Source organism: Centrocercus urophasianus, unplaced genomic scaffold (assembly GCF_019232065.1).
Source record: "Centrocercus urophasianus isolate 14NV4802_14NV808 unplaced genomic scaffold, USGS_Curo_1.0 seq_14, whole genome shotgun sequence".
NCBI classification, from domain to species: Eukaryota; Metazoa; Chordata; class Aves; order Galliformes; family Phasianidae; genus Centrocercus; species Centrocercus urophasianus.
The window spans coordinates 40,496,664-40,568,752 of NW_024884586.1; the positions used below are offsets into that span (position 1 = coordinate 40,496,664).

General features: G+C 36.5%; 1 long non-coding RNA gene across 1 annotated transcript; it reads right to left on the reverse strand.

The window, feature by feature from the left end:
* Positions 1-3,611: 3,611 nt before the first annotated feature.
* LOC122158100 lies at positions 3,612-26,558 on the reverse strand. Its single transcript, XR_006168124.1, has 3 exons — positions 26,493-26,558; positions 6,131-6,248; positions 3,612-4,458 (listed from the first exon to the last, which is right to left on the reverse strand). It is a non-coding gene; the product is annotated as an uncharacterized LOC122158100 (long non-coding RNA).
* Between the last annotated feature and the right edge of the window lie 45,531 nt (positions 26,559-72,089).

The following is a 72,089-nucleotide window of genomic DNA, read 5'->3' on the forward strand; positions in this document are numbered from 1 at the left end:
AAAAAACTGATGTAACATCAAGACTGAGGAAGAAACTCATTAAAGACTCGTCTGAATCATTGTGTCTACTAATGTTAGATTGAATAGGATACTATCGTATCCTACTTTAAAACATCTTGATACCAAAACAAAATCCTGTGCCATTCTATTCTACTTTGAGAGTGTTAATCAGGAGGCAGATTCCATATACAATCTATATACAATTTCAAGTTTTTCCAGTACCTCACCCACTCCACCAGGTTAGGATGTGAACATATATGTGAACCAGAATCTAATATTGACAGACTTCAAAACTCAAAGTTTCAGAATCAGGTCCCAAAAGAATGTGAGATGAGTGTAGAAATAACAATATCTTTAAAGCCCATCTTAAATATTAGTTTATTTTAAAAACTGAATTTTCTCAACCTTACAGTGTTCATTGTCCAAACTGTTCTTTGCAAACAGGATAGGTAGAAATATTCATATCATTAAAATAAAATAGAAGCGGTTGTGGGTTGTTTTTTGTTTTTTGTTTTTTTGTTTTGTTTTTAGCTTTTAGTTTTTAGTTTTTTTTTTTTTTCTTTTTTTTTTTTTTTTTCTTTTTAATTCTACAGGTGTTAATAACAACACAAAAGATGGCATGGTTCCTGATGAAACCTGGAAAATTGGCTTCACTGCCTGTTTAACTATCCTCAGTGGAAAGGCTTGCAGCATTGACTTCTGCTGTTTGTCAGTGTTTATTGCTTCTTAGAGCAGAGTGGCCTGGAATTAGGGACTCGGATTTTAATTAACAGTCAAGCTTAGTATTTTGGGTGGTTTCAGGTTCTGTACTGTGTCAGTGATTTGTTGGGTTGGCTAATGTATGCTGAATGTGGAGATTTCTTTCAGTGTAATTAGCTTTCTTTTCACTGACTTGCCCAGACTCTTCCACTGGCATTGCACGCTGTGTGTTCACAGCTGGTAAGTGAGGACCTCTCCTCTGAAAATTTCTTCAACCTGTTCACAGAGGGAACTTTTCAAGGCCACTGAAAGAGGCGTTTCTACAGGCATATTCATGCCTCAGTATCCTAAAAAAGAGTTTTCTAAAGTTAATCATAAACATTTGACTTCTAGATGGAAAACATGGGGCATGTTCTGCTGCTGGGAAAATCACTTTCAAAATTAGCATGTCTGTCTATAAGATATTATGTGTCTTTTCTTGCTGGTCTTAGAAGGAATAAAAGCATATATTATGAGGGCCAATCTGACTGTGCTGTGCAAACAGAGGAGAACAAACTCAGTTATCCAGGGATGAGAAGCCGCTACAGCCTTAGCTAGAGTGCTACTAGTAGACAGAGGCACAAAATGCCTCCAAAATGACTCATTAAAACTGGTAAAAATTAAGGTTTCGCCTTTGCAGATCCTCCTTCTCTCAGGACAATTCTCTCCAAGTACAAGCTTTACTCACTGAGTCCGCCCAGGTGCATCTGTCAATTGCCTCTGGAGAGAAAGACCTCAACATATCCTTGGAATGAAGGTTCCAGTTGCAAAAGTCGCATCTTTCATATATAATTTTCTGGTATACTAACCAGGCTCAATTCTAGAGACCCATGATACCTTAAGACTTATGTTTTGTCAGACATGTTGTAAATCAATGAGAGACAGACAGAGGTTTATACATTTTGGCTAAAGAAAATGAATTAACTAAAAACTTATTAAAAATATGTATTTTGATAGTGATTTAAAATTAAAGAAAACACCAGAAATGAGGAGAACGTAGCTTTGCCCTCTCATAAACAGATGTTAAGACCATGGCCAACCACCATTGTTAGGGCCAGTTTTGCTTGGTAAGGAGTGAGACTCAACCCTGTCCAACTGTCCTCCCCATAGGATCTCAAAAGGCATCTGAGGTTTCCATCCTGGGATCATCAACTTCACTTCTAACTTGATCAAAGAATCCAATCTAAACTACTTGTGTCCTCAACCTACAAATGAGTCCCTGCCATTAGGGGAATCCACCCATACAGGCATGGATGAAAGATTGAGAAAAATGTGAACAAACATCTTTGGGCTAATCTATGCTTCACACAGAGCAGCTTTGTGTTTCGTACAATCTCTTGGGTGTGAAATGGAAACCAATGGTTCATTATCAATATGTTCTAGTCCTGCAAGAGGGGAGTTGGAGGGAGAAAGGAAACAGGAGGGGAAAGATACCCAGATGGGAAATGAACCTGTGTATCTCTCATGGGAAAATGCATCTCAGTTATCCAGACAACAGCCTAGTTCATGAAAAAAAAATAATTGTTCTTTCCAGCTGTTATGTCTAAAGAAAAAATAAATTTTAAAAGGACAAAATTGAGCATATTTTTTATCACATCCTTTCTCATAGGTTGCTTACTACATTCAAGTTTATTATGAGGAGCCATTTTTAATATTTAAACAGTTATGCACTTCCCAAAAAAGCATTTCCTGGAAAACTGAAGCCATTATTATGCAAAACTCCTGCGCAATTTGTTTTTAAAATATCTTTAAATACTATTAAAGAACAATCATTATGTTGGTTTATATCTTCTGAGTGGGAAGCAGAAATCCTCAATGAATCATTATATTCCTACAACTATAACAACACCATGATCAACTACCCTAATAACAAAAAGTTTATGCCTACTATGTATCTGTTTTGCAGACAATTTCCTGCCTAGAAATCTACATAATAGGTATGCCATGGCAAGTGTAATATGCTACTTAATTTTCACCTATTATGGATAGCCAGGAACACTTAGTCTGGTGCATTGCTTCTCCTTTAGCTACTGCTGTGTGCTGCTCCTTGAACAAGCAAATAATGTGACTACAAATTCTAAGATTGGCTTCTGAAAAATGTTACCAGATATACAGAACTAGACATTTAAATTATTTTATTGTCACCTGCTGTAGTTTGATTTGTTTTAATTTTAGCCAAAAGCAATGGTTTTAGTTGCAGAAAATATTTTCACTTGGTAATGCTTTTCAGAGTGTAGTGACAACAGGACATTGCTTTGGAAAGAGAAAGATTGCCAGTGAAATGGAGAAAACACCATGGAGATCAATATTTAATCTATAATTATGAGTGTACAGTATGTACTGTGCATTTTTTAAATTTAACTTGGCTTTTACTATTACTCAGTAGGAGGGATGCAGATACTGAGAGCCCTGGATAGCAACCATAAGAAGCATGTTTAAAGATGCATATTTTCAGGACAACTATGAGTATGAGAAGGAAAGGATTATAGTCCCTCTGATCTTTTTTCATGTCGACTTTTACCTGGGAGAATAGATTTCAGGTAAAATAATTTGAAAAAATAACTTCCAAGGTTCACACTGCATAGTATTGCGGCACATTTGCATTTGCATCACTCTATACTTGAGTAAAGAAACAATGAGCAGTTCACTTTTCACAATGGAAATACTGATCATATAAAGAGTTATAAATAAACACAAAGTCAGGCCTCTGCATGGGAAAGCCCCCATTCTCTTTGTTGATTTCAGTCAGGAAATGTGCAACTAGTACAGTCTCTCATTCTGCTAAAGAGCTCTAGAAAAAATAGCAGTATTCCTGGCAGCTCATATTCATCATGAGTTTAACAATGCTTTGAGTATACACATATACATTTCTCTGTGTATATGCGCTCTTACCTGGTCATTTATGTCTCTCACATGTTTTCCTAAAGGCCTTTGAAGTTAGCTAGCCAGCTAAAGATTAGACACTAGGGGGTGGAAAATTATTTTAAGAATTTTAAAATTATGTTATCAGGTATCATCTGCTTGCTAATGAAGCTTCAAAGTTATTTCCAGGGAAGAATTCTGCATATTGCTCCGGAGAAAGAGTCCAATGGTCTATCTAAAGACCTCATTCCATCATTAATGAGTGCTTAACCCCAGCATATTTGAACTTGGACTACATGACCAGTAGTCAATTTTCTCTAACAGGTTTTTTTTGATCCTGAAAATCTGTAGCCGTGTCATCAGCTCCTTCTTAATTATACCGTATTCTTTACATCTGTCCTGCTAAATAACTCTAATTGAAATAGCACCGGCGTGAATTTTCGTAATGTTCCCCCCAAGACATCCCGAAAGTGACTCACACGAGAAAACAGACTGAAGTCACAGCTGGAAGCACGTCAAGGATCATTTCCATTTTTACATGATTAATTTGAATTTAATATCTTAAATCAAAACCTGATTAATTTAAATAAAATTTTGATGGTGCCCTGCTTCTAATATACATTGCAGTAATTAGATTCAGCTTAATGTGATTTTTTTACATAATTAAAAAAAAGAGTAAGTCAAGTGTAACAATGCAGAGTTGGTACAAATCTGTCCATATATATACATTTACATACACAGACGCACACATGGGATTTTGTTGAGACATTGCTCAGGTACAGGGAAGATCACAGCTGGATGACTGAACTTATGGCATATGTAGAGTACTCCACTTCTTCACTTCAGCGTGAATTGGTGCTTTAAAAATACATATATGTGGAAAGAAGAAGGTAAACTGTAATCAGCTTCGGTGAAATAGTAAAAATGTCATCAATGCAATAGCCTGGCTCTACTTTTCAATTCTAGTTCCTCCCACCCCTAAAGCAGCTTTTCTTTTTTCTTTTTTCTTTTTTTTTACATCAGAATTAACTTAATTAAATTTTTTTCTGTTTGTTGTTGCTGTTATTTTTTCTTTTTTTTCCCCAGTCATCCACAGATTAATATTTACTGCAGTTCAGAGGATGCTGTTGTTTAAGATACTTACAAATACTCTTTATAAAATAAATTTTTATTGCATTCTTATAGGTGTTCCCCCAACCTGTCTCTATTTTATAAAGTGCTCCTGTGCACTACACAAGAAATACAATAAGCAAACAGCTTTTCATAAGTGTTAGGAGCATATGAGGGCTGTCTGCACTACATAGTTGATATTGGTTTTGATTGGGGACTGTGGCTGAACATGGCCAGTGTGTAAAACTTTGCAGACTGCACTGCAGATAGCAGTTGCAGCAATATTTCAGATGTTTCCAGCTTCTTTGCAGGAGGAAAAATTACTAACGTGGGCTGAACAGTGGGTCCATCTACAACTATAGATGGAGTGTCAGTGAAAGCATGCAACAAAATGATGCAGGTAGGCTGAAACCTAGGGAACACACAGATAGAACAAAATGTTTGTTTTCACGAGCCTGGGCTTCGTTTTTTCATGGCTGAAGATTTATGTAAAATGTATTTTTGTTTAAGGCAGAAGTATCCCATTCGTTACTATAAATTAGGTATTTCATATGTCAAAAATAAATCACAGAAAAATAAAATGAAATGCTTCCTTTCAGCATGGAAAGGGAAAATAAGTATGTCCTTGTCCCAAGTGACCAAACTGTTAATCGAATTATGCTTCAATACTTAGGTCTTTCTTAAACAAGACAGTGAAACATCAACCTGATTTTTCAGCATGGAGAATCCCAGCATACATTAGTCCCCTTGACTTCACTGGGATACTTCAACAGCTTTAAAACACCAGGCATGTGCTTAGCTGGTAGTAAATCACTATTAAATAGCGGAGAATGGAAAAGAGTGAAAAACTCCTTTCCTGCCTGGGGCTAACTTCTTGCAGGGAGGTGCATGCATGGTTCAACCTTTTTTTGAGTGCAAATAAAATCATTCAGGTGTATTTGATAGCATCCAACATTGCAAAACCCTTTTTATATATTGCATGTACTGTTTAGTGTTGCAGAATTCATTTTTAATTTTAATATTTCTATGTCATATTTCTTTCTCTTTTTTGGGTGTGTTGGTGGATCTTGGCTAATAACTCAGACATATATTCAGGGCATCTTCTCAATCCAAAAAAACACTGAACAAAACAAAGAAAAATATGAAAGCAAACAAACAAACTAAACCAAACTGGAAAAAGTGACAAGTTCAAGTCATAGTATTCATCCAGCAAAATTAGGTTAAGTCCTTATCAACTGAAAAAAAGAAAACGCCCTTATAAAAAAATTGAAGAACTGAGCTAAAATAAATGGAATTTTGGTTAAAAACCAGAGAGAAGGTAGGGAGACTCATCTACAAAATCATGAAGCAGATTCATTTGCTGAAAAAATAAATGTTATTTGTAGTGACTTACACCTACGTCTGTTTTTCAGGTTCTTACCTATCTTCTGTCATAGTAATCTTCATAATTTCATATTCTTGCAGAGTTCGGCCCTGATAAGTTCCAGTCACTGTTGCAGCAAGGTTTGGTATTTGGTCTCTTCAAGTTTACCAAAATACTGCATGGGAATCAGTGGAAAAATGTAGACACAAATTAGATTTCTTCAGTTTGACCAGTCAGTCCTACAAGCGAGTTAGGCCTGTGGACTGTGTAGACAGAAGACAGAAAATGTGAATACTGATTCCAAGTATACATATTTATTATTAATCACAGGCAAGTAACAGTAATAAAATGACACTTATTTATCCTAAAGCTAGAACTTTGGATGACAGTCAATGTCTTTGTTTTCTTTCTAAATTTAGATTTCTCTCTACATCAACTACAGTGAATTTCTCTTTGTCAACCAAAAATAACAGCAGAGTTATTATTTGGGGAGAAGGTACTTTACTGCTTATATTCTTATTCAGAAGTTAAAGTCAAAACAAAATTAATCGGGAAGGGTTATCTATAATGAATCACCATTCATTTCAGAAAAAAATATCTTTGCCAGCAGCAGAAGGAAAGTACTTTCAAGCAGTTACATTAGACTATAGACTCCAAGGGGAAGATTACAGATCTTCCATATTCAGCAACATGAATCAAAACTCTGAGGAACTAGTCTAACTTTCTTTCTTTCTTTCTTTCTTTCTTTCTTTCTTTCTTTCTTTCTTTTATTACAAGGCAGCAGGGATTGCTTTTTGTATAGGCTATGATTTAGATGGCTAATTGAAAGTAAGCAGTGGTGAGCTGCTTCCTTGCTAAAATATTACCAAGACAATCTTATCTGAGTTTACAGAGTTATTTTCAATTTGTAAATGCTGTATTCATTTCTACCAGATAAAACACCTTTAAAAATCCTAGACCCAGGCATGACTGGATTGCTGTTGCAACTGCTCTGCACTGTTTCACCCCACACAAATTCTTTCCACCCCATATATATGCATAAACTTTTTCTCCCTATGAATAGTTTTACCATTAAATAAAAAAAAAATAAATCCATTTTATGGAAAATAAATTTAATGATATACCAAATCCTCATAACTTTGAATTGATGTCATCCTGCCAGTTACCTGCTCTGCAGAAAATCTCCCTCATTAGAGCCTACACTTTTTAGAATCTCACCTTTGCAGATTTATCTCTTGCCTATAACATGAAGAAAATCCAGGGCTTTGTTTCGCCATTATAATAGATGTAAATTAATGTTTTGCCATTGTTTGTTGCTGTAATCATAGAGGCAAGTGTATATCCCTAACAGCTATCTTATTTTCAATTTGCAAAGCATACTGTGCTTAATCCCATGAGGCAGCCTGTGGTTCTAGATATGAATTTAAAAAGGTAATTAGACCAGCATAGGGGGCTCTCTGTGAGATAGGAAAACTAAGCTCCTGCCAGGTCCAGAGGGGTCTTTAAGAGGTCCCAGGCTGGTCACAGTTCCCGTCCTAGCGTATTACTTGTTTCTATTGTGTGAAACAGCTTATTTGTTCATGTAAATTTAAATCATGTCGATACTAGTAGATCTGTTCATTTATTTATTTATTTATTTATTAATCTGGAAAGATCACAGAGTTGTATTTCTGGTTACTGGCATGAAGCTATTTGTTTTTATTTTTTATTCCCCCCCCCCCCCCTCCACAATGTTCTCCTCATTGTTACAGTCAAAGAGATTGTAAAAGAGACATATTGATAAAAGTTTTAATGCATCTCTTGTGGGCGGTAGTAATTTTAAGTATCATAAAATCATCATTAAGTCATCTATGTAAATGAAAAGTACTTGGCAACACTTTAGGTGACAAGAAACAGCACTGGCTTCTTTGTATCTCTGCTTTCTTTCTCTCTTTCTTCTTTTTCTCTTTTGCTGATTGTACCATTGTGCATATTTTATATATAAATTATTTCCTCTACGGGTTTTGTGAAGAATTTCTGTAGAGAAAGGATCACAAAAATATGAGAGATAGCATCCATTGAGGAAGCAGTGTTGAGTCAAGGATTAAATCACTCCCTGAAAAAAAATGCCCAAAGGTCATTTCTATGAGCTGAAAGTAATGTGGTTTTGGTGAACCTTTAACAAATTTGGGATAGATTTGGGTTTACATTGGCTTGGATTAGGTGGGTTGTTACTTCATCCCTGGTGTCGTGAGTTTTTACCCCAGTTTTACTTTTTGAAATCTGGATCCAGATCTGAGTTTTGAGACTTAAGCTCAGTTTAGTTTGTATCATGCGAATTTCATTTTGAGTTAACTGCTGGTTTCAAGCACAGCCATAAGTCTTTTCTCAAAGGAAAAGGAGGGTGAAGGATCTGATCACTTACCCATGCTTTACTTTCAAAAATTGACATCTTATGCTGAGTACTTTCTGAGCAAGAAAAACAGAGGGAGTTTGAGCTAAACTGCTTTTATTTGCCCAGATGTCTGATAATATTTAAGGGCTGATTTCTGCCCTTGAGTTGCTTTGGTAGGCAATCTGAACATTCATTCCTGGGAAGATTCTGTCCCTAAATGTTCTCACTTCTCAACACATTGTTACCCTCCCACATATATATTCAGGCAGAAAAACAGAATGGAGAACCTCCCCCAGGGGTTTTAATGCAAGACTGTTGAGTCACATTCTCCCCCTACTTTCTGTATTGAGGTAGAGTTATAGGATTTGGTTTGAAGGTGACAAAGGTGGCAGGAATATATGAGGAAAATCCTGTTTCCAGATCAGTAGACCAAACCAGAACTCCATCCTCACATCTATGTATAGAGGCAATGTCTGAACCTCCAGAGGAGACTAGAGAGTAGAAAGAACTAGGCTCAGGAATTCGAAGAAGTAGCTGCAGAATCTGTTGGCTCAGCTTGTTGATTTCTACTGGACTACAGCTCTTTCTATTGCTTCCCTGAGAGGAGTCTGGGAGTTCACAAGACTAGTCAAGGATGTTATAAACAGCTTCAGAGCTACAAACAACTTTGCAGAGGGCTTGGGACACTGGTAGGCATGATAGCACAGGTTTTATACAATTTCATAGCTCCTTATCTAGTTCATTGCCCACTTCGCCTGTTTAAGAAGAGCCTTTCTGCCACTGGGAAGTAGAAGATGATATGTTCCTATAGGAAGCCAGACTGAACCTTTGTTTCCATATACCACGTGAACTTGACAGGCTTATTCTGAGTTGGGATCCTCTTTAAGCTTTACACCACACACTCCTGGCAGGAAAGTAAGATTGCACCATAACTGCTTTCTTACAGAATCTCCCTTGAAGATTTCTTTGAGTATCACTTCCCATAAACACCTCCTAAGAATGCATGCTAAAGAAATTAGAAACTATGATACATCAAGGCAAACATTTGCTTTAATTGAATTGAATTATTTATTTACTGAAAGCTTGAATTGTTCATAATGACTAGGGCGCCAGTCTCCTCATGCTAGGTTTTTAACAATAAAAGCAGCATTCATTTTAAGGGAGATATTCCTGACTTTTGTCCAACAATCAAGAATGGAACAATATGCCAAGTAGCTAGCAAATGATGATGACAAGAGTCATGCATAAAACTAGAGGAGAATTTCAGTAGATTCAATTTGTAAAGTAGTAGAAATCCAGGTCAGTGTCTTTGCAAGGGCTCTATGCAGTCCTACTAGAAAATCTAAGAAATTTAGATCATGATAAAGTCTTACTTTCATATATTTGGTCACGTATCTGATGATACAGAGAAATGCAATACTCCCAGCCTGAGAACCATGATTTGAGAATTGGGAAAACTGAGTTATGTTAAACCTGAGGTCTGACTAGTTCACTTAGTCAGAATTGGAGGGTAGTACCTCTGGTAACTGGTCCAGAGACCCTAAGATATATTATAAAGTCATTAACAGTTAACTGCCAGGGCTATACATGAATTTGCCCTACTCAGACAAGCATGTGCAGCTATTTGCATCAGAAAATAGTAATCTGCCTTAATGTCTTCCCTTGGCATTAAAGAGATCTAAGTACAGATGCACCAAAATTGCTCTCACAATCCATACATCTCCAGTACCCCATTCACAAGGTAAGATATTTCTTCCTTCTCAGTGATGTTCAGAACTACACAAAAGCATAGGTACTAATATGAAATAGCCCTTTACATTCTGTTTATGGATTTGCCCTTATTCGCCATAGCTGTAGACTGTGGACTATACAACTCCAAACCAGATGGGATGATCTCAAAAAAGTAAAGGTAGAAAGCAAGCTACTAAGTAGCCCAACAGCATTTTGTTCCCCTTGTGTACTGTATTAAGTCTGGCTAAAGAGGCAGCCTCAGAAGTTAGGAAATCCCCAAACAATGTAATCAATCCTTCCATGCCTGTGGTGAGCAATAAAAGTTTATACGAAACCTACAGCACTTCACACTGAATGGCTGAAAAATAGCACACATTTATCAGAAAGCCTGAAAACACACCCCATTCTGGTAGAGCAGAGCAATCAGCAAAGCCATTCTTCACCTAAAAGATTTCCATTCTGTTTTGCTAACACACTATATTCAGTATTGATGTGTCTCTGCGTACAGTAAAGAGCAGACTCTGCAGTACTGGGACAGCTCATTCACATGACAGTGATATCGCAGTCACGCATTGCTCTTGCTTCACAGTGCAACTGGAGTTCTTTATTAAAGCAGCACCCAACAGTGCTAATAGACTAAAGGAGCTTGTCAGTGTTTCCCCTAGAGAACTTCATTTTGTAAGGGGCTTTACATTTGGCTGTTTTATCATGGACAACAGGTCCATAAAGGGATGCTAAAGGGATTAAGTGAAGGTGTACCCTCTAATAGCCCTAATCCAATCAGCATGAATGGTACTGAATTGCAGAAAGCAGCCAGGTTTGGATGATTTCCCTAAACAGCATCCCTTATTTCTGAGGCTGGGCACAGAATTGGGCTGGGCAGGCTGCTGATGTAGCCAAGCCCAGTTAGGCTTCTGGACTTTATTCCATAAGGAGGTACGAATCACACTTCAGAATGGCTTTGAATATTTGACTGTCTTGATTAAAAACATCCATAAAGTTCAGCTGAGGAGATTCAGACTGCCTCTAGAAATTTTTTGGGGGATCTATCCTTCCTTTTGTAGCCTGAGGATCAGCATTACTCAGTCTTCAAAAGGAAGAATTCAGGGTTAGAATGAGCAAAGGTAACGAAAGTGTTTGGGATACTTACATAATGTTGGTCTTTCTCATCATTTTTTTTCCCCCTTTTAATCAGAAATATCACGCACAAAAAAAAAATTCCTAATTTCATGATATTTTGCTCTTGCCATTTCTTCTTAAAAGTAAATAAGAAAATGAAAATCGGAAGAAATTGTTCAGAGAGTTAACTAAGTAAAAATATTAAAAAGCTTCATTCAAGATAGACTTGAAAAAAAAAAAACAAAAAAAAAACCAAAAACAAAACACAGCTTGAGAGTTCTCTGTAATATATCTATGGCCACTTTCAAAATTCACAGTTCTCACTGTCCTGTACACAACTCCCACTCAGTACATCACAGCAACAGTACAGATGGAGTTGTGATCTTCTTTACTCCAAAAGCACAGTCTTGTAGCTAAAGAAGGATATCTGTTAGCAGCTCAGGGTCTATACCATAGAGCTGAGCAGTTCTCAGTACGGCAGTACATCCCAATTAGACAGGCACTTCCATTCTCTGGTGCATTCTTTCTCCATCAAGAAGGATCTCTGCGTGCAACGCACTAAGCCTTTACCATTGTTTTTACATAAAATTGATTTAAACGAGCTGAGTTTTTTATTATTAAGCTAAAGAGTAGCATAGAAGTAGGTAGTTTTGCTGCTATTATTTTGCACTCTCTAATTAAAAATAAAAATGTTAAAATTTCAGAAAGGGCATTTTAAAGACTATTAATTGTTAATACAGAGAGGAGAGACTTGTTACACTGATGGGGAAGAGAGAGGGAAAGCAAATTAGAAAGCACAGCTTTTACCTCTCTCCAAAGCCATATTCTACTTGCAGTTTTGAATCTGACCAGAACAGTGATAAAACATGCAGGATCTGATCAGTGAAAAGCATGGCCATATCAACCCCAAAGGGGCAAAGTAGGTGTGTGTTTATCCATGTATCTCCTAGGTTACCACCATGCACCTCCACTATTTATAGTATCTGAGCACCCCACAACCTTAATATGATTAATGAATATACTTAGGCCATCTAGGTTAGGAAGAGCATTTATTATCTGCATAATAGACATGGGAAATGAAGGCCTAGAAGCCTGAATCTCAAAAGTACTTATGCACCTAATTTGTTTCAAATACTTTTTAGGACTGGAACCAGAGAGACTGAAGCTGTATAAGGCATGAGTACTGCAAGCAGTAAAGCTCTGATGAATGGATTTGTGCCTGTGCTAGTACATTTTTTCTTTTTTATTTCTTGACTTCAGAAGTTGTATTGCATGCACCATTTAGACAAAGAAACCTCAGAGGAATGTCTGAGGTCTTGCAGGATGACTGTGACAAAAGAGACACTGAAACTGAATTTTTGCAAGCCAAGCTACCCAATAGACTGTATCCTTAAAAAAAGTGCTCTTTTCCTATTACTAGAAGAAATGTTAGGTTTTGATGCAAAACCTTTTGGGATTGCAATTAGAATTCTTGTGAAAACCCAAAATTAGTAGTTGGTCATTTCCAGGCTGGAAACAAATCCCTAAAAACATGGTGATAATAACTTGAACTTTAATCATCTATCACGTGTTAACATTTCTGCCAAGGAAAACGTGGACAATCCAGAAGGGTGAGGGGAAGAAGATGTCCATCAGTTCGCAGCTGTCTATTCCCTCAGTGTAGGCTCCATGCTGTTTTTTGATCTTTTCAAGGCTTCCTGTTCTACAGCCACTAGGAGGTGTACTTAATACATAGACAAGAAGGGGAAACAAGAACATCTAGTGAAGAAGGGGTCATGTCCAACATGTGGGGAGGTGCAGTTAAAGATAAAAACTGCCAGCTAGTGAGTCAGTGGAGCAGCTCGTAGTGAGTAAGCTGCTGTAGTTATTGCGTAGGTTTGAGCAGATCTGTGGCTATCCTCATTTAAACTGGGTGCCAACAGCAGTCTCTGGTTACCTCAGTGTGGTGAAGAGTGTAGAGATTCATCATCCTTCCTCCTCACCTCAGAGATACTCACAGATTATCAGAGAAACATGAGGATTAAACTGCATATATATAGACAGTTTCTATAAAATGAGTATGGTAAGAACAGTATTCCCTGAAGAATATGACTGCAGCCTGACTATGCCTGATAGGCATATAGCTCCTTAATTTTAACTACACAAGGAATACAAGCATTAAAAAAAATGGACAGGAAGATGTTGCAAAATTTTCTGAGAAGTGGAGTAAAAATTCAAGCTACCACAACAGCTCAGTCTGTGCAACCAAACTGCCAAGCACATGCTTCAAAATATAACTATGAGTCTTTCTTCTATACCTATTTGACGTTCATTCTTAAGTACATAAGCACACAGCCCTACGTATCTGGGAGACAGAGGGCACGATGGGGCTTTCAGTTACCTGTAACATTTCAGAAATCTGAAAAATGAAGCATGAAACTTGTTCCAGGGAGTGATAGCTCCCCAGTACATTGACTATTCTCCTGAGCTGTTTTCTGTCTGGTTAGCTACATGCCTTTTAGGAAAAAAATAGCTGCCAAGAAACATAAGCAATGAGTGTCCCCAAGTCCTAATTGCGATAATTGGGCACTGAGATCTATTTCAGTTTGGATCTTCCTCTGCTTTCTATGCTTGTCTTTTTTTTTTTCCTTTTTTTTTTCCCCTTTGCTGTGCTTGGAAAAGTGGTTGTGGAATGGACTGGTTTACATTTCTCTTTGAGTATATACTAACTGTGCTAAGAGTTAAATATGAAAAAGAATGAAAATAAGCACGAAAGACAACATCCGTTCTCATTTCAATTTCCTGGAAGGAAAGTGTGGTTGGGCAGATGGTGCTTTTTTGTTTTACTAAACTGAATGATCAGATGTAAATAATATAACCATATAAACTCTAAAGATCGTTGGAGGTGAGGTTTCTATGTGCAGTGAATTGCCATAGTACAGAGAGTTTTCTCTCCTTAGTGATATGTCATGCTTTTTTTTTTTTTTATATAGCTTAATTTTTTTCTGACTCCTCACCCTCTACCTGCCTAGTCATACTTGTTTCAACCATTGTACTTCAGTTGGTTGAGTTGTACCTTAGTTATTTCTGTTCCCATCCATGGAGCACCAGGACACTGAGTTTCTGGTTAAACAGGTAGAGGAGAATGGCTGGTAATTTGGCATCATGTGAGTCTCAATATTTCTGTATTGCTGTTATTTTTCTTCATGCCCTGGCTTTATTATGCATTATGTGATTTTTTTTTTATTATTTTTTTTTTTTAGTTTGATGTGATTTTTACATGTTTGGAGCTCTACTTTTATTTGCTTTCTAAGTTGAAACACTAAATATTCCTAGATGTAGAAGAATTTGTGTTGTTTGTTAGTTATGAAGGGTCCTTAAAATAACAAACAAACAAACAAACAAACAAAAATATCTCTATTCTAATTGTGAATGACTAAACATGACTCAGTAAGGTCACTAATACTGTCTTCTATACTGAAGGAGCAGAAAAAGCCATTGTGCAATGAATGTGTAAAGAAATAATACTATGGTTTCATTCTCAGCTAAGATCAAGCTGTATGCTCTTCATTTCTCCTCATATCCTGCATGATGGGGTTCAGATAGAGGGCTTCTTTGTGTTCACACTACACGAGCAACTCTACTAGTGGTAGTAAAATAGAAATAATAATGCAAACTTCTTACTAGGTTATAATATCCCTGAACACCTTCCCAGTCCATGGTGACATCATGAATATGATGCCTTTTTACTGGATAAATAGGCGCAGTAGACATTTTCTTGCTGAAAGAGTAACACAGTATTCCTCAGGAGAAATGACTCATACAAAATTATAGAAACTAAGTATCAAATCAGAATGACCAGGTCTGTGGAAATTTGAATACATAATCACTTCTTAAACTTCTCAAAAAATCAAAATGTGAAGACCAACTAGGCGATCAAATTAAGCTAAAACTGACTTTCTGAAGTTCATAAAAAATCAGGAGTACTAAGAGACATTACTTAGTTTTTTTATAAGCAAATAGAAATGTTAAATGTATATTAAAAAAAATGTTTTGTGTTTGTTGTTGTTTTTGTTGCTTTTTAAATATTTATTAACCTAAGAGACCTTTTGTCAGGGCCTCATTCTGAGTTTTTAGCTATTTTAAACACGTAACTGCTGGAATCAAATAATTCCACAAGAATTTCAGCTCTTGTTATGAAATAAAATATTACTAGCAAAAACAAAACTTGAAAATTTGCTCAGAATAAACCCTAAAATCTCAAAAAAAACCAAAACTAAACAAAACTAAACTAAACAAAACTAAACAAACAAACAAAAAAACAAAAAAAAACCACAGAAACATATTTTACTTTTTAAGCCATGTCCATGTTTCCAGAGCCTGATGTATTTTTAGGCTCCTTGATTTTAACAGTGCACAAAAAGAAGGAGCAGAGCATACTAATGACATTACAGCAGTATTATTAAGAAAGTGGAAGGAAAAGCAGAAAAAAATTTAACTGTCCTCCACTTAGTCTGAAGCTGCACTGCAAACTCTAATGAATTAGTTCTTGTAGCAAATGTGTCATTGGAACTATGATTTTATAGGGGCATGTTTTCAACATTACATATTAAATGAGAAATAAATCAAACCAAAAAGGAAAGACTTAAGCTCACAGAACTTCCTGCCTCATGACTTTTCTAAAAGTTTGAAAACATCTCCAGTTGTGCATAGCAGCTTGGTAATAAATAAATAACAGAAGAAATCTAATAATTAAGAACTCCAGAGAGAAGTGCTAGGACTGGAGGAAAAAAAAGAACCAAATCAGAGAGGCTTCAGCTCAAATGTTGTCATTCACTTAACAATTGTTTTTGGTGCACAGAGGGGATAACTTTGCAGGAGGATGTGTGCTGCTGATGGGTACTGCAGGCAGGAAGCAGGGCTGGGGTGCAAGTGTCATGAACAGACACTGAAAGCAGCAGAAGCAGCAGAAGCGGGCAGGGCTTCGGACGGTTGCTCACTCATTTTCTCACAGTTAAAAGCTGACAAACTTGAAATGGTTTGGGGCCGATAAGGCAAGTGTAGTTGAAAAGGAAGGAAAGGCCTTAAACACCTGAGGCCAAACTTCTATCTTCCGTCGATCTCAACTGGAATAAAACGATATTTGCAAGCCCAAGATTTGACTCCTTGTCTTTGTACGTATTCTGAAACCCATAGAAATTGATCATAGAATATTTCTGGCTAGAGACCACCCCATAGACATTGCTGCCCTCGTGTACAAACATTCTGTGCTATAGGTAAATGATGCATTAGCACACTCACTCACAGACATGTAATTATGGATAGTGCTCTAAACGGAAGAGGAGAGATACCATTTGCAAGTAAAACAGACTGGTAGCAGGTTAAGTTACAGTTACCAAACGAAATGGAGGCAATCTTCAGGTCCTGACAAGCAGCTGCAAGTAAAACCTGTTGAACAAGTAAGACATCAAATGTCCTGTGGCATTGGAAAGAAAAAATCTGATATCTGATTTTTCTTTCTCTTGAAAGAAGGACTTCATCATGCAAACCTAATTCTTTGTTTCATGAGTGGGCCTGGACTGCCACTGTTCATTACTATGGAAGTCGATGTAGAAATCAACACAGTACTGCCTTTCCTCTCTTGTGTTATAAGAATTCAAATTCAATTTTTATTTTACAGCACAGCTACATAATACCTCACAGTATGGTTCTTGGTTGCCTACATCCGTTAACAATGGTTTTGAAAAGAGATATAGAACATAAAATCAAACTCTATTTCCCCCCCCCAGTAGTCTGTTTCATCTTACAAACAACAGCAATTCACCATCTCAAACACACAGTAATAGTAAGTAGAGTCTATTAAACACTATATTCTTCCTCATTTATTTATTTATTTATTTATTTACTTACTTACTTACTTACTTACATACTTGTTTTTGGACCACTGGCATAGTTAGCTGTTTTGCAAAACCAGTGGTCTACAAACTTTGGCCAACAGATGCCTTTGCCAATAATATACAAGGATGCCAAAGGCCTTTCTTACCCCCTATACAGCAGACTACTGCACTTTTTCTTCTCTCACCCATTGGACTGAAATACTATGGGAACACTTAGACCTACAGTGTTTTACATTGGGATGCATGGCCTTATGTTTACAAGACTCTAACTGATGCTGATCATGTTCTTAATAATTTACTCAGATTTATATGTCTGTGTGTTTTACAAGGCTTTCAGTCTGAGTGTTTGACAATAGTGTGTGCCTATGGTTAAGTTTAAAAGCCATTACCCAAACAGGTGGACTAACTTTCTACACAGTGTGTCTTTTAAAGTTGCCTGGTCATCATTCCTCACCTCCTTTGTCAGTGATTCTGCAGAAGTGTCTAACTGAGGCTCTTTGCAATTGGTGGTTAGCTCTGTGGTCTAGAGACTGTATCATAAAGTCCCTAAAGATATTTCAGAAGCTAGGTGGCCCAGCAGATTCTTACTCTGGCAACAAAATCCCATCAGCCTCAAAAGTGATCAGTGCAACAGAAGAAACAGCAACACATGAAAAATAGGAATGAATATATCCAAAGTAATCTGACTAGTTTATGTTAAGAAAGGATTTGACAGACCTGCTGTGTTCCTACTTAATGCCAATCAAGCCTGAAAGGGACAACTTCAGCTCAGGTATTTATCTCAAACTGGTTTGAATTATTCTCACATCTTGATTTGGAGAGTCCAGAACAAAATACCCTGAGAAGCATGTGTTGACACATCCTACATAAAACAAAATTAAACCTATTCAAGTCAAGGAAATAAACAATGTGACATGAGAATCAGGCCCTTGGAGTTTGACAACAAAACTAGAGCTCTGTCAGGGCTCAGTAAATTCTCAGAAATTCTTCTGGGAAGTGAAAAATCCACAAATTCCACTGCATCACCTCTTTCATACAAGAAGCATAAGCAAAATGCATGCAGGAAAAGTCAGATATATTATTAACATTATTAACGATGTTAATAATTAATATATTATTAATTATATATCTTTTTTTTCCTGCTAATCAATATAAGCCTCATGTTTCTTTTGCAGGCATAGTATTAACTAAAGAACAGCATTTGCGGTTAAGTCTGGATTGTCCTTTTTCATTCCACACATATCAAAACTTATTCAGAAGAAATTGTCTTAAATGGTTACCAGGATATAAATGGTTATCACAGAAGTCACAGGAATGGTAGTGCTTACCAAAACCCCAAGAAAGTACTTCAGACAATTTTTCTTTCATTGCCAAGCAGCAAAGGTCAAGTGAACTGTACTATTTGCAAATGTCCACCTTCCCAGTCTGTCACAAGCAGCTGTAACATACCCACCAGCAGCAATTTCCACTTGTCTCTATCTAGAGGGGAGAAAGTACCAGGAGCTGCATTGTTTATAATTCCCTTAACCCCGACGGTAATTCCGTTTACCGTTACTTGAAATTAAAGTTAGGTAATTTGACACGTCTTTTTGGTACTCAACCACAAAATACCTTTTAAGCAAGCCAAAGATTTGGAAAGTTTACTTCCACAATACTTTACAGAATTTCATTATTGCAACAATGACAGCAAAGTACAAATGAGAAGTTACATAGACTCGTGAATAGCTGTGTCTTGGTGGGGAGGGGAGTGTCATTGTTGCAACTATTAAGGAATCCCAATGGGTTTGACACAGAGCTGGAAGGCAGTTTTCTTCCAAGGATGAGGCTTCTCAATCAAGTATACCAAATATAGTAAGAATTGAGCAAGAGGAAGCTTCCAAGTGCAATGTTGGGCAGGAAAAGAATGCAATTAGGAGTGTGTTCATACGTTGTGTCTTTCCATGTAATTACAGTGCTTCCTAGAAAAAGGCATATGCAGAGAAATTACATATGCAGAGAAAGAATTACCTATATTAGCTGCAGACGGTATATTTTTATCCTTAAGTCCACTCATTTAAGTTACGTAATTGAAGCCTGAGTTAGATTATATCTAGATTTGGAAATTTTTTAAAGTCAAGTAAACCTCTTAAACATTATATTGCTGATGAGTTTGTGTACACACCACTTCCGTATCTCTTTGTGAGTATCAAAGTAGCTGCCAGGTATCTGCACTGAACTGCATGACTCAGTCTGTGGATTCATTTTACAATCTGGTAAAACCGGTAACTGATAACACCTATCCTTTGTAAGAACGTCTAATGCGTTTTAATTTGACAAATGAACGTTTACAAAAATAAATAAATAAAAGATTAGACTGATGAAGTTTAAAAACACAAAAGATGACTCAAAAATCCATTCACTCAATATTATTTTGAGCAGTACAACTAATATCTAATAATAATACAATCTAAAATAATACAATAAAAATACAATAATAATCTAATAGTAATACAACTAATATAAATAAAGTGAACCTAGTTTTCCTTTTCATCAGGATAAATGAGGAGTAATTTCAAAGACACCATTATCCTTAAACAGTGTAAAATAAGTGAACAAGAAATACAGAGTCACTATCTTTTACTAGTCAGAGGAGTCAATTTTTAATTATGTAATCTCAATCTTAACATAGCTTCCTTTTTAGAAACTTTAGTGCCAAATAAGTACAAGGTGCTATATTTTTTAACTCTGAATATGATTACCCTTTCAACCATATTCTGCATTTCATTTTTACTATAAAAGTTGTTCGTTGTCCAATTTCAAGCAGAAAAACTATAAAAGTCCATTTTGACTTCACTATAGCAGAACTAAAAGATTTTTTTTTTTTTTTTTTGAACTAAGATTAAATTGATATATCTAGAGCTTCTGTCATTGTAATATGACATTAGGAGCATAGTCAAATACTAGCTTTGACTATAAGTGTCCTACTAAAGTAGCAGTCTACTGCAGAGTGCTTTTTGATGTATCAAAGAAATGGTACTATCTTTCAAACTGCATTCATATTCTAACCTCCTATCATCAAGGTAAAGTAATAGCAGGACTAAAGCATGATCTTTTTTTCACAGTTTATAGAAGTCAGTGCTATGAGGAATTGCCTAGCCTTACATTAGATATTCATGTTTAAATGAACCACATATGGGCTTTCCAATCTACAAACTCCATTAATTAGGTTTTCTCCTTTTCTCTGTCTTTTATTTTAGGCTTCTTTACCTTCTCCCCTGCTGACACTGCTATAGCTTCACTAATGACAGGCCAAGTAATTTTTCTTTCCCTAAAATTGAAACACTCTTACTGGAACTATTCAGAAATATTTCAGTATAATACAGTTGACCAATGACTTTATTACTCACTGGGTAGATAAATTTTTACTTCATTATCTCTCAGATGTGTCACATATCATATAGAAGCTTCTACCTCATAAGACTGTTTTTGTTGTGAAAAAAAAAAAAAAATGGTTAGTAGAAAAAATGTCTTTAAAAAATTCTTAATACTTATAGCTTTGTTTTGACTATACTATGTACAGACAGGTAGAAAGAGAGTATTTAAAAAAAAAAAAAAAAGAACTGGAGGATCAGAGCTACAAATTGCAGTGAATCTCCGAAGGTGGTAAGGTATGTGTGACAAGAGAACAGAATTTGGGTTCCCTTTTTTTTTTTTTTCCCCCTGGGAACATTTCCCCACATACCGCCTCCACTTTTTCTTTTCCCGTAGAGCCAATACAGAGCAAGTTTCCATCCTGAGTGGTAGAATAAATTCTAACTTTTTCTTTAGTGTGAATCTAGGAAAAAATACAGAACTCCACATTCACACAGCAATGGGAAAGTTTCTCTAAAAATGTTTATTTTCAAGTGAAACAATGCATCTATTTTGATATCGTTGAATTGTGTCACTGAAGTCCACAAGTTTTCTCACTGAAGAGCTTAAAATATTGAATGTACACATGATACAAATACTAATACAGAATAAATGCAAATTTTGATAGGATAAATTCAGAAGAAAAAAGCAGAAATGAATTAATCTACTTTGATTTTGAGGTATTGAAATAGTTTCTGTTGAATATATTGTTAAAATCAGCATGTTCCTGTACAGTATTTAAAATACAACCTTTCTGAAAACAGTTTTTGATCAACTTTATGCAGAAGAAAATGTTATTTTTATTGTTTTTACCATAAATTCATGAAAAGTATTCATAATGACAGACACTGCTGATGAAAAAGCTAGATTAACACAATGGGTCCTTCCCACAGAATGAACAGGGAATTAGGGAAGGTACTGCCATATTCAAAATTGCTCTTTTGTATCTGAGTCTGTTCTAAAATTGGACAAGCTAACAGTTCAAATTCCAGACACCTTAATCAAGCAAAGACCAATCTTATTTTCAGGTCCTTCTCCTTCTAAATGAAATCTGCAAGGGTAACAAGAATTGTCCAGTAAAAATGTGAATATGTTGTAAATGCTACATGGGAACCCATGGCTAAATGAAGCAAAATGAAAATGAAAAACTGTTAATCATAGAACTATAGAATGATTTGGGCTGGAAGAGAACTTAAAGCCCATCCAGTTCCAAACCCCTGCCATGTGCTGGCTGCCACCCTCCAAATTAGGCTACTCAGGGCCGCAATCCAACCTGGCTCTGAACACTTTCAGGGACGGGGCATTCACAGATCTCTGGGCAGCAGTGCCAGTGCCTCATTACCCTCTGAATAAAGAATTTCCTCCTAACATCTAACCTGTATTGCCCCTCTTGTAGCTTAAAACCATTTCCCCTTGTCTATCATTGTTGGTAGATATAAAAAATCAGCCTCTTCCCTTTAGTGAAAGATTGCAATGAGGTGTCCCTGGAACCTTCTCCTTTCCACGTTGAAAAAGCTCAGCTTTCTCAGCTTGTCTTCAGAGATGAGGTGCCCCAGACCTCATCCTTGTGGCTCCCTTTGTTCATAAGTGATAAGAACTTCTTCACAGTAAGGGTGATAGAGCACTGGAACAGGTATTGCCCAGAGAGACTGTGGAGTCTCCATCTGTGGAGACATTCAAGACCCAATTGACCCGACCTACCTGTGCAACCTGGTCTAAGGAGTGATCTCTAGAGGTCCCTTCCAACTCCTACAGTTCTGTGATTCTGTGATTCTTGTTCCACTCCTACAGTTCCATGTTTTTTTCTTCTGCTGGGAGTCACAGACCTGGACACAATAAGGAGATAACTCTCCAATACAGAGGGATGAGTCTCCAATATCAGGATACAAGATAACCCTAGTACAGATCAAAGTCAGTATTTATTGTACAAAACTTTTCTCCTGCTCTCAAACAGAAACCCTTTATCTACAGAAACATTCCAGATTTGGTCTGGAGGGCAAAGTGTGGAAATGAAAACTCTCTTTAGATCCACAATTATAGAATCATCAAATCCTTACAGTTGGAAGGTAATCTAGTCCAGCTTTCCTGCAATGCACAGAGACATCCATAGTTAAGTCAGGTTGCCCAGAGCCTGATCCAGCCTCACACTGAAAGTCTTCAATGACAGGGCATCCACCATATCTCTGGGCAACCTGCTTTAGTGGTTCACCACTCTCACTGCAAAAGACTTTTTCCTTATATCCAACCTAAATATACCCTCTTTAAGCTTGAAACCATTTCCTGATTTCTTAGGTGACCAATCAGTGCAACACACAGGAGAAAGGTCTCAGAGACATTCCTCATTAGTATTTCAATCATTTCAATGTCAAATGAAGGATGGTAGCCATCAGTGTTGATTCAGTTCATAGTAAGTATGGATCCAGACGTGCTTCCCCCACTATCCAGATTCTTCCACTTTCTCTTAGATATACAGATCAAATTTTATTAAATTCTCCCTTCTTGTCACAGTGAATTACGAGCATCAGATGGATAGGGTTGAGTAGCTTATAATGTGCACATAGTAACAATGCTTCCAGATACAGTATTGAATGAATGATAATGTATGCTGATATTGGCTCAGCTGACACTGTATGTGGCCAAAATTCATTGTTGCATAAGAAAAAGAAAAATCAGGAAGAACTGTGGAGAAGGAACTTTCTTGCCAAATTCAAATCACAATAATGTTAGTATCACTTGGGAATAACAAAACTAAATGGATCTGATTTTGCTTGCTGTGGCAGAAATGACCAGAAAGGAATGTTGGGCAGACCTTGCACTTCTCTGATTGGTGCTTCTTCTGCAGTTCACATGCTCCCAAGTCACACTGTATAACAGCGAACACATGACATCCTGGTGCCACTCTCCTGATTCACATTGTTCTTATATGTAACCCTATTTTGCCTGCATAAATAGGGAGGAATTTCCAGTTCCGCAGAGATACTACAAGTTTAGTCATGAAGATAATTAAGTCCTTTGGGCTTGAACTACCCAAACATTTCATACTTGAAAGAAATTCAGATATGACTCTTAATGCCTGGACTACTGCCATCTAAACAGTGTGGATTCATTTGAGGTTTAACGTTAGCTCCAAATTCTTCACATCAATTCATCATTCAGGTATTTACTATTCCAACAAATAGTATTATAGAATACTCAGACATTCTAATGTACTGTACTGCCTAATGCTACCTACATATAAAAACAAGCATCCATCTTTTAAAAACTTCAAATTTAGTCTGTAAAAAATAGAAAAATAAACAGAAATAGAAAAAAAGAAAGTTATTAATGCACTTTTCCAAAGAAAATGAAACACAGGGAGAGCCCAGTCAGTTGCCCCCTAAAAAAAACACAGAAGACTGGTGGTATGGTTATGGAAACTCTTGAAAATTATTATCTCCCAAAGAACAGGAGACTTCGTTACTAGATCATTTTACTATGAATGCTTTGCAGTAATAACTATTTCTGATTTTTGTTGCTCACTACATCCAATTGGAAATATTTTTACACATTGCAGAACATCAAGAACTTCAGCACTGTAATGAATATTTTTTTCCGTGACAGAAATCTTGAGAAATTTATAAAAAAATATACGTACTTCTTTATACTACTGTGATGGTCACATAAAAGATATCTTGATACAGAAACAGGAACACTTGCTTGAAATCAAGCTTAGGTGTCTAGAGATTTTGGAAGGTAAGGAAAAAGGAAGAAGAGCTGCATTTATCAAGGATTACAGAATCACAAAGAATTGCAGGGGTTAGAAGGGACCTCAAGAGATCAACAAGCCCAACCCGATTATGAGATCTCTGTGCAAAGTTCTCAGCAATTTTACTTGTATTTCAAAGTAGAATTCCTAGAACCACCTGTGTTTGGAAATTACTGTAATATTTTAGCATCAATGCATGATAATGTCTGATTAATTTTATATTATCACCAGCAGTAAATGTGTGCATATCAGCATATACACATACTATGTAAAACATTTTTGGATTGATATAATTCAGGTCACTCAGAAGCCATTTGAAAAACATAATTACAAGAAATAAAATGAAACCTTTTTAAAATTTTATTGCAATGTAAGGTTAACTCTGAGCTCACTGAAATCTGGATACCTTTCAAACCTATGTTGCTCATGTGGAGAACAGTGAGATAATTCAAGCTTAGCCATTTGGTACACTTTCTTCAGGTCTCCGCAGAAGTAATTAAAACGGAATATGGATAAATCATTTGCCAGCTTTCATTTTTATTCATAGGCTAAATTTTATTCTTAAAATAATACAAATCCATTTTTTTTTATGGTTGATCAATGAAAATCCAAAATGATTGAGAGATAGAATACTATCCACTTATATTTAAGACTAACAAATGAATGTCTTTCAAGTTTTTCAATAGAAAGGGCCTCTGAAGAGTTATGTAATTCAATTTTGTCTTGAAAAAAATGTGAACTCAAAATCAATACTCATGAAGCAGGTGAAACTGATTTTATTATAAATAGGAAGATTATTTACGTGACTTCCTTATGATATGAGTTCAAAATTTATTACCTTTTTTTGGACTGATATTTTTATATTAATTTCCTACCTCTTTAGTTTCTCTTTCAGTGGTGATGTAATGCATTACAAAATGAAGAGATGAGACTGAATCTCAAAGATCTTAGAAAGTTCTGTCCAGTTGATTAGGGACTGAAAAGATTTTTTTTACCTTTCAAAGTCAAATATTCCCAGATGAGTCCTATGCCTAAAAGCTTAGTCCTGCTGTTTTTCAACTAATCATTTGCAAAACTGATGGAAAAATAAAAATTAAAAAGCTAAGGCAGAAAAAAAAAGAGACTTCTGGTAGGTGAGCCACAGCAGGGCAATTAAGATGATACGGCAGAGGTAGACATCTGCTCCTAGACAGATACAGTTCCACTGATGCTATCTATAGCTACAATCCTTCTGAGAGATAAACAACGTGCAAGAGCAATGTACAGAAGGAAATGCCACACTGAGAAAGTGATGATGGGAGACCAAGCTTGCAGCCCCTGTGGTCTGAGAAAGAGTGAGAGGCAGCAAAAGAAAAAAAGAGGGGTGACATGTGGGGCCCGTACCAGGCACATGCAGGTGGCTGAAGTCATACAATGGACACACATCAAGATGTAAAGCTAGAAGCTGTGTGAGAACTGACACTGGAGGGGAGCAGAATCATAACGAAGATGAAAGGTACAATATGGCTGAGATAAGGAGGATGGAAAACCCCACTCTAAGCTCTATGAGTAAAGCTACAGTTAAACTATGATGAAATTCAGAAAAAATAATCTTTAACAGATGATTTATTGACTAAGATTTGAAGGCTTGGATAGTTTCTCAGACTTTCAAACTCATATTTAGGTTCCTCACTAACTTGAGCTATACTCCTCAGTGTAGATCAATAGATGGTTACTTATTTCTATTTCATATGATGTTTAGACACAGAAGTAGTGTTTCCCCTTCTCCTTGCGTGGTGCAAAACAAACCAAAAGGAGGATGTAGCATCTGTTCCAAATAACTTTCAAGCCAAGGACTGTCACTGTTTCATTTAAGTAGTTTTTGGAGGGAGAGGACGCTAGCTAGTCAGCTCCCCAACCCCGGAGATAGCAGTTCTCAGAAGGTAAAGCATATCACCTCCAACCACCACTATGTGGTAATGTGGTGGTTCTTCATGTCACCTGCCCCTCATGACATCTGCCTCTTAGTTTGTTTTGAGCAGAGCTTGTTTGCATTTCATTTTTCCAGCACAGAAATGAAGTCTTAGCATTCATTTGCCTTAAAAAAAAAAAAAAAAACACACAAAAACAAAACCAACCAACCAAACAAACAAACAAATAAACAAAAAACCCAACCTCAGTATTTAAGAAACTCGGAAAACTTACAGCAAGAATTTGAGGCTAAGGGGTTTGCAGAGAACAGAGACAACCAGCAGCCAGCCAGGATGTCCTGGTAGGGAGGTGTGTTACCTTGCACGATGTGCTCTCTTTCTATTCTGGGCTGAACCTAGGCCTTGATTTGCTTCAACAAAAGATCAACAACATCAAATTTTCATCCTATCATCCTATCTCATGCTTTTACCTCAAACCAAAAATGTAAATTATAATAATTATTCTTCCTGGTTACCCTGTGGTCTCATTTGATTAAAAATAAAAGTTTCTTTTCTCTGTCTGGGAAGAAGACAGCAATATCAAGCAGAAGTTTAATGAAAAACTGAAACTAACCTCAAGACGTCATGCCTCGGATTTATTTTTTTAATGCCCACATATGAAAGGTTCTTGTCCAGAAAAACCTTGCCTAGAACGTCTAAAGTTTTCTGAGTATCTGAAGAAGGTAGAGGTGGACTTAATGCCTTTAACAAGCAATTCACTTGAGGCTCGATTCTGCTATCCTGGCTCAGTTTAAACCCAAAGGTGACAAATTTAAATGCTTCTTCTGTCCACAGGATGCTCATAAACAGACATAAACAGACTGCATTTGCCTCCGATGCATTCATTATGGAAAATTGGGCTATGAGGCTTTTTGTTTGTTTAGCTTCACTTTTGTCTTCCTTATTCTAGAGAGCAATCATGAATGTTTGAATGATGTAGATGTTGGTTTTAGTTAGTTGTTTATTGTTTGTTTTGTTTTGTTTTTAGACTCTTGCATGTTCCTTTCATTCTGCTTATTTTTAATTTCACATTCACACACATAAGCCTCAACTTTTCTTTCTGAGACATGAAAGTTGGAAAAACTCTGTTCTGCGAGTGCTCGCAGAAAGTGAAAGAAAAACATAAACTGTAAATATCTATTGTACATGACTCCAAAAACTTAATTTTTGAATATTAGTGTGAAATAAGGTCATACCTCTATTAAAATTCACCTAGACCTACATTAAAGTATCAAAACATGAATGGTATCAGCAAAGAAAGAGCCCTCCTACAGATGTGTTTGTTATTAATGTATAATTTCTCCTTTTAGAATACAATTCTTTCAGCATATCCTATCCAGTAAATAATTCAAATATTTGGAGGCCATCATAAAAGATCTGGCAATTTAAACTGGTCAAGGAAAGCTGTAATCTTGGAGAAATCCCCTTTGGAATATCTACAGTGACCACCTATCAACAGAGAATGACAGTTTCAGAGATAAAACCCCTAATGTTCATCAGAGTGTAATAATTTTTGGACATTACAAGTGCTAATGTAGCTTTCTTATTCCCAGCTAGTAATTCCTGGGGAATCTGGCAGCTATGGAAATCTGTGAAATTAATCCTGAAATATATACTTGATTGATAACTATATTGTTTCTTTTTTTTTTCTTTCTTTCTTTTTTTTTCCCCCAATTTGTAAGTGTAGAGTGTAATATCTGGGGCTTTTGAAAGAAACTGAAGATTTAGTACAGCATAGAAGCACCCTGTCTTCCTTTCCTTTCATGCTTTCTAATGCAGAAATAAAATTGACATGAAACTTTACATGAGGAACTTTAGGAAAACATTTTAAAATATATTTTGGTGTATGTTGCATTATTCAATTTTAACCTACCGTGCTACTTTCAGGTGACAGATTGTCATTATGACTGTGCTTTCTTTTTCACTGGAGTCTATCACTTAAAAGAGTTCCCTCCCCCATCTCAGCTTTGCTTTTCAAGCTTTTTTATCTTTTCTACCTTGCTAGAGGCATTATTAGGGCAGTTCACCTTTGACCAAATGGGCAGACGAACATCCATCCTCTGGAGCCAATACTAGCGCTGTTTGGTAGATGAGCTCTCAAATGGTACTGAACTGTGACCTCTTCTTCTGTTCAAAGACTAAATACATAAACTTGAGCCTCCATTGGTGCCAAGCCTGGGAACCTGAGTTGCTCCCTAATCCCAGGTCTTGCAGCCAGCAGCACAATGGGCAGCTCACCATGCCAGCCAGCCAGCCTGAAAGAATGTCTTTATTCTCTCTTCCTCAACAAATTGCTTATTGTTTGGCCCACAGGCTGCTAGACCTTGTGAACTGTCCAAAACTTTACTGCTTTTCTGTTAAACTTTCTTCTTTTTTCCCCGTGATTTTGTTTATAAATGAAATGAATTTCTATTTTCACTTCTTAGCAATATCATTTTTAAAGACAATGTTACTTTTAATCTTTTTTTTCCGAGTATATCTGCCTTTTAGACGCCTGCAGGATCTACAGAAATAATGCAAGCTCTGCAGGTTTAGGCTCCTTAGAAAGAAGGGTCTTGGAAAATGTTAAATGTTATAATGCAGTAAAATGAAGGCAAATGCTTCAGAGCATTCAGGTGTTTCCAAAGATACCGTTTCTCTGCTTTTGGCCTCATCTTGACTGTGACTATCCTGTGTCAATTATATAAACAGTGAGTATAGGACACAACACTTGGGACCCTACAAAATGGAGTTTAAAGGCATTTTTGTTTGTTGAAAGTTAAAACAGATTGCCTAGTCTGCTCTTGATCTGTTGAAATATTTCTGGAAGCCTCTTTTGTCTTCAACGGAAACTTCTGAGAATGTGACTGCAGGACAAGCATAAGGTAAGTTAGAGCTAGACAGAGCACCTGCAGTATAACATTGATATTGCAAGGTTCAGAAGACTTACCCTAGGAGAAGGAACACTCCTCAGCCATAAGCTCACCACATGAAGAAAGGAACTGTGATACATAAATACTGCCAAAATCAACAGAGGACTAAGGGTTCTTCTATACTTTTCCCTCATCTCAGTAACCTCCCATTGAGAAATGTCTATCTTTTATCTGGAGAACCTGAATATGTGGAAAGGCCAGATAAAATCAATTTAAATACTCATGCACTTCTGCCTTCATTTTTTGAACATACTGGTTAACAGAGATGTCAAAAGTACAGAGTTTTCTTGAGCCAGAGATGACCTAGGAATTACCCAGATTTCTTAAAAGTGTATGCATGAGTGCTATATATTTATATATATATATAATTTAATACCCTTTCAAGTATGAGAATGGCAGCACAAGAGTGGAAGAATTGCAAAACTAAAATGTCCACATTAAGCTGATGCATGGTACATACCGGATGATATATATACTGCCTTATTGTTCAGTTGTGGCTCAGGGAGCTAAATGCATAATTTAAGATATATGTACAGTCTAAGGGTCAAATGCTGTCAGTTACATGAGTGTAAATCATGAGCAATTACACCAAAGTGACTGGAGCTGCAGTACCCTGGATTTACGCAAGTGTTACTGAAAGCAGACTGTGAGTCAATATGTGTCATCAATACAATTGAGTTAGTGGTATTGAGGGAATTTTATGATATGCATGAACCTAAATTCTTCACATTTTTCATTGATTATAATATTACTTTTTGTGCTTCTATTTTTGTTATTGTTTTTAGAAGAATAAGTGTCCCAAACTCTGATTCTGTACGTGACATTCCCACCAAATTTTCCCAACCCCAGTTCATAATGATATGACAAACATTTCACAGCTGCAGAAGCTTACTTTCTTTACCTATGTTTCAGGCCAAGATCTTAATTTATATAAATGCAGAATTCTGAATCTCATGCAGCCTTCTTGGCAAACATCTTACTACACGTAGAAATGCATCCTTACTCTCACCTGTTTCCATTAATAATTGCATGCATAGCAATGAAGGGCTAGGAAATGAAAATTCTTAGACATATAGGACAACAGGATTTTGATGCAGAAGGGAGGACTTTGTACTTGGCTGAGCAGAATGGGTATGGAGACTTGGCAGCAGAAAGTACAATCAGCTGTGTTATAGAGTATGGGACAGCTTTCTTAACTGATTCTTCCTGGGTTTGTTAGTGAGGAGTGCAAGGGAAAGAAAATAGCCTTGCACTGAATCTAAGATACAACTCTATGGCACAAATCAAGGAGATATAAAAACTGATAATCTATTGGGGAGGTATCAGAGTACCTGCCAGATATTGCTGGCTTTCAATGACCTTATTTTGCATGGAGGAAGAATATATGATTTTCTGGTTTGAGAGGAGGTTTTTAATTCTGAAAGGAGGTTATGTGTTAAATATATGGTAGCAGTCTCTTCAATAATAGAAGTCAAGGCCTTTGCGTGTGGAGCCAGAATCTAGTATTCTATCACATAAAATAATGCCATTATTTCTTAACATACTTTTAAATTGAATGCATTATTTTTAAATCACATTTTTATGATATTCTTGAATATCTAGAAAGATTAAAAAAGTCTGAAAGTAGATTCTCCAATATTCGTATAATCAAAAATGGTTGATTGAATTTGGAACACACACACAAAAAAAGAAAGCCATTTAAGATTACAGTGATCAGCCGCCCCGCACCCGGGCAGCGAAGAAGGGGGGAGCAGCTTATCACTTCAAAAGAAACAGAAAAATGTGTTTGAATTAAGAAGGTCTGAATGGATCTCAACATCATAACGATAATTACAGTTAGGGTACAATTTATAGTAAAAGAACTATTATCAATTATGATTGGTTTTCACTGAATAAAGATCTAGGAATTTTTTCAAAGTGAAGACACATTCGTCTATGCTCAACACGTACATGCACCCTTAGCCAGTTAGAGTACTGTGTAGGCATAGATTTGTCAGGATTCTTTGATCCCAAAAGGATTCATAGAAGAAAAATTTCTCTTTCTGAGAAATGATCTCTCTAGAGACTGATAGGGATGATACAATAGGCTGGAGTTGCTATTATTAAAAAAAAAAAAATTACTACTTTTTCTGACTATGTTTCTTTTTTCCCAGTGGGATTCTGATTCCAGACATTCTACCAGCCTGACATCCACTGGGAAAGTGATGACACCATAAATTATTTAGAGGTTTGAAAACCATGAGAACTACTGTATATAACCAGATTGGATTGACTTTTTAACTCTTTTGATTAATAATACATAAAGCCTTGGATATGTGAAGTGGTCGAGTGCTAACCTGTTAACAAAAGGAGTAACAGAGATGAATTCTAACATTTCTCATAAGTTATTCTACTTAACACATTGGCCAAATAAAACAAACAAATGAAGTGCTCTGCCTTATACCTCTGTCTTATACCTTCAGTGCACCATCAATTTATAGAGACAATACCTAATGTTTCTATATATCTGGCCACAGATGATATTTTAATCATCTGGCTTACCAATTTCAATCTTAGCTTCTTTTTCCTGTATTTGTGAAAACAAGCCTGTAGAAAGTAGAAAAAGGATTTCAATATTCTGGTTTCTTTTTTGACTTTCATTTTAACAGCACTAACTGCTCAGATGTGAAAATGATATTTCAGCCTTCAAAAACAGCAAATGAGAACCAGAATTTCCTCATTTATGTCATTTTTTTTCTCTGCAGCAGGATGGGAGTAGACATTTGCACTCCTACAGAGTTCTACACTTCTGCTACTGACCCTGTTTTAATTATCCACTTGTTTCTTAAGTTTTTGTTCTCTTACAGGTTGCTTTGGGTGGAGCTTTCAGAGAAAAGAGACATTGTTATTTCTCTCCTATTGAAAAATAGAAGATGATGCTCATGACAGCCTGCATTTCTGAGCAAAAAAAAAGTGACAAGAGACATCACTGTGCTTCTGGGTTTCCTGGCCCATACTTCAGGAGATAGACTATCCAGGGTGATTTCAGAACAATACATTAATTTACAATAGAAAAAAACATATATGCATTTCTGTGCAAGTATTGTCTGAATGTTTTTGTATTATCCCAAATGACATTTGACTTCTTTAGATGCAGAAACAATATGAAATGCATCTCTTTACTCATTCTTGTGTACTTTTCCCTTGTGATTCCCCATAGAATTCAATTTCAATTTCTTTCTGCACAGGTACCAGGTATCTATTTAGGGTGCTGCATGTCCAGCCAATACTAATCAAATACTAGTACTATCAGTTACAAATAGAAATACTAATTCATTCTTTTTACCTCTTGATATGCCCACATAATTCTCCTTCCTTGTTCCCCCTAATGTCAAATATGCCTGGAAGCCATTGACTCTGCTCTAATTTTTTTTAAACCTTACAGACTAACCATTCATCCTCTCCCTGTCCAGCATCGATGATGCCTCACCAATTATTCTGGGCTCTAAGATCTGCGTGAGATTAATCTATGTATAAAAGAATGAATAATTCAATTCAAAAGCATGCCTTACAATTTTTGTTAGTCCAGATTCCTCAATTTGTTAATTATTTTCTTGTAAATTTTTAGTGATGCCTTTACTGCAATTTATATGAATTTCCTAGAATACGAGTAAAATGAGTCTCACCCCAGCTTTGAGAAAGTAATAAGGACCAATTTAAGAAAATTATAGCAGCCCACAAATTACACCTGAACTAGGCCTGACTTGTGACATCAATAATAAATTAAATTATTTAGCAATATTTATAAAATGTTAATGAGTACCATCATCTGACTTCCATACACAGAAGTACTATATGAAATCTTTTGTCAGATATTGTTTCTTTTTCTGAAAGGAAGTATCATCCAATTTGTGTATAGATCATCTCCCCCCTCCAAAAAGGAAGTAGATCCATAAAAATAATAAGAATCTCTTCTATATAAATGCATATGTCCCCCTTTTATTCTTACATACCTGCCATATCACAATAACAGTGTACCCATACTGATTTCCTAGTTATGATTAAATATAACACTGTAACAATTTATTCTCATTCTTAAACAAAATTCTAGATGCACTGTTATTTTTGTATATTTTCTTACTGCATCTTAAGGACTAACCAGGGGACTGAGACCAGCATCTGACTTTACCAGAATAGCAAGGATCTTAGTATCTTTCGCATAGTATCTTTCAACTGCCATTCAAAAAATAAAAAAAAATAAAATAAAAAAAATCAACATTTGTTTTGGGATTATGTGACAAAATGATCCCCTGCATCTAATCAATTATTTTTCTTCGCTATCTTTTGCATTTTCCTGCAAAACCATTTGCAAGTATAAGAGAAAGATTCTTCAGAGATAATCTGGTGATTATTTCAAATTCAACCTCGGACGCTGCAGGCATTAAAAGATGAAAATTGCCTGAAGTCCACTGTTGTACAACAAATCTGTACCTCTGGACTCCTGTCCTGAGGTGAAAATGCAAACCAGAGAGATATTTAGAATCATTCTGACAGTTCATAAAATTAAGCAGGGATTAGAGATTCTCTCAGAAATAAATAAATAAAAGGTATAATGCTACAGGGCCAACACAATGTTAATCACATCTCCTTGCAACAGGTATTACTGCAACCCACTTCGGGGAAGAAAAAGAAGTCATATAATTAAGCCTGGCATGTGTTTAGCACTACTGAGTCCAATTTAAATATCTGAGTGCATGAGTTCAACATGTTAATACATATACATATTCATACATGCACATACATAACTAATATATAAACTGCTCAATCAGTTTAATTGCATAGGTTTTTACAGAAAGCTATGCAGAAACCTATGTATACAACCCATTTGTAGGCTTCTATAGAAATATTGTATATCTTAAGTATCCCATTTTCATCTAAATTTAATGGATTAGTCCTGATGAGAGAAACACTTGAACATATTCTTAACTTTACATAATGAGAGTGCCTTGCTGATTTTAGGACTTTCAATCGACATGAATTTAAGCAAAAGTCTATCAGTTTACTGGGAATGTACTCTGTGGTGCCAGTCATTTAAAACATACAATAAGAAAGGAATTGAAACTACTGTGGCAGACATAGATGGTTTTGATCCCTGTTGCATTTGCACCAGGTACACCCAAGAAATTGCAAACATGATTAAAATGAATACATAGCAAAAAGTACACAGCGACCACAGAAATATGTTTGGGGCAACCATGGACTTTTACAGTCAGACTCCTAAATTTCCCCACCCACCTCTCAGACTTCTCAGTATGGTTCAAAATGTCTTCTCAGCACCAGTCTGTCTAAAAGGATGCCTTTCCTTTTCTTCCAGGATGAACAAACTCTATATACTGCATTTACACAGTGTATAAAATGAGTTTCACTATATTAGATTAGTTCCAATATCTTTGGAAAACGTTCAAGTTAAATCAACATGTTTCTAACAAACTAAAAATGTCCAAAATAGAACTAGCTGAAGCGGATTAAAAGATTTTTTTTTTCTTTTTCTGTACAAAAATAAATTAAAAATAATTGTGTAGAGAAGCTTTTCAAGATATATTGCATGGTCAAATTATTGTCCCTTTATTTAAGCTTTGAATTTTATTCAATCTTCTGTTAATGATGTAAATATTTTTTTATAATAAATATTAGTAAATTTCCTGATTCAACAAAAGAAGGAAACATTATTTTACACAGTATATCTTAGACATTGGAAATGTAATTTATTTCCATCTTTAAAAGTTTCTTACGAAAATTATTTTCCATCCCATTTTAGTCCTGGATGCTGACTGGAGCTAGGATAATACATCACACAAATGTTGATGCAAATATTTAAACAAATTCACTTACTTCGGATTTACATCCCCTTTGGGCTCTACTTTCCATGAATACTCTGATAAATAAACTTACTGTAAGAACAATCTGCTGGGAGGACAAATTATAAACAAAAATTGAAGAATTCATGTGGGATATGAATTTTTGAATTCTAATCATCAATTGTTGCACTAGCAATTAAAGCTGACTGGAGGACAATAATTCCACGCTACATTAATTTTCAAGACTGTGTCTTCATGTCTAGTTTGTTTTGGTTTGCTTTTGTCTCATTTTCTATACAAAACACAAACTCTTCACTCTACTATAGTGAAATTGCCTTTAGAATCATAGAAGCATAGAAACACAAGGTTGGAAAGGACCTACAAGATCATCTAGAACAACTGTCCTCCCATTGCTATGGCTACCACAAGCCACTAAACCATATCTCATTCCTCATCCAGAATCCTCTTGAACACTGCCAGGGACGGTGACTGCATCACCTCCTTGCGCAGGCCATTGCAGTACTTGACCACTCTCTTAGTGAAAAAGTTTCTTACGTACAAGTATGTCTGTGTACCTCAGCCAAGGATACAAGAGAGAAGTCCTTTCTCAGACTGAATCACATTTTACTGGTTTTCAATGCTGATTTTTATCTTTGATTACTCAGTTAGCAGGAGGAGGAACCTGATCCTAAGCTTTCTACATCCAAGGTTACTGCTCTAACCACAGAGCTGTCAGAAAAACCGAAAAGTCCACTTCACTCATTTCCATTCTGCAAAAAATTTCCATTCATACGAAGTAGTAACATGACTTTCAGAATTCAGAGTGCTGAGCAAAATTGCTCCTGTCTAACACATGAATATTAAATAACCACATCTCTTGAGGCGAGGCTAGATTCCTGACCCATCACAAATTTATAGGGAAGCAGGGGAAAGCCCTGAAACAGCATTCACGGCATTAATCCCCCCACCACTCCCAGCCTCATTGAGCCAGGCCACCCATGCAGCAGCTGAGACTGTTCCTTAGAGAATCACCTGGAAGAGCCAAGGATGGCTTTTCACGTATAAAGATTTCTTTGCTGTAGAAGAAACTGAAAAGAGACACGGGACCTGTGCTTTATAAGAAAAGTGACACCAGACTGAGCTCTGCAGATCTGTCAGCCACCTTCCATCCCTTCAAGGAGTCAGGGCTTGGCACACAGCAGTTTCAGGGTGAAGCTGGAGACTGACAAGCTTCAAGGACAGAGAAAGCAAGAGAAGATTCACCTCCTGTCCCCACAATTTCCTCTGTCTGGGTTGAGTTCTCAGAACAAAGTGCATCTTCATCATAGTCTCACAATGAGATAATGCCTTGATGCAAACCGCTTGCTTTCTGCCACTGGCTGTTGACACTAGCACAGCCTCATCCAAGTCATGCTCATGTCAGTTGGTTCCAACCCAAACAGTACGAGCTTTCACTTTGGAAATGTTATAGACTTTGGGGGAACAGTTTATATACTGCTAACCCTAACGTCATATAAAACTCCATAACTGCAATTTAAAGGCCATATTAACTAATAGGCTTTTTATAAAGGAATTATCAGGGTGTGAATTTGTGAATGTGTTTCTGTACAATTTGTTTCATATCTCCGCATGCAAAGAGGGGCTTAAGCAAGACCTCCTCCTTTCTGATTTTATCTCTTGTTGACAAGTCATAGAGCTCCCAGTAACCAGAACTGCACTTTTGACAAAGTACCTGGCACGTGTCTAATAATTTTAGCCAAAAATTACATTAATAACGAGTTCTTCTTATAGACAGCCGATAAGTGAGATTTGATTTATTTTTATTTTTGTCCTCAGGATGATGGTTTTCTACTTACTTATGTCGGTGGTCAACAGTATAACAAATCCTATACCATAAGTATGTCTGCAACAATTTTTCAGCGAACACTGGCCTTTTGAGGTGAAAAGTCACTCATTTTCAAATTGACTTCTCCCTTGGTTGCCAAGGCCAGCTAATTTGCAAATCAGTATCTTATATGAGCCCTATAAAGCCAATCCAAGTATTTAATTGCTGCTATTGCTATGTAATGAGTGTTTAAAGCATTTAAAATTTAATTAATTTTAAAAAATCAAAAATATCAGTAAATTTGCTCTGTGCATGGCCTTTTGCTGACTGAATAGAAGATCTCAATTTAGAAAATTACAGCGAGGCTCCAATATGATTGGGAAGTGCAAAACCAGATAAATAATACCCCAGATATTACCCCAGTAGCTTTATTATGTGTATTAAATCTATATCAATTTCTTCACATTGGCTCTATTAACTTTATTTAAACTTTCCTATCTTTTCATGTCTTTTTGGTACTGTTCTTACATTGGCACATAAATGGTTTTATACTCAACTGCACTTATTGCTAAATGTCTGTCAGACAAAGTTATATTTACAAAGATTGTAGGCTAGTCATTGAGGTGGTAGAACTCACACAAAGCCCAAACGCCATCTAATATTTCTGCTTTTCATGAGTCTGAGTTGCCTTTAGTTGCCTTTACTAACATACTGACATGCATAATAAGGAATCTTGGACAAACTGTAGAATTCAAGGCTAAATATGCCTTTCTGTTGTTTTATTTGCACTTTATATAGCTCCCTGAGGCAAGCTAGAGGGAGAACTTGCATCACAAATGTCACCATCATCTGTCCAGTTATTCCTCTGCAAATATCTGGATGCATTACACTTGGGTGAGTAGAGTGTGAGCAAGCAATTATGGTAGAGCAGCTGACCCAATGCACATTCATAGGCTAATACACCTCTTGAGAAGTAGCTAATTTGCCTGTAGGTGTGGTTTCTGCCTTGTATTCCCATAAATTATTATTATTTTTTCAACTGTAGAATTATTTGTCAAACCTAAATCCTCAACCCAAGTCAGATGTAGAATGGTACTAAGCATGACTTAGATAAACTCCAGAAAAACTAATTAATATAAAAAGTGCAAAAAAGGTACAAATGGAAGCAAGTTGGGTCCCAGGCTGATTTTTCTGATGAACATTTTTTCTGTAACATACATAATGCTAGCTAGCAAACAGTACGTTTTGACACTGTTATTTGTCCATGGCTGCTCAGTGTGTAAATCAGAAAGATGTGTATAGTCAACACATCAGGAGTATATGGAAAATAAACTGCCCAATCACTCTGGGCCTAACAACTTAGAGACGTCAATGATATACTGTAAGGTTGGTGTTGCTGACTTCAAAAGCATTAAACCACACTACCACCAGAAGGTACTAACAAAATTAAGCAATCAAGATTGAACAGAAAACAAAAGCTGTTCTGCATAGTTAGCTATTTCATATTCAGATCTTCTGAAACTTGATACACTTTTTTGGATTTTATGAAATTACTTTCTGTATGGGCAATAGGTTTATAAAGCAACTAACAATAGAGTCAAAAGGATCTGCGGCTATAGTGTGTACTTCTCCAAACTACATTTTACTAAGTATTGGATGTAATACCATAAAGAAAATCTTACATTTATCAGAATAATGCAAGAGGTTGCTGAGTAAGTGTTGGTTCATATTAATTAAACTATTTCATATATAACGGACAGTAAGACAAAAAATAAAATGGATTTATTGGTCACACCTCTTTTAAATGCTGTCAGAGCAAAATACTTCTAATTACTTGTAAGGAATGTCCTGTGCCTTAAGAACTCCTGTAATTGATGTCAGTGTGGATCCCATCTAAAGGTACAAACCTGAAATGCAAACTCTGGGAAAAAAGTAAATCCAGATTTTGGCAGAGTGACTTGATCCTGCCTAACTTCAGTATTCAAAACAACAATCTGAGAGAATAATTAATTCTGAGTTTGGTCCAGCAGAAATGTAAATGCACAGTTTCATACTGCTTTTTCTCCCTGCCCAAAAAGAAACAACAGTTATAAGCTCTAGATACCACCAAAGTTTCACAGATGTTGGTGTGGATCTGCCTTTCCTTCTCATTTTATCAGTGATTTTTCACATAAAGAAAATTAATGCCTTTGACTACTTGCTCCAATCAACAAACCACTACTTGAAGTAAGTTGGGAGTTTACACTATAGCAGGTGAGTTCTGCAAATAATGTCACCACCTCAAACAGGTAGAATGAGCAGGCTGCAAAAATGGCTAATGCATTGCTGGGCTGGTTGCTGAAAACTTCAAAACTTCTTGACCTTTCTCCCTGGGATTTATAAAATATAATATGATAGTTCCTGGCAAAACAGCAAGGGGTAATGCTAAAAAACCTAAGAATGTAAAACTATTCATTGTGGGTAAAAGATGGGGCGCCCTGATGTAACCATGAACATAAAAGAAACTGAAACGAAACCTAGCTCTGTAGGAAGAAAATATAATTAGCAATGACATTTAGCCAAACAACAGTCGCCTCTCAAATGCTGGACAGTTTCCTCTTTCTTGCCCCCTTGTACATTCTATGATTTTCAATGCACCCTGCTCCCATTTACCATGTCACCTTCTCCCAAGATATTCTTTGTGTGCCTGTATCACCATTCCCAGCTTCCCTTGCTCTGCTAGCATGGGTTTGAGTGGCAGCAAGGAATCTGTAAGCAGGTGTTGTGGAAGTGAAGCGTGCCATTTCGGCCAGTACATTAGGTAAAGTAACGTTCCCTTGGGAACTCTAATGCTTACAACTGTATCAGCCCCAACTGTTCCTGCAAGAAGAGAAAGAGGCCAGTCCTGACCTTTTCTGACCAGATGTTTTGAAAATGTGCCCATTTTTAGCAGATATAATTGCTGTTAATTTATCGAAAGTGTTATAGGCATTAACAAAGCACACTCCACTTACAATATAGCAATAAAACATAAAAGACTAAATAAGCGGTATAGAAGAGATTATGTTTGAATCACAGAATCACAGAATTGCAGGGGTTGCAAGGGACCTCTGGAGATCATAGAGTCCAAACCTCCTGCAAAGCAGGCCCCCTACAGCAGCCTGCACACGCATGTAATGCATAGGAATTTATTCAATACTAGTTTATGATAATTTCCAAGATACTCCACTCTGTGTCATAGATATGAAATGACTGATTTAGACATGAATGCAGGGGAAAAAAAAGATTATTTTTCATTATCCTATGCCAAAATTGTTCAGGAATCTCTGCAGACTACAGACTGCATGCTGTAGACTACAAGATGAAAAAAAGAGGAAGGAAAACTAATGTACAAACTCATGTTGCAGTGAAAGCTACTGAGTTTTAACTGTGTGTCATGTTCATTTGGAAACCTTATACCTTATTTTTTTGAACTCTGGAAAGAGAGAATCCATCCTTCACAAACAAAAGGAAACTGTTCATGTCGTTTTATCAATATCCTTTTAAACTGCTGAAATCAGATTTGTCACATGAAAAAAACATTTACAAAAATAATTATTTTGTTTTCCTTCTTGCTCTTTCCCTTACTTTACAGTATCTCTCTTGTTCAGAGGGCTAAAGGGCAGCCCACCAATTTTCTAAGCATTTTCTTTTTTCAAAACATGAATACCTTTTCTGAGCGTAAATATATGGGAGCTGTCATTCCCATTATCAGTTTGAAGCGCAGGGATTTCATTCTGTTCTGCATGTCTCAGTAGTAATTTTTTTTTGTATGAGGATCAGTGCAATTACAGTAAGCTTGCACTCCAGGAAACAAGGGGGTTTATAGGCTTGAATTTCTGAATTTCTGAGACATTTATTCAGCCTTTATCTTTGCACTTATTAACAACAATTTGCCAATCACCAAGAACTAAACTGTTAGGATACTCTGCTTAAAATCAGAATGTCTTTTTCTTAATTTGATAGTCTTGATGAGTTACAAGATTTTTTTCCACGCAATACAAATACTTCAAGAATAACAATTTTCTTAATATATTAGGCATACTGCAAAGGTATCGTTTAATAATACTAAACTTGTTCAGCAGTACGGTTTTGCATTTGCTCTTTCTGTCAGATTAGAAAGACTATGCAGTTTTTCATTCTATTTTTTTAACTACGTTATATGTAGAAAACATTCCTTCTCGAGCATAACTTTCATGGTATACAGCGCTTCCCATATGGTTGCAGTGGGCTGGAGGGGTTGCTACTAACCATATTTAAAAAAGCAGATGTTACTAATCTTCTAAGTATTACACCCAATGATGTCACTTCTGACTGACAACAGTTGGGCTCATCAATCCCCTTCAATGTCCTTTTGCATGTAACGTGTAAAGGGAAAGCAAATTTTTCTCAGGAAGCATGTCTCTAAAAGGGCAGATCACTTTATATTATTACTGAACTGTTGAGCAGAATGTCAGTTCCTGCAGGGGAATGTATATATCTGTTAAAGGCAAGAAGGTAAATAATTTTGCCTAGTAATAGGACATTCAGGGAAACTTTTAGGACAGCCATTTCAGAGTCAGGCTGCAATGTGACGAGCTGAGGGTTTTAGCTCAAAGTGCCCGTCTGTGCCATGCAACTTTCTTATGCATGTACAAAGAATTCCTTACAGGACTGTATACAAAGGTACTAGGTGCTTCTGTGAACAAAGTCGATGTGAATTCCAGAGTTGCTTTTCAGTTGATTGCATTTTGCAGCAATGAATAAGCAAAGATGAAGGGTAGCACTGAACATTTTGTCTACAAATGATACAGATGTGTAGTATCTGCTAGTAAAAAACCTGAAATAAATTTTACAGAAATGAATAAATAAGGTTTAATTTATGTGAAAATTGCAGAGCTATTTTTTCATATTCCATATAAAACCTTCGCCTCCCAAATCTCACAAAGTAGTGAATGATAGTAGTGAAGAGCAGTAATAGTGGATGAGCACTGTGTCTCTTCTGGATTTCTAGAAAGTTAAACATACACATACACAAAAAATAGACTAACATATCCAGACACTACATCAGAAACCAGCTACTATACTAATGATAGCAGTAACACATATCAAACTCCTTCTCTTCCTCTAGTAATAGGATCCTTCTTCATTTTGCTTTGGCAGGAACTTCTTCCTCAGGTTCCCTATGCTATTTTCCATCCGATTTTTCCTGTTACATTATACTAATACTTTTTCTTACAGATATTATACTTTGCCAACTCCATCTCTTTCCGTATACACTTCACTCAGATATTTGCATTAGTAATATTCTGCAGAGATTATTCTCAAGGGTTAATTATCCACTGGTTTAAAAATAATTTTATTTGACCCGCTTTGAACATGTGGCCACATAGTTTTGCGTTTGGAGAACAGTAAGAGAAAATAATTTACCTTATAAATACTGCATTAACAACTATAAGCTTGTCTGGGTTTCCCTGATTATCTGGATATTCCTTTCTATTTCCTTGTTATTTTCAACTTCTTTATGGAAGGTTTTGTTACCTGTACAGCTGCAAGACTGTAAGAGTCACTCCTCTAAACAGAGAAGGAGTTAAAGATGAAAACAGCTCATGTGGTTCCAACTTCAGAGACCTTTTTAGCTAAAATTTGATCTGAAAGCTTTATTTCAGTAATTTTTGCAGGCCCGTACAGCCAGAACTTCTCTCTTAGTTTCTCTTATCATTATTATTTTACAGTCAGAGACAAAAACTCTTACAAAATAATAAAAGCAAAGACATTCTACCCTTTTGTACATTTTCATTGGATAAAAAAGATATCCATGTTTCACTTGTATGCTGCTATCTTTTTATGCAGTGAATATTTAACTGTCATGTATATGTAAAATAAAGAGCAGATTTTATGACTCATTTTCAGCAAGGTCCAGTCTAATATACTGCAGTGTAAAGCAATTCTCTGCTTCATGCTTACCTTGTAAATTTACATTTTTGTCTTTCATAACACATATGAAACATATTTACATGTTAGTCTCTGCTTGCAGCCAACATGTATTTAAACTGTACTAAGCAGAAAAAGAATAGAAGTTGAGGAGAACTTGACTGATTGGCAACCAGCACACATGGGTAAATGTCAGCTTTTTTGGTACCTCGTTCAATGGTCAGACACTTCACTGTATTGCCATCCAACAAACCTATGAGACATATTATCAAGGAATATATGCCAACTCCTTTCCAGCAAACTGCTTGGTGCCTGATGCCAAGTACTGGTGGGTGTATACCTTTTTATCCTGTCACTGCATTCAGCCTCCAGGGTGTTGCATGAAAGGATCATTGGATGTTAATGAATAACAAAATGTGTCATTTCCCTTTAGAATTTGTTTATCTATCATATACAGTGAAAAAGACATGTTTGTTTTCTTCTGCCTGTATTTACATGCGTGTCAAAATACGTACTGTTAAACCTGGCCACATGCTTAGACAGTATGTTGTCTTGTTAGTGTTTTTTTCATTATTACTATTGCACGTGATCGTACAACCAGTTTCATGTAAAATATGAGTCACAGCAAAATGAATTAGAATATCAAGTCTTTTCTTTTATGATTGGAACAGTAACTTTTGTTTAAAAATGCACTTTTTGTATACAGTGAATTTATGAGAAAAGCACTTAACCCATTTTAGATGTGTGGCCACTCATACTGTCAACATGATATGATAGAGAATAAAAAAAACATATCATCATTAGAACTAAAAAACTAAGTGAATAAATGACATGAAATAGAATTTGTGAATAAATTGTAAAATAGAAATTAATGTTTGTCATGGTCAAATTCCTTTAATAACATACCCACTATTGCCCATTATATTTGTAGAAATAAAGAATTCAGATCTGTAGATAATTTTGGAATAGTCTTGAGAGAAAATAGATTCATTTTGGACACAGGCTTAATCAACTCATGAAGGCCAGTCAACAAATCCACAAGCCAGTGTCAGGCCATTGAAATCTGACTGAACAAAACAATTGAGGGTCAATTTCTGATCAAAGAGCAAATAGGTGAAAAAAGGCAAATTTTGGCAAATAAAAGCTGTAATTAGTATTTTTTTTTAATTATAAATTATTACTTCAGCTCTGATCAGAACCTTCCTGACTTGCAGTTCCTTTCTTTAAGCATTTGCCTATAGATTTCTCTCAACTAGCCAGAATTCAAAGCATCAGGGTACGATAAAGCACTCTAAATGGGTTTCCCAGTGCCAATTCCAGTATTGTTTTGCAGCTGCCTAAGAAAACCAGTATAATTCCTTAGGTGGGAAGAATAGTTGGAAGTATCAAATTGCACTGCATACATGCAATCTTATTACATGATGTAGCAATTACAAAACAGTATTTCTAATTATCTTTGAAACATCTAAAGGTTGCATATGATATTAATATCTTCACAAATATCGTATGCTATTTCACAGAGAAAGAGATATGCTTTTGTATGTGTGTTGCGTTTTCAAGAAAACTCAGTTCAATGTGGGTCTTTAATTGTGTTTTTCAGCAAACTGATTTAAAGTTCCCTGGGGCACACATACTGTAGGATTGTGACATATCACACCAGGTTAAGTCAAATTCAAAATGTTATGTGATATGACAGCATGTAAAACACATGATTAACGCATCCACTGGGAAACTTGGCTTTATGAAAAATGGTGCAACAGGGAAACTCAGGGCACTCTGCCATAAATTTCACTTTTAAAAAGTAAAGGCTCAAAAGTATAATACTGTGTCAGCTTATGTTTGATATCCAAAACTTTCTCCTTTGGATAAAATGTCACTATTAAAAATCAACGAGTATCTGTGGTCAGTGTGAATAATAAAATTTGTATGTCCCTTGGAAAGAAATTGGCTGGTGGACAATTCAGAGTTTGATAACTGGGGTGAAGAGCCTACTAGACATTCCTAAAAACAGAATTACCCACAGAAGTTCCTGTAATTACAAATACGTAATACATTCTTTCTACAAAAGGATGTAAAGCTATAATTTGCCAATGCAGTAAGAATTAATCTCCTTATGGGACAGTGAGCATAACACGTCTACATGTTATGCTACACATATGGTATTACAGAGGTAGCACGAAAGACAGCATATGAGCTACTCCAGGTAGACTTCAGGTCCAGTTCCCTACTTTCTGCAGCACGGCTAAGGTTTGCCAGTCTTTATGATACATCAGCCTTACTTTGATTCAGGGTAGAATTATTGGCTCTCTTTAGCTTTTATGGTCCTGCTCTGATCCAGTTCTAAAGAAATAATAGAGATTAGAAACAAACAAACAAACAAACAATCTTTTATAACACCAGGCTGTGTTGCTATTCAGGAATTTTTGAAGTTAACTTTCTAATGGAGTTCTGTCCACTATGACTTTCAGACCTTTCCCTGCTTTCCTCGTCATTTTTGATCTAAGTGTTTAATTTCAACCAAATCTGTTAAGGATAAAGTCTCAAAAACAATGAGTTTCTGCAAATCTTTTCAATGTAGACAGCTTTCAGAGGACAGAGTTCATATTTGTGCTCCTTCTCAGAGAACTACCTAAATGCCTCTCAGGCTTTATTAGAGAGAAGAGAATCCACACTGTCACTCATGTTCAGTACTCACTTGATTTGGAAAGCAAACTCAAAACTCTTGAAACTCCTTGCTTCTTACTGAAAATGGTCTGACGAAATACTAGTTGCCATTTCTTGAGAAAGAGGTGTGTATGCTTGCACCAGATCAAGCTCCAGCATGTGCTACAGCTCCAGTTCTATGATTATTCTTTGAACTCTGGCCCTTGACATAATATGAAGAAAAGTTTATCAAGCTACTAAGTCAATCCTGCATAGCTATGCCACAGGCACAGAGCGAGACACAAGAAGCAGGTCCATATTTCCTGGAAGCAGGGCTAGGTGAAGCAGCTCTGAGAGGCTCTATGACAGTACTGTCACTTGCTTGTGATAGGTCCTGGGGTGAAATAAATCAAGCAGAGCTATTGTAAAACTTACAACCCTGTTATCCTTTATTATATATTCAGCATTTGTAGTAAAGCCTCCAAATATGCAAGTGTTGATATTCAGGCAAAAAAAAAACCAAAAAAAACCAAAACCAACTTTATCAGACCTCAGAGAAAAAAAAGCAAAAGATTCTAGATGCATCTAGTAACAATTTGGTAGGTCTTAAATATCACCATTTTCAAATTCTGTACATTTTGAAACTCAAAGTTCATTAAAACATATCAAATACTGGCATTCATATTTTCCACTGTCCTCTCATGTTTTTGCCAAATTTCAGAATCTGGAGTGCTAGGATATTTTGAAAGGTGTTTTCTGAATATGGCATTATTAACTGATGCAATAAATTCTTCAGTCTACAGAAATTGCTTAAATAAACTAGATTAAATGTCATCCAAGGATGCCTAGCAAGGACCTTTCAATGGCATCATTTGGGGTGGAAAACCATTAAGAACGCAAATTTGTCCAGAATTCTCACAGTTCTGGTAACACTTTTAAATTTTTACCTAAAGTATTCAAACAGTTTGGTCTTAAAATATAAGTCATGATGGATTACATAATTTTAAACATGATTTTTAGACTTGAAAAATGAACTATTTTCCCCTCCTCTTTCTGCTGGAAAAAAAAACCACCACTCATATATATGCCCCGTGCACCCCTCCTACAAGAACAATGGGACAATCAAGTATTCTGAATATTAAAGTTGTTGATTTGGGTCGTGTGAATTGTGCAAGTAGAAAGTGAAGCTTGCTGAAATTCAGATTTTCAATTTAAAAAAAAATGAATTTCTCAATTATAACATTTTTTAAATTTTTTTTTTTAAGAACTCAGGTTTAGTTTTGAAAACTGAAATAGTAAATCAGATTTTTCTATAGTGAAAAAAAAACCAAACAATTCCTCTCTTTTTTTTTTTCCTCCATAAAAGTATTTTTCCTTATGTGAACTTCAGCATATATAGCTTGGAAGTTATTCTGTTTCAAAGAAGCCTGCTCTTCTGATTGTAAAGAAAATTTCCAGGTAAATTACTGATTTCTTTGGCAGACAGTAATGAACTACAGCAAAGCAGACAGAAGAACTTAGTATTGATAATGTTCTTGAAGAAACGTTGTGAACAGTTATTGACATGTATACACAGAGGATGATAAACATACCATATTAAGCCACTTTGAATGAATAAAGACATTCCTGAGATCTGGATAGATCTCTGCAGAGTGCCACAGTAAGGTAGGGTGCTTAAAACAGCATCCTGGACACTGAGCCCTACCAGACACTGTTAAAGATCTTTGTCGTTCTCCAGGCACGAGGTAGATGTTTCAATGTTTTTGTCAGTGTGGAGATAGTGAAAGATAAAATCACTGTAAGAAAAACCCCATCCAGAATGAGGATTTGCAGTCCTGTGCAGAGCTTTACTTGCAGACTGCCTAGTGAAGAAACAGTAGCAGTAAGCAGGCACATGACTCAGGTTCCGAGCCCTGAGCCAGGGAAGTAGGGTGCACTGTGGAAGTCATAGCATAGAATGTAAATGGGGCTGAAGCTGGTTTAATTATACCAACATATAATGTGACTGCAGAGAAAGGAATTAAAAGAAAAATCTATATAAATCAGTAGCAATGGCTGTCTTACAATATTTTAAAATAAATATATGCGTTTCTAATAGAGTATTTTGTCTCTGCTATATATTCCTTTCAGTTGGCATAAAAATGCTGTAGACAAGGTATCATTCTCTATCCATTTATACTGGATTTTGTTATAAGAGACAGCTGAAGTGATTACGTAGTAATAGGAATGGACATCTTCATTAAAGAATAAGTGACCAGTTATAGAATCGTAGAATCACAGATCATCTAGTCCAATTGTCCACCTACAACCAATAGGTGGCCCACTAAACCATGTCCCTAAGTACTACAACTACATATTTCTTGAACATCACACAGTGCTTTTGCAGGCCTAATCCTTTCTTACACAAGATTGGTGCAAATAAAATGCTGATTTGGTCTTACTGAGAGTCCTCCAAATACACTTGTTCTTTCTCAACTTTTTGTTCTTGATGGTTGCATCAAGTTCAGTAGTTGGTACTGAACAAACACATAGAGGAGAAAGGGAATGCAGAGGATTGTAGCTCCCCAGAACTTACTATCTGCAAGCATAATTCGTCAAAGCATAAACGATACCTCGCATGAAGACATCCAATAAGAAATTGCATTTATTAGCATGTTTAAGTGGTTTCTTTCAAAAGTGGAAAGACTCACGCCCGCTGCTACAAACAAACTTCTGAGTACGTCACTCTTTTCTGTCCTGATCTGCCAACAGGTTCAGGTCAAACATGAAGGGGAAAAGGCTTGCTACAGGATTTCAACAACTTATTACATGTCAGGGGCTTACTTTTGTCCATTAATCCTAGGCTTCTTTCAAACAGAGGCATAAATTATGCCAAGTTACTATGCAAGCTGTGATATTGCCAGTTCTTAGCTGAGGTGAGAAAACCATGCAAATCTATCTGGGGACAGAGACACAAGCTTGTTCTGCAAACTTGTGCTCTTTCCTAGTCATGCTCTCACATTTCATGGCTTTCTGCTGCAGGTCCTCACCTTAACTGCTGAACTGTTGGCCAGAATTATCACTCAGAAGAGCTCTAAATACTGATAATGTGATAAAAATTTGCATGAAAAATACAGTTTGTGACTCAAGAGTATAAAATTAATTTACTTTATATGTAATACCCAGTGAATTTTATTTTTAGGAACAGGTTAGCTAGAAACAATATTTTAGGAAGTTCTCAGAAGTCTGAGAAGTTTTGCTGGGAGACTATCTTTTAAATTAAAACCTCCAGTACTTCCAAGTATCATGTAGAACGTATCATTCTAGTTAATCCAAGAGAGAAGACTCTAGGCCATGGAGTAAATTAAAGTCAAATCTTATTATTCCTCATTAAAAGCAAAAAGCAGGTCAGTCACAATTTAAAAAGAATACTGATTGAATATATTTAAACCATGTTCACATAACTGAGGGTTGTGAACATCAAAAACAAACAACTCCAGACGTGAACCACCAGAGGACTGAGGAATTAACTGATCTGTTAATGTGCAAATGATTTCAAAGTGAATAACTAGGCCTGTGCACATCTGAGAGGATACTGAGAATTCTACAGGGATATACAGCCCTACACAAAAATAAAACATGGATGTGGAATGGCACACTTGCACTGAAACTTTGCAAGACATGTGAAAACTCCTCTGAATTGAAGTTCTTATTGTAAACTACTAAGCATTGGCCAATATACTGCACATCTTGCTGCCATGGGAGTTACCACTTCTACCTACCTCCAATTTTTTATGCCAGCAATCAGTCATGTACTGTACCTCTTTATATTAATCTCAAAGAGAGTCTGGAGGAAAAAGGGGAAAACTTTGTGATCTGCTTTCACTGTCAGGCCTGAAATTTGTGACTGCATTGAACAACATTAACAAAAAGACTTATATTAGGTATACAAAAACAAAATCTCCAAAGTTGTTTTTTAAAATTGTTTTTCTGATTCACAGTGAGCTCTGTATTCTATCAATTTTTATATGCTTCCATTTCACATATGACTTTTCTCTGCTCAGCTATACATGACATTTTTCTCAGTTGTGTGTTTCTATTCTGTGCCCAGAACACAATCCAGAGGGAATTCTAGTGAACGCTGTATCTTTCCAGACTTTTGAAGAGTCTGCCAGAATGGAGTCTCTGCCACTGTGGGCGAGACTCGGGAAGGAATAGCCTGGCACAAAAGATTTGTGTTGCCCTCTGAATCAACCCCCTCCCTTCTTGCAGGGTTTTGCTGCAAACAGGACAGCCCCAACAGAGGGATCTGAATCACAGTTTTACAGCCGGTGCCCTGAAGGCTTTCTCTGTTACTAAACCTGGATTAGAATTAGGATAATCCTGCCTCAGGTGTGGGATGCCCAGACAGACTGAAGCTTCATTAGGAGATCCTCAATCTCCATCAGGGCCATTGCCACTGCATGAAACAAGCAGTGATGTTTTGACACTAAGAGAGGGAGGCTCATCAGTGATAGATTCTGTATCTAGAATATGGAAGGCCTCAGTGCTATGGGCAAGAGTATCTCAGATTTCAGCCATGTGATGCCTGCTGTCCTGGTTCATGCAGGAGGATGCATTAAATGAGATCTAATTAGGCTCCAAGTTCATTAAAATATCTGGGAAATATGTATATTTCCTTATGTATTCATTTTATAAGGTAAGAAGCATATAAACTTATTCATCTTATAAAAGTAAAATTATTTAATAATTCTCAGTTTCCAGTCTTAACCAGACTGTTGCTGGACTTCTATAGCCTCAATTGGTAAAAGGAGGAAGAGAGCTGATGAAAAGGAACACATCATCTCTTTCTTGCACCACACGTCATACTGGGTCCCTCTTTTCTGTAGCCTCTTCATGGGCCTTTTCCTCTGTTCATTTCCACCTCTGGTTTGTTAATGAACCAGATCTTCTGTGGAATGTACATGTATATATACATTGCATATATATAGAACTCCTGTGTACATGTTATGTACATATTAATATATGTATGTTTATATGTATAGAACTCCTGCTAACATATTATGTTTTGAATTTAACTTCTCGATCTATCCAATATGTCCTTCACCTGCTGTGAAAATATATCTTAAAGGAGACACATTTCCATTTTGCTCCTATTGTTGACAAAAAGTCCTGTGGCACACATACTGCAGAAGTACATTTCTTTCATCTGGCTTTTGAAGAACAGTGAGGACTTTCAAACTGAGTGGGCTTAAGAAATATTTTATGGTAAACTGCTAAGTGGAGAAGCCAGCCAAACTGTACTTGGTTTTTAAATGACACGTGTTAATGTTTAGGTAAACAAAACACAAATTCAGCTGGATCCTTCATCAAGAGGAAACCTCAGATAATAACCCCCTGTTAACGATCAGTTCCCACTTGGCTCTCTCTTTTCTCATGTAAATGATAACCTGACATGCCTATGGAAACAGTGAAATAAGTGGTTGTTTTTTAGTTTATTTTTTAAGATTTCACACATAAATCACCATATGGTTGTGGAACATCAACTCACTAAAGGTACAGAAAATGTTATCGTTTTGAGATGGTTAAAATGGTAGAATAGATTTATTGAAGGAGACTTACAATTATTGAGACTATAGAATTATTGCACTTCTGCTGACATAACTTAGATTTGCAGGTTTCTGTCTGTTGCATTACTAGATTTTTTAATCTTATTAGGCGTATGCATAGTGTAAACGAATTTGTTGTTTCCTAATCTGGTATGAGAAATATTTATGTATTAATCTTTTCAATAATATTTGCAATTTCAAATTCTTTATTCATGTTCCTGCTGTATTATAGACAGAAGTAGAATATATGTATTATTTTTATTATTTTATTTTGTTATGCATATGCAATGTTAATTGCTCTTAAGATCTCACTACATCAGTACGTTGCTTATTTTGAAATGCAGGGGAGGGGGAGGAATAGATTATCAATTTACAGAGTTTATAAGTTTGAAAATTCTGGAGTCAGCACAACAGCTTAGGGCAAAATCCTGCTGTTACACAGTAGGGTTGTTGAGGAGAGGGGAGCGAAAGGACAGAAGCAGGAAAATCATTTGTCTTGAGCATTACCATAAGAGAAAACTTCAAGGAGGGTATCTCACAATCTCTATCCTACATACCAATCAGTGCCTTGTTAACAAAACTGCTGATTGTCTCCTAGGTGCTGGGTGGAAGAGGAAAAGGTCCCCAAAGAGGCAGAAGTCTGTGGGTGGAAAGAGGGCCATGTCCCTCTCTGCCCTTGTCCTGGAACCCTGCTGTGTTTCAGGTTTACTGGTAAGTATGGAAAAAATGTACCTATTGTGAGTTTGCAGAGCACTGATCAGCTTTTGAAATCCCTATGTATTTGATTAGAACCAATTGGAATGAATACCCGTGGAGGAAGTATATCTAGAGTCAGTGTTTTAGAACTAAATTTATCTATCATCTTTAAATCACAGGCAAAATCCAATTTACGGCATGCATTTTCTCAGGAGATACTATTTATGCTTACTTTTACATGAATTTTCTTACATTGAATCATTTATATTTTTAATGATATTATGTCACTAAACGTTTATGTACTGCGGGAGCTCAACCGAAGTCTAACAAAAGCCTTTGGACTGAGTTGTTTTTCTTTCCCTCTAAGTGTGAGAGAGTGCAATGCTATTCAGATCTAAAAGCAGGCTCTGCTACTCAACCTGGTGAAGAATCCCACAGCCTGTGAAGCAGGAGAACTCATAGAGTAAATGATGTCTTCATGTGAAGATAACACTTTACTCAGAAGTTCATTTTTTTTTAATTACAAAATCACTTCAAACAGTTTCAAAATGTAATGGAAACAATATGGTGTGGCTCTTGATGTTGGCTTCTACAATTAGTGTGTTATTAATTAAACTCTCGAGTAATATAATAACTTGACTGTTGGTTGGAACCTCTCTTTGCATTTAAAATACATGCAGACTGTGGCTCCAATTATAAATAGACCATAACTCTAAGGGCTTAAAACTGCAAATTAAATTATTCACAGACAAATTGTTAAATTTATGTTATATTCCTGAGGAATTATTTTTATGCATTTTTATTTTGTTCTGTATACTATATCCAAGCACTTCTTTTTCTACCAGCAAATTTTTGTTACAGTGAACATGTGTATCTCTTTCCCTACTAGCGCATATGTGCACATGCACACATGCATTCGTACACTCTTACAGTTAAGTGTCATTTCCTGAGCAATTATCTGCACGTGTCTAAGTCCAATATAGAACACCCTGTTATCTCTGCCTATTTACTTTTAGCAAATATGTTCCACAGAGCTGTGATTATTCACGTGGTATGGCAGAGGATCTCCAATATTCCTTCTTTTGTTCAATCACCAAATTCATAGCTTGGCAGTAAGAAATCCATTTGTAAGATATGAAACTAAGTTGCATCCTAGCAGGAATTAGCAGTCCAGCTAAGCTGCAACAGGTCTGTCTTCTGTCATCAATAAAACCTTTGTATGAAGGTTTTAAGTCACCTTTAGTCATGGCCAGGTTTAACAGATGTTACCGTTGGTGGAAAGGCTTCCATGGACTGAAATAATTTCTGCTTCAAAAACTCAGTTTAAGGACTACATCTATGAGTGTTCAACCAGTAACCTAGAATCTTTGAATTGAAAGTTGTCAGAGAGACTGAGGATGTCCAGTAACAAGTATTACTTTTGGCAACCTAGTTTGAGTACGCTTTTTTCAGTCAGTTACAGAGCTATTCTGATTAGATTATGATATATAAAACATTTTAATACAGAACATTTTGTTAGAAATATGTTTTTAAAGCAAGTGACATTTTTCCCCCCCAAAGCTATATGGTTATTATTAGGTTTCCTGTAAAAGCAGAGAATGTTTAAACAAATTATTTTTAGACTTTAGGACAGATGCTACTTAGTACTGATTGAAACATTCTGCATGATCCCAAATTTTACAAGTTTGTGTTTTGTTACAAAAACAATGAACAAACACAAAGTCATAGAACTTTTTAACCAATGCCATATTATAATCTGTCAGTAGATTATGCATGCCTATTTTTGGCATGTGTCGATACAATATAAAAAGAATATAGAAATATAAAATTAGCTTTGATGTAATATTTCCACACTTTCCAAAATAAAGAAAGTTTCTAAACCAGCACATATTAAGATAAATACATAAATAAATAAATAGGAATAAACTTTGAAATGTTGCTATTGTCTCCTGGATTGAGAGATTTAGCATTTTGGCCAGGTCAGACTAGACTTTATCTACCTCAAGATACTCATGACTCTATTAGAAGCAGACAAAAGTGGCAGTAATGAATAACCTTATGCCAGAAAGCTGACAAGCCTATTTCAAAGTACTCTCCACTTGAAGGGAAAGCACAAAGTAGCAGTAAATCTTTATCAAGGTAAGGAACACACTCACTGATTTGAGTTCAAATGCTATCCCACCGAGGGGGAGGTTATTAGCATCTGTGGATATTGCTTTTGTGTCTCTACCATCAACAAGCTATCTACTTAACTGAGTTGCCAACACAAAGCCAGAAAGCCATAAACCAGATGTACACATTCCTCATGCAGAGCCATCTGCAGACTTTTGCCACAAATTGAGTGTTGGCTTCAGAGGTTTTGGTGCCCTGGGGAAACAGGGGAATTTCTATGCGTTCCAAGCACAAGTTTGCTTGCTTGGGCATAAAACAGAGTTTTGTCACCAAAATATTGCTGCCCTCCATGGTTGCCTATCCTAGACACATCAATGGCTTTCCTCCAGCACCTCAAAGGGATTTTTTTTTTTTTTTGAAAGTTCCAAGCAATTTAGGAGTATGCATATTTTCTCTTCTGCTCATTCATTTGTCACTGAAATGTATTCCCAATACTGCTAACAGTTAGGAGAATGTTAGTTGTCAAAGACAAGAATTCCAGATCAAAATCCTTCTATTTCTCATTAACTTGGAAACAAGAGACTGAATCTTACCCATTTATATTGTTCGTGTCATTTTGGCTAGACTTTTCAAAGGTGCTCTCCCCACAGTTTTTTTTATTGTTATTATTATTTATTTATTTATTTTTGCTAGAGATGCTAACATGGCTCCCAAACCATACTAGTTGTCAACCAGGCTGACAAATCAGGCCCATGAGACAAACTGATACCAACAATAACAACAACAATCTATTGTAAATGTGTACCCTGTCTTGCAAATTGGCCACGAATTTGTCATCTAAGATAGAGAAATTCACTCGCCTGCCTTTTGTCTTAAGAGTAATGGTTTTGAATTGAATCATTTAATCTTGGAAAAGAAGCATGGGAAGGAATTCAAATACTGATGTAGCCTTTCCTCTTATCTCAAGGCAGGATCGGTGTGGTGAAGTCTGCTTAACAGATGATTGCTTAACCTCCACCAAAAGACATTGCAATGGCAGTTCCAACAGTTCCAATTGGCTCATTTCCTTGCAGTAGAAGAAAACATTATTTTTTGAGTTGGGATGTTAAAGATTTAACTTTTAAAATCTCTTACTCTATTGATAGTGGATGAAGCTGTGTCTAGTAGTGATTTCACATTTCATAAAAATTCTTGATTAAGACTAAGAGAAAGTTTTGATTATCTGGCAATGGAGAATTGACTATATTATAGAATCATGGAATGACTCAGGTTGGAGGGGATCCTGAAGACCACCTAGTTCCAACCACCTGAAATAAGCAGGGTTTCCAGTCACCAGATCAGGCTGCCCTGACTCTGTGACCTCCAGAGACCCGCGTCCACAAGCTCTCTGGGTGGCCTGTACCTCACCTCCCCCTGAATAAAAACATTCTTACATCTAACATAAATCTTTCCTCTTTTAGTTTAATTCCATTTCCCATTTGCATCTTATTGTTGTTGTTAATTATTACACTTATGAACACTTATTGTTCATGAATGTTACTATACTTAATATAGGGGAGTAACAGGGGAAAGGGCTGATTTTTACATTTCATTGAGAATTTGCATACTGTACATCATATTATGAGATGAGGAAGAGTCACATAGAACAATTTTTTTTCATTAAAAACATGGCAACATACTTCTTTTTAGTCACAATGACTTGTGGTAATCTCCATGTGCCTATGAGGACTTATAAGCTTTACATCATATCATGGTACACATATAGGACCATTAGCTTTATTTCTTCTTAAACATGAAGACTTTTTTCTTATGCAGGCAGAATGGCTAAAATGTGCATAACTCCTAGTTTCTGGAAACTGTGACATGCAATACTGTTTCATGCTTCTACTTAATAAGTTTCACACAAAGAGTAAGTAATATGGGATTTAAAGAGAGTTTTCTCCAATCACAGATGAACTTCCCAAACACATATTCTGAATATTTGTAGAGATTAGACATTTTTGAGTCTGCAAATAATTTTCTGAAGTATATTTTAAAATATTCATAATGATTAGGCCATAAATAGATGTATTACTAACATTCATTGGTCTCTGAATCAACAGCTCACCAGGGAAAACAGTAGAGAAACATGAAAGCTGATTCAAGAAAGTTGCAAGGGGAGAAGAAAAAAAAAACCTTAATGATGATCTAGTACAGTTGAAGATGTTACAAGGATAAAATTGCCTAATTAAGGGATAATCTATCTTACTTTGTAGAATTGGAGCTATAAATGACTGCAGAGATTGAGTAATCAACAAAGCTAAAATGGGGTCTTTAGACAATCTTTAAACTTTTTTAGCATGCTTCTGACAAAGCCAGCAAGTTTTTCCAAATTCTCTTTTGATGTAAATAAACAAGATTCCATTGATGTCATTGGAATTGCACCCTCTGTGTCAGCATTTATTTTAGCCTAGTTTTTTCCTTCCTTCTGAGGAAACTTCTTTTTCAGTGCCACCTGGGTGACTACATGCTGGTTTTTCAAGAGTCTGGTGGAGGGAACAGAAATAATGCAATTATCAGGTGATGAGTGAAATCCTAGACATGTTGAGTCCACAGAGAAACCCGAGTCCAGCTTCTTTGCATCAAATGCACAGGATTTGTTGGCTTATTTGTGAAGAGATGAAGTTCTTTCTTAAATACTTGCAGATATGCTTCTAAATTATTAATACAATCCTGATATTCCAGTGAGAACACATATTCACATATTCAATTAAATCCAGAATTCTTATGAAAAGCAGTTATATCTTTATTTTAAGAAACACCTTCAAAAGGTCTAGGATTCAAAATTCTGGCCTCTACTTTCCCAGGTCAATCAGCTGCTACAGACAGCATTCTGGGAAATAACAGTATTATACGGAAAATACCTTCCATTCATTTAATAATAATAATGTTTTTCTCCTTCCCTTTCTTAATTGAGTTTGGCATATACTAAAACATTTAAATAGCCCTCCAACCAGTTATCTGAATCCAGAGTTGGCAGCTCCAGTCTGTCTCTAGTTACCACAATTCAGAATTGCACTTGATTTTTTTTCTTTTCCTAACTAAGCTAGAATTTTTCTTTGCTCATCAAGGACTTGAGACCATTAATTATGCTAAGCCTTACTCCGGCTGCGGTCTGATTGACATTGTTCTCAGCATATGCAGTGCTGCCAGATTTCCCTATAGATGATTGGAAGCTATTCTATTAGACTGTCGTATCCCATTTAAACAAGAGGTCATTTTTTAAGCCATCTGCACTATATAGGGAGATAGCCTTTGACTTAAATGATAAAAAACAAACAAACAACAAAAAAAAACACCCAAAAAAACCAACATAGTTTAAGCAAACACAAAACTCTTATTGTAAGGAGTTCATAAAGATGAAAGTTTGGAACATAAATTCTCTGTTTGTGAGCCAGAGAGTGGGAAGGCAAAGCTTGTAGTCTGTCTCCTGTTCAGTGTGTATTTACTTTAAACCTAACTTCAAGGTAGAAACTAAACTCATCTGGAAAGAGCAAAGAAATCTCTCTGTGTACTGCTGTACTGCTTTAAAGTTAGATTCTTTTAAGCAGACACTGCTACAGGTGCCAAATGGTGAGTGTAACTGATGTTGAATAAGGTCTATGTGAGCCTTAGCTGTGATCAGCAAATTCATTTAAGCACTCAGGTTAATGCTGAACTCAAGGATTAAACAGGAAAATGCACTCCCAGAGACTCATTTCTTTGAACAAATGAGTTATGCAACTAAACATTTTGGCTATATACCTTTTACATGGAAATGGGAGTACATAAGAAGTTTAATTAAAATTCTAACTATTCCCTTGTCCTGTGTCTGCCTACATGCTAAGGTTAGATAAGTGATTTTGTTTTTATATTTATATGCAGAATTGCTGTAGTGTTGTGCCAATAACCAGTACCTTTTACACTGGTTGAACTCCTTCTGGTAATGCCACACATCAGGACGTTCCCATGGAAACAATGGATGAAACAATATCTTGGACTGATGCAATAACAGGGATGTGGAGCTTTAATCATGGTCCATGGTTAAAATCACAACCAAGCCCCTTATGAGCTCTTATTTGATCTCTCTTTACTTCAAATACTCTCTTTAGCTTGTGATAGACTATTATTTAGGTCTGAAATATAGACAGGATTAATCAGAAGTCACTGTGATTGGAGATAAGTAGCACAAAGTAAGTTATTGTTTCAAGTTATCTTTGAGTTACGGTTTGTCAGAAATACCATGGTTTGGATTTACCAATCAATATTAGAAATCCCTCTGTGGCTCCTAGCATTCATACTGACTTTGTAACACACATTCAAAAGTCTGAGAACTGCCAAGGTAAAAAAAGTGACCTCTGCATTACTCAACAAATTTTCTACCCTAGTATTCTTAAACTACACATCAAGGAAATAAGCAAGAAGGAATGAGAGAAGGCACAGGATCACTTGCACAAAAGCAAAGGAGAGAGCATATTTTGTGTAAGGGAGTAGAGGGCATGACACCGAGATATCCACAAAACTAATAATATACCATTTTAAGGGATATTTTTGTTATCTTTTAATACAGGCTCCTATTTATGAGGAAGTTTAAACACTTGGTACAAACTGTGATTTTTTTTTTTGCTTACATTTCCTTGGGTACTGATTAAGTGTAAGAAAAATGTGACTCAATTTTATTTCATTCAAGTTAACGGGGCATTGGCCTGACTTTTTAGAATTGGACAATCTAAAGATAGAAAGTAAGAGTATAATGATAGGAAGCCAGAGCACAGACAAACTTTTGAAAAAAGAAATTGAACTTTGCTATGTTTTTCTTACTATTGAATCCACAGTGCATATGGGGAGCTTTTTTCTCAACATATTGCTTTTAAGAAAGTAAAGAATGGTATATCATGTGCACCAAACAGCAATTTAATTAAAAGGATACCCTTAAGCATTTTAAAATACAGAAGAAAACTTTTTGAAGAGATACAGCTGCCAAAATAAACAAATAAAAGCAACTTCAGATTTGGCAGTGAATCAGTGAAGTACTTCCTGCAAAAATATGATACATTTTTATGCAGTGTTATCTTTAAGTATCAGCAACAGTGAATAATCAGAAATGTACAAAAGCTAGGCTTGGTGAGCTGCCTATGAGAAAATAACCCGATCTCAAAGTTGAAGGTAGCCCATAGTAAAAGCACTTACTTTCATTATCTTCTGTGAGTTTGCTCTATTAAATAAGCTTTTGAATTCAGGCAAATAAAGAACAATGCCTCTAGTAATGCCTGATTTTGGACAGATGGATGTGGACAGCCATAAGAAGGCCAATAAAAATTACAATTTTCTTTGGAAAATCTGTACATATATAATTTGTGAAGATTGCGTGATATATGAAAGTGAAGCCTAGAATTGTAACTTGAATATACCTGTTCCTGTGGCCAACACCCAGTTGAATAAATGGTCCGCTGTACAACCATCACCATAATTAAGATCTGTAGTAATATGACTTCCAAGTTCAAATGAGTTCAGATTTCACCCTGTGTCCTGAATGTTGGTTCATAGAATGATAGAATCATTTGAGTTGGAAGGAACCTTTAAAGAACATCTAGTCCAACTCCTCTGCAATGAACAGGGACAGCTACAGCTAGATCGCATTGCTCAGAGCCCCGCTCAGTCTTAATTTGAATGTCTGCAAGAATGGGGCATCCACCAACTCTCTGGGCAACCTGTTTCGGCGCTTCACCACGCTTATTATAAAAAATCTTCTTTATATCCAAACTAAATCTCCCTTCCTTTAGTTTGAAACCATTTCCCTTTGTCCTTTGGATGTTTAAAGGCCTCACAAGAGCCTTCTCTTCCCATGCTGAACAGCCCCAGCTCTCTCAGCCTGTCATCATAAACAACATGTTCCATCTCTTTGATAATTTTTGTGGCCCTCCTCTGAACAGTCCACATCTCTCCTGTACTGAGGACTCCACATCTAGAAGCAATACTCCAAATGAGGTCTCAGAAGCACAGACTAAAGAGGCAGGATCACCTCCCTCACCCTGCTGTCTCTGTTTCTTTTCATGCAGCCCAGGATACAGTTGGCTTTCTGGGCTGTGAAGGCACACAGCTGACTCACATTCAACTTGCCATCCACCAGTACACCCAGGTCCTTCTTGGTAGGGCTGTGATGCATCCTTACATCCCCCAGCTTGTACTGATAGCAGAGATTGCCTTGACCCAGGTAAAAGACCTTGCACTTGAATTTTTTGAACCGCATGAAGCTTTCCAGAGCCCCCACTGCTCAAGCCTGTCTAGGTCTCTGAGTGGTATCCATCCCTTGTGAATGCTGACACAGCTTGGTGTCATCTGCAGTCTTTCTGAGGGTGCATTCGATCCCACTGTTGATGTCGCTGATGAAGATGTTAAAGACACTGGTCCCAGCACTGACCACTGGGGGACACCACTCATCACTGATCTCCATCTAGACACTGAGCCATTGACACCACTCTGGGTACAATCTCGTAATCAGTTCCATGTCCGTCAAACAGTCCACCTGCAAAATCCATATCTTTCCATTTTGGAGACAAGGATGTTGTGGGGTGCCATGTCAAAGGCCTTACTGAAGTTCAGATAGAAGATATCAGTGCCTCTTCCCTTGTCTGCTGATGCAGATATACCATCATAAAATGCAGCAAGTTTGGTCAGGCAGGACTCGCCCTTGGTGAAGCCATGCTGGTTATCCCATACCATTTTTCTTTCTTCCATGTGCCTTAACATAGCCTCCAGGTAGACACACCCCATGATCTTTCATGGCACAGGTGACCCTGGGTCATCTTTCTACCCTCCCTAAAAATGAATGTGATATGGCCTTTTTTCCAGTATATTGCCTTTTTTTTCCCATCTCTTGGGAATAAATAGCTATCTGGCACAGAATAATTGTTTTCTTATTATATTTAGAGAAAAAAAGAACTATTGTTTTTGAGTGAAATTAAGAAATCCAAGGGCAGCAAGTTTCAGTAGTTTGGAAAGTTTGGCTCTTTCTGTACATTTTAGAAACGCAAACTCCTGCAGACCTTCCCAAGTCCTCTAATCCCTCTGCTCCCTCCACTGGCTTCTTAAAGAACTCTGCACTAGTCTGAAGGCCTTTATTCACAAAGCCCAGGCTCTTATTATTAAAAGATCAGTGAAATACCAGTCCCCAGGCTGCCCTTGGCAACTTCATGCCGCTGGCTGACAGGATTCTCCACAAGGAGAATATGCATTTGTCATTTCTGTAGAACAGGGAACTTCACAGAAAACTAGCGCAAACTGGTCCAAAGTGTTGGAATGAACCTCAGTTCCTCAGCATATCTTTTTGAAATATCAGAAGCTTGTCATTAACCTCACCTTTTATAGCATGCACATCCTTTAATGGATGTAAACTTAGCAAATCTAAAACAATGCACTCAGCTTCAGAAACATCTCACATGACAAGAAGATAAACAAGTGGCATATGTTAATATTTTTTCTTTAATGTACTTTTGTAAAATAAAACAGTGAGCATGATACAGGCTGGTAATAACTGTGATACTTATTCTGCACATAAGAGAATAATGGAAGACCAGTTGTAAGGAGAACCATTAACTGGTCTGTCTTTTTTTCTACAGTGCAGAATGAATGTTAGACTGAAAAATAAATGTACAAATATTTGTATGGTGGGCCCAATCCTAACCACAGTGAGGTCAAATATTCCAGCTCAACAACCTTCCTGAAAAAATGTTTTCCTGGAGGCTCTTCCTATTCCAAGGACAAGTATCACAGTCAGTAATTAAACATAGTCTGTCAACTATCAAAATGAGGTTTTAGTATGCAACTCCATACAGAAGAGGCTCAGCATTGCGGACATAAATCAGATTTGCTGCACCAAACAATAGGCTCAGAGCCTGGCCAAAAAGACCCACAACAAAGTTAGTATTGAGAGTGTTGACCAGGGTAAGTATTCTGCTTTGTTTCAATGGAAACTGGCAGTGCTGTGAGCTCTGGAGGCCACTGGTTCTAATCGAGCTTGTCTCAATAGTTTCCTCCTTCTTGTCAGCAGCTGGACAAAAGCAGAATTAATGCCTCAGCCCATCTGCACTAGTTCAGTACAGGGAAGAGGAGTTTCCATGAAGCCATGAGATAGACCTTTGGGAGTAGACAGGATGCTATAACAGCATGCTGAAGACGAAAAAAGGAGACCTGGGGTCAGAAAAGGAGTTGTTTTTGTGGCTTCAGGCCTGAATGAAGTCATGTCTTTGCAGAGGATTTTATGTGTAATCTCGCTGTTTTTGTGATCTCTATTTAAAGTGAAAAGAATTTGTAGTTTTACTGCGTACTAACAGTAGTTAAATTCATCATCCTTGGTCCATGCCTATATAGGCCCATATCCCGTATGGATTTCAACATATGCTTAGTTTGGCACATGCAAAACATCTCGTTCCATTCAAAGGTTTGATTGACAGTTAAAAGGATATGTATGTCCGTAATGACTCAAAGCAATATGTTTTTAGGACAAGAACTGTCCGTCACTCCATGCCTGCACATTACCCAGCCCAGGGAGGCATATCATTACTGTGGAATAATAATGATGATATACTGGACCAAGAATTGCTCTGAGTTTGCCTTCCAGTAAGAAACTGACCCCATCTCAAGTTCCCAGCATTATCATACAGCAATGGAATGAGATTATTGTTTCCTCTAATCTGTTAATTGGTAGTAGGAACCAAATGCCCTCATTTAAATTCATTGTGATAGGTGCCACATAGAAAAGAGTCATTTTTGTTTCTTCTCCAAAGAATTAATCACCTCTGTTGGTGGCACAGGCACTAACCACTACCATCAGCTGAAAAGTTTATTATGGATTGCTTCTTGAAATAAAACATAACTTTTATTGGAAGTTTAAAGATAAATAAAAACAGCTGGAGGGAAAATACTATTAAATACTCTGATGTGCCCCATGATGTTTCACTTAAAGAAAAAATTCCTCTTGTTTCGTTTTAAGGACTCTCGTCTGCTGTGTTAAAGTTAGCTTTTCTTTCATGTGGGACAAGTGAAGCTGAAAAGGGAATTTACTTAAAACTGTGTATTGAAATTGTAGCTTACAGGAGCTTATGGTCAGTACAGTTCCAAGAATCCTTCACTATTTCTGTAATAGACGATCCTTCAACTTATGCTTCCTCTATTACTTTTATGTAGCTTTCTAATTAGACTTCTTTTAAAACATTTTAATTGTTTGCTTTCTGTGGACAGACAGAACGCCAAATGTTCACAGTCCTCTCATCTTTGAAAGTGACACTGCTTGGTTCTGGGTAATGGGTTTAAATTATTAACAGAAGATAAATTCAAATACACAAATAAAGGCTGGCTGGGATCAGCTCTTGGATAAGAGCACAAGAATCATCTTATGCCAGCACACACCATATTTTCTGCACCCTGCAACAGGGCCACGTTTCTGGCTGTAATAACTGCCTGGAATTGAGAAACCACCCAAAGTGTCCAGAAACAAAGAAATCCAAATGAAGTTATTCAGTAGGAACTCACAGACAGGCAAAGAGTACAGAGTTAGTTAGTATACAAGGCCTTGAAAGAATCATTCAGTTCAGAGAGTGTCTGCTGAACTCTTTTCTCTTTAGAAAGGTTGGTGCTGTGTCAGCAGGCTGGTCCTGGGTCAGCAGAAGGTGGGATACTGAGCATGATTTGATGTATCCCTACAGGAAAAAAATCCAATCCTTTTTGACAAAGTTCTTTGGCTCTTTGCCCCACTTCTCAGGAAGGACTACCTCACAATCAAACTGATCAGAAGTCAAAAGAATAATGAAGTTGTGATTTTGCCTGCTTCCTAGTTAAGGAAAAAGCCTCCCTGCTTAAGGCTTAGAGGACAGTCACACTTGAAACATCACCCTGAGTCTTACAGCAATTATTAGCTTCAACTGGAGGTACTGTTTGTTGATCTCAGAACAGTGTCGCTACGTATTACCCCAACAAGGACAAAACTGGCATTTGTTTGCATATCTAAAGCAAGTATGGAGTTTTCATCTTTGTTAGGATTACTGTGTATTACTTTTGTAGCAGCCCTCACAACAGAGTGGTGATGCTGAAACCTGTTACCATTCTGTTACTCATGTCTTGTTTTTGGGAGGAATTCTAAATCAACATTTTTGCATTTTCTGAGATGAATAAATAAATAAGTGAATAAAACTAAAGAGAAACAAAACTGTAATAGAAAAAAAACAAAAAACAAAAAACAAAAAACCTTGATACAAATGTTTGGGGTTGGAATTTTCTTTCAATATGCATCTTCCCTCATCCTCCCATACAGAATTTTGTGGGTTTTTTTTCTGAAAATGCCTTGTGCTCAACTTTCAGAAAATATACACTTTCTTACAAATAAAAAAACTTCCATGACATTTCCTTTAAAGTCTCTGCAAAAACGAAACTTTCCAGCTTTAAGAACCTTCGCCAGCATTTCCCCAAAGCATTAATTTTTACAAATACTTTATTGGATCTTATATCACAATCCTCAACTGTGTCTATATGATCATTATGCATTTTTTATTTTTTATGCAATTCCTTGAAGCTCAGATTTTTTAAGGGCCTGCTATCTGTGAATAATAGCAGCAATTTAAAATCTCTTCTGTTGGGATTAAATTTCAAAGCCATTGAAATCATTTGGGAAATGCCAATACATTTGGTGGGGAAATGGGGGGGTTACTGTCAAACTGGAAAGGAACTTGAGTGAAATCCCAGCTTTATTGCAAAGAGTGCAGTCTTTCCTCTGACTTCCTAGATTCCAGTACTGAATTCTAATCACTATCATCATGCCTTATCCAGAATGAGATAAGATCTCAGTTTAGTTGTCTGATAAAACTGTCATAAAGTAAAGGGTTATTTAAAAGATACATTTGCAACTAGATTTATATAGGGAAAGGAAAGTTAATAAGTTGTTCCTCCTCCTTATATCTGTCACAGAAAAGAAGAACAATGACACTCCTCTAATACACCAAAATATTGTTGAATAGCACCAGAGCTCTGTTGCTGCAAAATGGGCAAAGAGGTGTATGGCAAGGTGGAGAGAAAAAATACAACATTTTTTTCTGATACAAATAGCAAGATACATTTCACACATCATTGAAGCACAGAAGGAGTGAACCTCTTGAAGAGTATTGGCTTCAACAGACCTCAGTAACGGTTTAACCTGAACAGAGAATTCAAGACTGGACCTTGTTCTTTAAAGGAAGAGAGCAGTATAATGTGTGTCCCCATTAGATGCGCTGTGCACAAAGAGAGAAGTAAGAGTAGCATGCTCCCCTCCTCTCTCAGCTGTGCGATCAGAGAGGTCAGAGCCTTGCTGTTCACTGTGAACAATGCCTTGGAGCAGCAGTCAGGAATCTGTCACTCCAGAGACACATGCTGCTCTTTGGAAGCAAAATCCTTCCAGCCTCTGGCATCAGAGCACTTGGGAAAGAACTGGGGAGGGAAGGGTGGGGGGTGAAGAGAAAGGGAGGAAGAAAGGAAGAAGTGCTGTCACCATTTTTGATAGCATTATATCTCTCCTTTGGTATCATCTTCTATAGAAACTGCAAAGTTCTTTAGAATAAAGCTAATAACCAAGTGGAACTGATCACAAGCAACATTTTGTTCCTCTGCCTGGACTGCACATGTTTCCAATTTGCTTGATAGCCGTGATTGATGCCACCAAAGAGACACGCTCAGAATACTGCCCTTAAAAAAAAAAATCACTTGGCGACAAAATGCTTTTTCGTAGCTGATCCTTTAGTGAGAGTCAAGTAAATGGTGCGTTTCATCTCTGCTTTCAGCTGTGAATCCATTAAGATCACTGAGGCAGTCTCAGAACTTGGATGAAGACAATGAAGAAGAAAAAAGCAAGACAGAAGTCATCTTTAGGACACCTCAATTTCCCTTTGAGCTGCTCACCATGTTGTAACAGAAAGGTCACAGTCAGGTGCTGGTTACAAAAACCCTCCTTTGCCTTTTGTTAGGAGAGCATCTAGCCTTGTTCAATGGATTTATGCAGCTTAAAGAAGAACAGAATTTGTCCCTGAGAGACTGAACTGTGCACAGACCTTCTTGCGAGTGGCAGCGAGCCACAGACAAAGTGCTGAAAGAAGGAGAGGTACTATTTACCATATTTGAATCTTGATTCAGTTTCCGGCGTTCACTTCATCCAAACTTTGGGGGGTGGTCGGGTGCTAAGTGCTGGTGCCAGCTGATTTCAAAGAAATTGAAAAAAATAGCTAGACAGACATTTGGCAACAAAGGTCATTGACTTTCGGCTGCCTTAAAGAATGATGCATCTGCTTTGTTTGACTGCCAATAGATAAGGTGCATATGAAATTCCCCTTGTAAATTAGCAAGATAAAAGTGATCCTTGTCTCCTTGGATTAATCCTTTTTACGGTATTTTAATCATGTTGATGGCATAGCCCCATTTCAGAGTCAGTGGGGAGCAATGCTGCCCAGGGGAAAGCCCAAGGAAGAATTCCTACACCTTCCTTCCTGGGCAACAGTCCAGGCTGCTCTATTACATCCACATCCTGCCTGCAAATTCTTCACAGAGTATCCAATAGTCCAAAGGCAGACAAGTGAAGTGGGTTTGTATTGTTTGAAAAGCAGGAGCTGAATTTTGGTCTTGACCAGGAGATGTTTTATCATCATCTTCCACCCCTAAGGCTGCCTTCTGCCCCACGTGCCACTAAGAAACACTCTGATCATAAGTGAAAGTGTAGCTTGTACAACAAGTGTAAGGACTGGAAAGAGAAAATATGATTCATAGTTACTGAACAGTGTCAGGAAAGGGAGTGTTGCAAGGCATAATCTAAAGTGGAGAGGGATTTATATACAGCATATAAGGCCAAATTTGTCTGAAGATTGTCCTTAATTTGCCAATCCTTTTTGGCACACTTGGTGCTAGCTAAGATGACTATAACTCCTGGTTAAAAAATGATTTGCAATTGAAATATGATAAAATGGCTTGTTAATGCCAGGGAAAGCGGTCTGCTAATGTTATTTATTTCAAGTCTGAAGTTTCTCATGAAAGAAAGAAAGAGAGAAAGAAGGAAGAAGGAGAGGGGGCTTTTATTTTTTTTATGTGTTTGCCTTCACGGCTTTGGAGTGCTCACTAATTCCATCTGTCCACAACAGAGCCATCGGAACGGCGAGAAAAAGCATTTCCATATGTGCAAATTAGCATCCAGCCTCTCTTAATCTGTGCAGTGCTCCTCTGAAGTAGATGGCGCGGATGGCTGCCAAACCCACTAATGGCATTCAAATAAAGGACTTTATTGGCTTTTACTGCCACTTTTTTTTTTTTTTTTTTTTTTTTTTTTTTTTTTTTTTTAAGATAGAGAATGTGTTCTCCCTCTTATTTTATTTTTGCCTGATATTGTCACTTTGTACTTCCACCATTAAATAAAAAGAAGGCTTTGTGCAGCTCTTTAATGGGATTCGCTTTCTCCTACAGATGCATTCTTTTACTTTCTAATGAAATCTCCCCACTAGTTATTACACCATAATCAACACCTAAAGCGTATCATTCCTACTTTCAGCAAGCCTGTCTTTCCCAAGAAAGTTCTTCCTCTTTTTCTCTACTTTTCAGCAGCAGAGACAGGGCTGAGATGAGAGACATCTTGCTTGGGATCCTGCCCGCGCTGTGAGTCCATATGAAAAGGAATCTTTTTGTTTGTTTGCTTGTGTTCTCACTTCTCATTTTGTTTTTCAGTGTCTGGCACATTCACAGCTGCAGCAGAAGACAAGTAGAGGTGCCAGTGGCATCCCACTCAGGGTCACTGTCCTGAAGGATGGCTCTGTACCCAGCAAGAGCTACCATTTGGGGTATGTTTTGAATTTTGTACTACTTGATTATTTGAATGGAAAACAAAGGAAATGATTTAATCCTAAGAAAAATGTAGCTATTATAGCAAAAGTGTCCCTCCCACTATACCAAATCCATCTTTGTTTTCACTCATCACTATTTCTCTTATTCTGGCAAGGGTTAGGTAACCACACCTGAGGCCTTGTAATCTCAAATCTTGCTGAAAATACCATGGTTGCTAATCCTGACTTGACTGTTGGTGCCAGCAATAAAACCACAGTCTCTAGTGTGTAGCAGACTCCATATGTTAGCCCCCTAGTCTGCTAAGTCACCACGCCAGCCTAAATTTGAAACATTTCTAAAGTGTTATACAATGTTGTAATAATGTTTTTACAAAACAAAGGCTGAGTTACTGGAAGCCATATTCATCCAATCAGCATCTTATTGAAAGAGGAATCTTGATGGTAGCAGTGGTGACATAGGCTATAAAAAATAATTTTAAAAATTTCATTACAATCTTTAAAAGGGGAGCACAGTCTTATTAAGGAGTACAAATTTGAAGAAATGGTGAAGACAAAAAGAAAGAAAATCATGGTTGCTTGATATCTCACTTTCCTGAGGAAAAATGCACCCAAAAAAACTTAAGCAAAGAACAGCGTTGACTTAATTAAAAAGTTCCTAGTGCCTAAAATTCTGCTTAGAGAAACAAGAATGGTCACTCTAATTATTTACTGCGCAGTGTCTGCCCAAATAGAAAGCTTCTGTATAAACAGAACATTTTCAAAATACTATCACTGCTGTTTATTGAGGGATTTTTCCTCAGCAAATAATGCAGGACAACTACAGATTAATTCTGCATCCCAAATTTAGGCCTACATCATAAAAGATAATCAAAGTTGGATGGACCTGTCTTGTTTTTCAGGCTTCTGAAAAATTCTAATCCTACAAGAACTTAAGAAATTTTTTAACAGATAGCATAGTTGTCTGTAGTGATGATACTTACAAGTAAAGATGATGGAAGAGAAAGAATTAGTGTGTTATATAAATCTATATCCATCACAGAATTTTTAAAAAATGTATTAGAAGTCACAGTGCTATCCATGAGATGAAAATATCACCACAGTAAGTACCAAGAAGATATTTAGAGCTTACATATAATTCAAAAAGCTTTATGCATATAATATTATCTAAATATTTATATGAATAATAATAAAAAAATAAATTTTGACCACACTTGTGATCCTTTTTTTCTCTCTCTTTTACTCAAGGAATAGCAATTATGTTCAATACTCACTGTGTATATTTACAGAAAATAGTTTTCCAGAGGCTTTCTCAAATGTTTCTAGAATTCATTTATCAATATTTAGTTTCCTGAAATATTTTCAGCAGAAGTTTGATTTTTGTTACTGACTTGTATTAGAAATCTGATTATTTAAGAGAGCCCAAGGCATCATTTTGTGGGGCATTATATAGAGATTGACTAGAACACAGTTCTTGATCTGAAGGGATTACAGTCTTAACTGTCAAGGCAGACAAAGAACAAATAAGCATTGTGTAAGCTATGCTCCACTATTGAGGACAGAGGAACAATTCTTTGTGATTTTATTGGTGATTTCACTACTGAACAATTGAGCGTACTGTGATAATACTGAGGATCACTTAAATTAAATGATGCTTAAATGCAGGGGAAAAAGTTATCGAATTATGTTACTTGCTATGAATCACTCATTAATCTATATTTGCATTTCTTATGGCAAAGAATCTTAACTACCTAATCTGCATGTGCAAATAATAATTATTATTAAATAATGAAAGTAGTGCAATTGTTAAATAATGCAACAATATCAATCATTACTCCTATTAATAATAAATTATAATAAGTCTCTTAGAACTAAGCATGGTCCCAAGATGCAATATTCAAACACAGATCTGAACCATCTGCTTGGATTTGGAGGGGTACCACATCCGTCACAGAATCACAGTTCAAAATACTTGGACTTTTACTTCCCCTCCACATTTTTCTTTTAACCCTGGTCCATATCTAGTGATGAGAGACTGTTCATATCAAGAACCAAGCCTCAGATTCCCATACTTTGCCTGCTCCTCTTCTCTGCATAAGTTTGGCTGACATCATTGTCTAGTCACATAAAAAATATTTTGCTTCCAAGAAAAAAGATCATTCATCATAGGAATAAGATATTCATTCAGATGTACTTAATCATATATACTCTATGTACTATCTCCTATCTTTCCGAAGGATCACAATTTGACGTACAGATCTGATGCAGCTGGATTGTGATGTTAACTGTCTGATGTGCTTTTAAAAAGCAAGAGTTATGCAGGTTTTGAAACAGTTTTTAAACAACTGAAAGTACTTAAACTGCTTTGAAGTATTTTGAAAATTCAGGTCTGTAAAATCAATTTACTTATTCATCATGCAAATTTGCTGGATAAGTATTTTATTGATAATCATATAAGGCAAGAGTCAATTAAAAGAGGATAAAAGCAGAAAGTAGTGTCTGACTCTGACTTCTACACAATTAAACCTACTTTCTCATAGTCCCTCTTCCGCCTTACAAAAACATCCTCTCTTCTGACATAACACCCACATAGACTGATGTAGAAAGATTCTCCACAGAATACAAGTCATATAAAAAGAAACAATTTCAGACCTTTACCTGTAGCAACTCAAAAGGCTTTTCCTGTTTGAAACGAAACTGAGAAGCTTAGTTTTCATCATTTTGGCTTTTGTCCCATATGAAGTTGATATAAATTTTGTCAGCATTGGTATTTCTACAGTATGCACATCCAAACACGCACACATTGACACACACAGACACACATGCACAGATGAACAATGGCACCAAGAAAAAGAAAGAAAAAAAAAACAACTGCAACTCTCATTTTAAATCCAAGTCTCTGTGACTCCAGTGGAGCTGGGCTAATTTACACCAGCTGAGAATCTGCTCTTGTATTTATTTTAGAAAAGATGCAATTTTGTCCTAACAAGCAGTTTGCAAGGCCTACTTGATTGATTTAGTTGACTCTGGCTTTATTACAACTTAATGTGTTCACATCACTATTGTTAAAGTTGTTTCAGCACTTCTATTATTACTGCCTAGCTTTTTGGCATTTAGAAGTTTGTAATAATAATAACAGTATTTTGCACTTTTATAGCATCCTTCTTCTGAGGAACTCTAAGAGCTTTGCAAACAGTAATTACTCTTTCCAATCCCTCAGCATGGCAGATTATAACACATACACCACCTATACTAGTGGTTAAGATTCAGAACTCAGTTCATATCAATGCACAGTCAAACTATCTATACTATCAGCATGGTTTTGATTATTTTTGAAATTTAAAAAAAAAAAAAAAAGCTGAGTTCTCCTTTGGAAGAGCTGCAGCTATCCCAGAAAAAAATCAGTCCTGATTCACTCTTCCCTGTACTAATTTTTTAAAATGTTGTTTCACTCCAGTCCCCACAGTCTGTGCTAAACCAAGCAGCAGAGAAAGCAAAGGAATGGGAAAGCCGGCTTAAAAAGATGATGAGACGTTCCCTTCTACAAAGAAACATTTTACTAGCTCAAAAAATCACCTCTTGTTTTTTTTCTTTCTACTGGGATCTGTATGGTAATAAATAAATAAATAAATAAATAGCTGAATGCTGTTTAGCAATCTGGAAACATTGATTGCTATTTTCAGCAGAAGATAGATTCTGAAAATACTTTATGCTAGTGAAGAACCTAGTCCCATAATTTGTGTTTTGGGTTAAAAGAGTCAAACATGATCCCCACTGAATCACAGACACATGTGGAAATCAGACTCACTGATAGTATGTAGAATGGTACTATGTAGACATTAAAAATATGGAATTTGGCAGTTCATTTCTGGGAATACATCTAATATTTCATTAAACTACAGCAAAGAGAAAAAATAATAATTTTAAAAAGCAGACAGATAATCATAAAAATTTTACTCATTCACTTGTTCAAAACCCCAAATAAATGAAATAACAAATGCAAACCAAATCTGAAAAGAATTAAAAAGTTCTTGATTTGACTACTCAGAATTAGAAGTTTGAATTTCTGTGATGTCTTTGATTTAAGCTATAAAGACAAAACAATATTTTCATTTCAAGCAAACCTGAAATTTTTAATTAAATAAGTACTGACACATAATACATGATTTCTTTTGGAGAGCTATGTTTTCAATCTATTTTAATAGATTAAACTTAGTCAATATAATATAAATTTTAAATATAAATATTTAAAAATGCCTAGTGCACCCTTGTTTCGTGAACAGTTGAGGGTCATTGGAAACTCCACCATTTAAAATGATGGTTGTATCCTAATATTCACTCTTTTTAATAGATGCATTTCAAGAACAAAAACACCTCACTTGTTTAACCATCTGAGAACAAATCTAACCTAAAGAAACCTGAATAAGCT